This window comes from Suncus etruscus, chromosome X, assembly GCF_024139225.1.
Source record: "Suncus etruscus isolate mSunEtr1 chromosome X, mSunEtr1.pri.cur, whole genome shotgun sequence".
Lineage (NCBI taxonomy): Eukaryota > Metazoa > Chordata > Mammalia > Eulipotyphla > Soricidae > Suncus > Suncus etruscus.
Window position 1 is genome coordinate 97,651,094 of NC_064868.1, and position 72,089 is coordinate 97,723,182.

The 72,089-nt window shown below is 39.5% G+C and overlaps 1 protein-coding gene across 1 annotated transcript; it reads left to right on the forward strand.

The window, feature by feature from the left end:
- Nucleotides 1-9,357: 9,357 nt before the first annotated feature.
- ZNF449 (zinc finger protein 449) lies at nt 9,358-35,099 on the forward strand. Its single transcript, XM_049766673.1, has 5 exons — nt 9,358-9,534; nt 9,935-10,382; nt 12,551-12,755; nt 32,988-33,101; nt 33,274-35,099. Exons 2-5 carry the CDS (start codon nt 10,029-10,031, stop codon nt 34,161-34,163), a joined length of 1,563 nt encoding a protein of 520 aa, XP_049622630.1. The 5' UTR covers nt 9,358-9,534; nt 9,935-10,028; the 3' UTR covers nt 34,164-35,099.
- Nucleotides 35,100-72,089: the final 36,990 nt, after the last annotated feature.

The window sequence follows — 72,089 nt, forward strand, 5'->3', positions numbered from 1 at the left end:
AGTACAGCATGGAGGGCACTTGTCTTCCATGCAGTTGAATTGGATTATATCCCTGGCATATGGTTCCCTGAGCCCTCCAGAATGATCCCTGAGCACAGAGCCAGGAGGAAGCCCTGAACACAGTAAGGGAGACCCAAACAGCAAACAAATAAAAAAAAAACCAGCAATAGCAACATTAATCTCTATTGAGTGTGTGTGAGATTTACTTGGTCATGCCTAATACTCACTATGACAATTACAAGGAGACAAAGTTTCCTTGAATTCCAGCTGACTCAAGAACAGTTCCATGAAAAAGCCATGAAACAGAAGGGCATCAATCAAAATCTCCAATGAAAATCAGGTCTCCATTTGAGATGCAGAGGAGACAAATGAAAATCCAGGGAGACACATATGGGTGAATGAGGAAGGATGCCCCTCAAATGGCAGGAAGGGCTTCTACAAGAAAGAAGTCTGTGAGGAGGATGGACACTTGGGGGACAGTAGCATCTTCCATTCCACTAGTCATCTCCTTGTGTTCCATAGTTCCCTGAGTATGAAAACAAGGAGTTCAGAGAGCAAGTAATGCTAAAGATGATAGAAAGTACAACAAATGGGCCCGGAGAGATAGCACAGCTGCGTTTGCCTTGCAAGCAGCCTATCCAGGACCAAAGATGGTTGGTTCGAATCCCGGTGTCCCATATGGTCCTCTGTGCCTGCCAGGAGCTATTTCTGAGCAGACAGCCAGGAGTAACCCCTGAGCATTGCCGGGTGTGTGGCCCAAAAACCAAAAAAAAAAAAAAAAAAAAAAAAAAAGAAAGTACAACAAAAAGAGCATCCTAACTTGGGGGTATCTTAGGGATAATATATGTTCACTTTTCAAAACTCTGCACCTGGTTACATTGAGAAGGCAAATTTAGCATAATAATACTTCACACAATGGGATCCAAGTTAAGGAATACCTTAACTATATTACCTTATAATACCTTAGCTATATTTTCCTACTGGTTTCCAGTGTTCCTAGGCCATTATCATCAAGTTAGCCCTAACATGACATAGAAAATGACTTAATTCCTTTATTGGTCTGAGGCTATTTTCCCATGAAGTGGGGGTAATGGAAAAGGCACTGGCATTGCCACAAGCACCCAGGCTGGTGCTCCTTCACTAGGTCTATGACTCTTCAGTCAGTCTCAGACAGAAACACCATGTAACTAAGATACGAGGCAAGGAATCCCACCATCACAAAGTACCCAGCCCTGGAATGTGCACTACCTATTGGATATAAAAGATCCTTTCATGTCCCAAGACCTTTTTTGTTGGGAACTCCAATAAAAATAGTATGATTGTAGTTTTGAAGTCACCTGCCATCTGTCCTTCTTCACTGAATTTCTTGACAGACAAATGACAGAGCCAGGAAGTATTTCTTGGGCCCCAGTAACTGGGGAAATCCTGCCTCTGGAATCCTACCAGCAATGAAAACTTTCTTCCTCCAGGGGTCAGCAGATTCTCTTGTTCCTATCAAAGGTGACCATGACTGAGAAAATTCTCATTTCCTCAAACAGCATCAATAGGGAAGATGGGATAAAAACAGTGAAATTTTATATACAAAAACCTCCTTAGGGACCAGGGCAATAGTATAGCAAATAGGGTGCTTTCTTTGCATGTGATCAAGCTAAGTTTGATTCCCCAGTACTCTGTTATGGTCTCCTGTGCACAAATTATGCCATAAGTAATCCCTGAATGCAAAGGCAGGAGTAAACCCTGAACACCTCTGGGAGTGTTTATTTTTTAAACTACTTATATGAGGCCAGAAATTTAAAGTGGAGTTCCCACACATTCACAATCACTGAATTGGATTCTTTGTGTCTTGTATTTTTATGGAAAAGTGATTTTGCTTCTCTGTTTCAGAAGACGGAAGCATTTTCATCCAGCAATATTTCCAAAAGCTGTACACGGAGATATTAACCTTGGATAAAGGAACTTGTATGTGTGTCTCTTTATGAGCCCACAGCTTCCAAACTGCCTTTTTTGCTGTCACTTCTAAACAAATTCATTTTCCTGATGATTTCTTTTGTTGAGGTTAATACAAGCATACCAACATAGCACCACAAAAATCTCTGAAAAATCCTGCCATTACAAGCACAGACCACAAGAGTGGGCCAGGATCTTTATGCCAAACCCTGCTTGTTAAAATAAAACTTTTAAATCAGATCCTGTGGCCTTTGACATAATACCCCAAATGACTGAGAGACTATTTCAACAATCCTTACACAAAGAACCATGAAGAGAATGCAGGAGACAACACAGTGGTTAGGATGCCCACCCTGAGTTTGATCCCCATCACCACAAGACCTGGTATGACTCTGGGGTTCCCTGGTACTGATGCACCAAGCAACGCCACAGCTGTGTGTCCTTGAATTGTCAGTGGGAGACATGACTCCAACCAGTAAGAGTAGGGTTTCTTGGGGGTCTTATGGGAAGTGGGAGGAGGAGCAGACTCGGAACTGACATTTAGAGCTTTCCTCTGTACCCAACTACATCAGCCAGGGAGGTGCTTGGGAAAAATATAGGACTAAGGAGAGTCAGCTTGGAGCACCAGATTAACACAGACACACACACACACACACACACACACACACACACACACACACACACACACACACACACACAGACACACATACACCTCGCAATCTCACAAACCCCTGTAGGCAGTGGTCAAATCACACCAGGATTCCTTTTGTTTGGCTCAGTGTGGGCAATGACCTCTGTCCTGGGGAAGCCAGGAGGGAACTGGGAACTTCTCTTTGAGAGACAGGGAAGTCAGTCCTAATTACTGCCTTATTGTTATAGTGTGTGGCCATAGGCTCTAGTACCCCAGCAGTCAAAAGTTAAATCAAGTGCAGAGATCAAATGACCCAACTCAGAAAAGATTTTAAGAAAAAAGACAGAAAGGAAACAGAAATGAAGGGACCAGGATTATGGGCAGGGTCATGATTGCCCTGTTGGTTTTCTTTTGATATTCTTCCTGGGGATTATTCTCCTTGTCCTTGCTCTGAGTTTGGAATTCTGCATTTCAATGGCTTTTCTGATCCTGGGATGGGTCTTTTGTCTTTTTAGAGACCTTCTTACGTCCTAATGAAGGTTTCAGTTTATGTTGTTCCCCAATATCTATTACCTAGGGTCCCCCAGCTCCCTGTCTGCAACATTAAATATATAACTTAAGAATTTAGGATAATTATCTTCTATTTCACTTCAAGGAACACCCTGAGTTGCATAAGAATTCTAAGTTGAGTGCCTACAATTGTTAATTTGAGTGCCCCAATGTGGCAGTCGCGAGGGACCCCCTCATTCAATTCTCATATTTGGTATTTGAGCTACTTTATAGACCCAAACCCCTCGTATGAAAAAGAAGGATGTAAAGGATCTCAATACATTGTATATGTATGTGTACATGTATGTATGTATGTATGTATAGTTATTCTTAATGCTAGTTCCCCCATGACCTTTGACTAGAATGATTATGTCTTTTTTTATTTTCCTTTTTGGTTTTTGGGTCACACCCGATAGCACTCAAGGGTTCCTCCTGGCTCTACACTCAGAAATCGCTCCTGGCAGACTTGGGGGACCATATGGGATGCCAGGATTCGAACCACCATCCTTCTGCATGCAAGGCAAATGCCTTACCTCCATGCTATCTCTCCGGCCCCTAGAATGATTATTAATAAGAAAAAGGAAACAGACTTTCAGGGTCTATTGAATACTGTTTCTGAACTGATCCTACGTCCAGGTAACCTAAATTACTGCTGTGGTAACACTAGTCAAAGTAAGGTGGTCAGGAGATCAAGGGAGTTTTAGTTTAGGTCCAGACCACAGTAGATCCATTAAGTCTCCAAATCATCGTATTTCCCCAGTTCCAGAATGTGTAATTGCAACAGAAATACTGTGTAAATGGCAGAATTCCTAGACTGGTTTCCTGACCCGTGAAATGAAAACTATTACAGTAGGAAAGGCTATGTGGAAGTCACTATAACTTACCGTATCTCAGAAAATAGTAAATACGGGGCTGGAGAGATAGCATGAAGGTAAGGTGTTTGCCTTGCATGCAGAAGGTTGGTGGTTTGAATCCCAACATCCCATATGGTCCCCCAGCCTGCCAGGAGTGATTTCTGAGTGTAGAGCCAGGAGTAACCCCTGAGCGCTGCCAGGTGTGACCCAAAAAATAAAAAATAAAATAGTAAATCCAAAGCAATGCCATTTTCCTGAAAGCAATTCTGAGATAACTGCCACCAGTGTTCAGGAATAGTGAGTCCTACCACATCCCCATTCATTCATGGACTTGGGAGTGTACGGAAGAGGAATGGATGGTTGTCTACACCATCACATTTCACTGCAGCATTGTTCACAATAACCAAGGTATGGAAAGAACTTAAATGCTCCTTGGCAGGTATGTGGAAAAGGAAGATGTGATAGACTTAAACATAATGCAATACTATTTGGTCATAAGAGATGAAATACTGTCATTTGAAACATGGAAGGACCTAGAGGGATTATAATAAGTGCAGTAAGTCAGATGGAGAGAAAATAACACCATATGGATGCACTCATATGTGGAGACTACAAATAATAAAATTAATGAGCAAAACAAATTTTAGACTATAAAAACAAAATAGCAGCTATGAGGAAGAGGGGAGTAAATCAGGTTAAAAAGACACAACAGTAAGCCAAATTAATAGAACCCAAATTTTGAGTGACACTTTATAATGTAGTATATATAGATATTGATTTATATACCATATGCTTGAAACAGATCTGATATTATCAACCAATATTACTTCAATTAAAAAACATTGAAAAAACTTATCTGGGAGAATGACAGTACTTTATCATTAATCAACCAGATGGTGATTCTAACTCCAGCTGCCATTCCAGATGTGGCTTCATCACTCAAACAAACTAGCACATCCCCTGGTATCTGATATGCAGCTACTAAACTGACAGATGCTTTTGTTGTCCTATAACTATGAGTAAAGATCACCGAGGCACTTGGCTTTCAGCTGCTAAGGCCAGCAACACAGCTTCACAATCCTGACTCAGGAGTGGGGGTTTATTTCTCCAGGCCTATGTTATATTTTATTTTGTGGAGATCTTACTCAACTTATTTTTCCACCAGAGACCAAATTGATCTGTTAAAGTTGATGATAGGCTGATTTGGCCAAGTCAGCAAGACATAGTGTCCATTGGATTCAGATGGAGACTTGGGAACTTTAATGCTATTTCCCAGAGCAAAAGCACTTTTGCTTTCAGTCCATTGTATGTGACAGGAGCCAACTAGCTAGCAAAGCTTTGGGATCCCCCAAGAGGCTTCTTGGGGACTAGCAGCCTGTAGGAGACTGAATCTACAGAAGTGTAAGTGGGAGGTCTCCGAGTAGGACCCTTGTTTATTCAGGGCAGTAACTGGTTTCAGGTGTAGGAATTCTCATGGCTTCGCAGCCAGGAGCTAAAGCCAAACACTGTCATGACTAACTTGGGCTGAAATCTGCTGCTGCCACCAGCAAAGATGCCTGGGTCCCATATATAAGGAACAACTGCAGCCTGCAGTCTGAAGCCCAACTCCAATTCACACTGAGCTGTGAGCAGGGTCTTAGTCTCTGTGTGCCCTGGTCTTGCTTCCATCAAGAGGCACAATCACTGTAGCACTTTCCTTTCTGGGACTCACACAGGTCTTAGTCACATGCGACAAGTTCCAACACTAAATCTGTAGTTTGAAGATAAGCAGTGATAGCTTCAGGTCAGTATGAGATCCATGCTTCCCTAACCAGGACATCACAACTGGCTTTGCAACACTTCTGGGGTTATCACCCACGGGGGGGGGTGTGGATTTTTATTCCAGGCTGGGGAAGGCAGGTTCATTGCTTGAAGTCAGGCACCAGAGACTTGTAGTGCAGGTTTCAGAAGGAGAGGATGGGGTGGGAGGGTGGGGATGGGGTGGGAGGGTGGGTCTAAAAAAAAAAAAGAAAAAAAAGATGATTTTAGGTTACTAGATCGAAATCCAGGTTTTATTTTTTGCTTTGATTTTAGGTTTGTGGTCACACACAGAATTGCTTAGTGCTTACTTCTAGATCTGTGCTCAGAAATCACTCCTGGGAAGCTATGGGGGTGCTGGGGATCAAATCCGGGTTGGTCTCATGTAAGGCAAGCGTCCTACTTACTGTACTATGTCTGGCCTGGCTTCCCCAAGCTCAGATTTATTTATTTATTTTTTGATCCTACCCAGAGACGCTTAGGGGTCACTCCTGGTTCTGTAGCCAGGAATTACTCCTGGGGGTGTTCAGGCCACTATGTGGGATGCCAGGGATGGAACCCGGATTAGGTGCGTGCAAAGCAAGTGGAAGGCCAGATTTTTTATGAGTAAGTGAATGGGAGAGAATCCCCACGAATGTATGTCAGCTTGCGAGTGTCAGAGCTACTATGAGATCAATGCATTGGGACGTGGGTGTGCAGTAGAGGTGGCAGCCAGAAAGCAATTGAATTGCAAACAAGCTCTCCCAAGAAATCCCACTTCCCATCCAAGAGAGAGTTGAAAGATCACTTAAGTGAGAACAGACATCAAGGCGGCTCCCACCCACTCGGGGTCCTCGAGAGCTGATTGGCCAGAAGCGCGTTAGGAACACGCCCCACCCAATCCCGGGGGACGGAGAAGCACTTAAGAGCGGAAATGGGATCGCTTCCTTCGCGCCCGGGCCCCGAGGAGGGTGAGGCGTGTCGCAGCCCCTCCCCACGTCAGCAAGCTGGAGGGAGCCGCGGCTGGGCGTGGAGTGCAAGGCCTGCCGGGAAGTGTAGTCCGCGGCGCATTTGCACGCCTGCGTCCTGGGTAGTTGCACCCGGCGAAGTCTGCGGAGCCACGGGCGCTCAAGCGGTGAGTCCCGGAGCGGCCAGAGGGCGTGGCTGTCCCCGGGGCGCGGGGCTCCGGTCGCCCGCTTGGGCTACGCGGACTGGCCGAGTGCTGTCGGGCTTTGCAGTGGGCGTGGGGCGGCTCGCCGAGCAGCGGGCCCTGTCCGGCCCGGGTTCCAGCCACCGCTGCTTGCAATCCGGTAGGGCCTGCTCCGGGGTCCTTTGGGGGCGTGGAGCGCCCCTCCCGGCGGCGGGACATCCTCGGCGGGGAGCTCAGCGGGAGGCTCCGGGGGGGAGGGGAGGCTGGTGGCTGGGGGGGTGCGCTCCCCCAGATCGGATGCAAACCCGGCTTTTCCACGTCTCGGGGACTTGTCTCCCCGAGGTTTGCCCGGGATCCCCGAATTTCTCACGCCTTTTGAAAGCCGGAGGCTCGGGCACGCCTTCCAGGAGGGAGGCTTTACGGGAGAAGCCGTCGGCCCCGAGGTGCAATTTTTGCATCGGGAAGGGCCTCGGGAGGCCAATGCGGAGGGTCAGCCTCGAGTCGACGTGGTGGGAGGGTTGGGTCAGCGTGGAGAGGGCTGCCCAGCTCCGAGGCTGGGCGGATTAAAGGTGGGTCAGTCGCCCAAACCCACTTGGCTCCCGGATGCCCTCCGGCAGCGGTTATTAGGTGCCTAAACTGGGGGGGAAAGCCGCTTCTTAGCCCCGAGGCCGTCGGCGCTAGCGATTGCTTGGGCTCTGGCACAGTGGTGCTGTTGGCATTTATGCAATTCGATGGACGGCAGGAGGATTTTTTTTGTAACTGAAGTTCAAATTATGATTAGTCTCTGACAGAAGCCCCGGATTGTCGGGGTTATTGCAGCAATGAACCCATCCGCATCGGTCTGCTGATAAGTCTGGACTTGTCTTCAAGGGGTGGCCTGTAGGCAGGAGCTGATTTGGGAATAACTGGATAGAAAAAGACTTAGGTTATAGGGCCGGAGCGGTGGTGCGAACCGTAAGGCCTTGCGTGCGCTTGCCCAGGACGGACCTCCGTTTGATCCCCAGGCATCCCATCTGGTCCCCCAAGCCAGGAGCGATTTCTGAGCTGAGTGCAGAGCCAGGAGTAACCCCTGAGCGTCACTGGGTGTGGCCCAAAAAAGAAAAAAAAAAGAAAAAGACTTAGGTTTTATTTGTTGGTTGGGTGGTTGGTTTGTCCAAGAAATGAGAATAGATACAAGAGGCATCACAGAGAACAAGGAGAAAGCACCCAGAGCCTGCAGGGCAGAATTTGGCATTGACATCCTTTAGGGGCCTATAGATGGACTACCTTTGCGGCCTAGAGATGGCCTGAAGACCATACATTTGTAGTTATGAGCATTGCAGGAATCTCCAGTCTAATCTCATCACCATTTCTTTGAGATTTATGTAGCTGGGTTCAAATGACTCAAACCTCAAATACCAGTCCCTGCGTCTAGTCTGAGCATACTCCTCCTTTCCTCTTGCCAGTGTGTGAAAGATAAATGAAGTATGGTCTGTAGAAAACTGACGACAGCACTAGGGGGATCTAACTGATAAAATAAATGTCTGTCATGGTTCATGCAGACGAGATTCCTGTTGGCGTGCTCTCAGAGAGAAAGCCACTTGAGATGCTATTGCAAAGAGGAGGGTAACAGTGGTTTTAGCTGAACTACATCTTCTTCCAGAGCCGAAAGAGAGGCTGATAATCTGCTTTGCTTTTTTTTTTTTTGCTAAGATATTTGTTTGAAAATACGGTTATGAATGACTCTAATATGGTTTTACTTTTTAGTGTTCTTTCACCAGCACTGGTTGTATTACTCATCCATGTTGCCAATATGCAGAAACTAGGACAGAGCTGTTCAATAGAAATTTCTGCAACTTGAGGATGAAGTGGATAGTATAGTGGGAAGGACACTTAGTTGTCTTGTACCTGGCCAACATTGGTTCTGTCCTCAGTACCTCACAAGGTCCCATAAGCATGGCTAGGAGTGATCCCTGATCGCAGAGCAAGGAGTAAGCCCACAAGGAGTAAGCCCTGAGAACTGCAAGGTGTTGCCCCAAAATAAAAATAAGAAATTTCTACAACTTAGCATTTTTCTTGAGCTCTTGAAATGTGGCACACATGATTGGTATACTGAATTTTTCATTTTATTGAATTTAAGCTTCCACATGAATCTACTGATACGTATATTCAAAACACTATTTTTTTTTGTTTTGGATCATACCTGGTGGCACTCAGGTGTTACTCCTGACTCTGCACTCAGAAACTCAGAAATCACTCTTGGCAGGCTCTGGGTACCATATAGGATGTCAGGGATGAACCCAGGTCCGTCCCAGGTCAACTACGTTCAAGGCAAACACCGTATGGCTGTGCTATCCTCCACCCCTCAAAATACTTCTAATGTGTCTGTAGGTGGGCTTGCAAATTTACCTTTAACAAACTGGCTGCAGAATTGGATGTGTATGTGTGTATAAATATTTTTCTCTTTTTTGGTGGGAGGTACACTTGCCAGTGTTGAAGGGCGACTTTCAGCTCTGTGCCTCGAAGACTATGCAGTACTGGGGTTCCAATTCAGGCCTCCACAAGCAAAGCATATACTCAGTTCATTGAACTCTGTCTCCAGCCCTATATGTATGTGAGTTCTGGTGAACAGTAAGCAGGTTCCGGAGGTAAGTATGTCCTATGGTAATTGCTCCAGTGTTGAAAAGAGAGAAATGAAAGAAAGATAGAAAAATAAGTGAGAAACATGAGAGCAAGCAGAGAAAAATGAGCAAAAAAGATTAAGGCAAAGAAATTGAGTATAAAAGAAAATAGTAGGCTCTATTCCAGACTGTTTTAAGCCCCCTGTCAATTGTCAAAAATTTTTCCTTAAATACCCACTGGACTGTTGTCTGTTATAGGGGACGAGTCCAAGGAGCATGTCCAGGGGCATGTCCAGGTCCAATTATCGTTACAAGAGGTTAACATTATATATATATATATATATATGCACACACACATACATATATATGTATGTATATATATCAACACTCCTGTTTTCTCCTTTCCCGTTTTTTCTCCTGTCTGCAGCTATAAGTGGATTCCCCAAAAGATTGTCCAAAGAAAGAAATTGAAAACTGAGGCTTCAAGCTCCAGAGAAATTGTACCCTACCAGAAAGGGACCATGGCTGTGGCCCTGGGTTGTGCAATTCAAGCCTCCTTGAATCAAGGCTCCGTGTTTCAGGAGTATGACACTGACTGTGAGGTTTTCCGCCAGCGCTTCAGGCAGTTCCAATACAAAGAAGCAGCCGGACCTCATGAAGCTTTTAATAAACTCTGGGAACTGTGTTGTCAGTGGCTGAAGCCAAAGATGCGGTCTAAGGAACAAATCCTGGAGCTGCTAGTTTTGGAGCAATTCTTAACCATTCTGCCCACGGAGATAGAAACCTGGGTGAGGGAACATTACCCAGAGAACAGAGAAAGAGTGGTGTCACTGATTGAAGACTTACAGAGAGAACTGGAGATACCAGAGCAGCAGGTGAGAAAAAGAGTTTTGGAAGTTTGCATTAAACAAAAAGAAGTAGCAGTAATGTCTGGTACGAGATCAGATATTTTTTTCTGAACCCCATGATTTTCTTGTGGTGGGATTCACTTTTTTTCTTCAGCTGGAGTCATTATGCTGTTCAGTGATTTTTAATTATGAATCCCAACTCCTCTTCTCTAATAAATATTGGAAAACATTTTTTAGTGAAAGGAAGTTTCCCTTTCACAGTCCTTATTCGTATTGTAAGCTGCTTACAAGCATAAAATCAAGAACACTTAGAAACTGCTCTGTGGCCCACACCCAAATGCCTCTCAGCATCTGTTGATATATAGTGGTAAAGTGCTTGTGATGTTTATGACCTTGTAAAAGAGTTTTCAGGAAAGCAAAGTGAAAGCTAAGCAATAGACCAGCAAGACCAACAAAGCTTAAAATGTTACTATTTGTTGTTGTTGTTGTTGTTGTTGGGTTGCTCTGGGCCACCCCCATAGTGCTCAGAGCTTACTCCTGGCTCTGTACTCAGGGCTCATTCTATGGAATGAACCAGGTTAGCTATGTGCAAGGGAAGTGCCCTACTTGCTATATTATCACTCTAGCCCCTATCTTTTTAGCCCCCTTTTTTCTCTCTCTCTTGTTTTTTTTTTTTTTTTTTTTTTTTTTTTTTGAGCCACATCCAGCCACTCTCAGAGGTTACCTCTGGCACTTCGAAATTACTCCTGGCAGTCTTGGAAGACCATATGGGATGCTAGGGATCAAACCTGGGTCAGTTGCATACAAGGCAACTTTCTGCTGAACTATCACTCCTGGCCCCCATCTCTCTCTTCCTAATAAGGAAATTTGCCGATCCTGAGTCAGGTAACATCTAGGAGGGATAGAAAGGAAAGGGAAAGTAGTTTATTATGAACTAACAAGCATTTTAGTATGCACACGTTTGAGCCTGACTGCACCAGAAGTGCTTGCATCTGCTATATGTGAAGGTGACAGCCAGAAACTTAGATCGCTTCTGTTCAAATACTGAGTGGGCTTGTTCCTGGTCAGCTGGATTTTCCAATGTCCCAAATAACCCTTGGCAAATCTGAACCATTGTCTTTTATTGGTATTTAACAAATACCAAGTTGTACTAAACATGTACAAGAATTCTCATGTTCATGTAACTGACGGGGAAATTCTTTTTTTTTAAATTTTTTATTTTTAATTATGAGAACAAAGATGCAAAGAAAGAGGACAAGGTAAAGTTACAGTGGAAGGACAATCACCCATAACATGATTCTCAGAAGAAGTCCCCTTGCTGATATCTTAACTTTGAACTTTCAGCCAAAGAACATTAAGATAAATAAAATAGGGGGAGGGTGGGAAAAAAAAGATAAATAAAACAGAATCCATTGTCCCTCAAGTCCCCAGATTGTAACACATTATAATATTTCTTAACAGCACACAGGGGGGAAATTCTTGACAGATTTTTTTGCCTCCAGTAATGGTTGAAGGGAAAAATTCCAGAATTTTTCGTAAATTTATATACTGCCATATTGGCCCACTACATTCAGGTGCCCACCATCCACCATCCTATCTTAAAAGGCCCCTTGGCAGTGATGGAACCTCTGTTGAAACCAACTTGTACAGCCCTGTATAGTGATGGATGTGGCTTTGGTTAGGATTGGGTCATTCTAATAGTGTATGATGGAACTCATCAGTTCACCTACCTGACCAGGAACCTTCCAAAGTTTCCACCCCTATCCCAGGGTGGAATTAATGTCTGATTTCCCTTTGTTTATCTGTCTTTTTTATTTACCAAATAGATTGTATAATTGTCTTTAGTTGAGCTGTTACTGCCCATATAGTAGCCACTGACCAGAGGTGAGTATTGAATATTTGCCACATGGCTTGCCCATATTTGATTATAAAGTACATTAATACATCCAGAAGACTTTGTCAGAAAAAGCAGTTAAACTACTTCATTAGTAATTGTTAACTTATCATGTTTTAAACTGATTTAGAATTTTTAAATAATTTAGAATTGTGGGGCTTGTGTCAAGACTGACTTCATTGGTTTCTGTTTTCATATGAAAAACTTTAAATAACATGGTGGCTTACATTATGTTGCTACTGGGCAGTGCTGGTCTGTCTACCTAGACATTAGAATGATGAATTCTGCCATTTTCTCTTAGCTTGATAGGCAGGATATGCTCTTGGAGGAACTTGCACCAGTGGGAATGGAACATTTGACACCAAACATCCACCTGGATTCATCCCCACTACAAGTAATGGGATCTGCCCCAGACGTTCCAGTGACAGAGGTATGGATTCCGCAAGCAGGGCCTCAAGAACTGAGCTTCGGTGCTGCTGGGGAATGCCCATCCTTTCTGGATCCCGGTAAGATAAAACTTTTTATTTCATTATTTTTAAACTTTGGTTTTTAGAGCTCAACAGTTGGGACTGAATTAGAGCCACATTAGTGATTTGGAAACTGGACTGCACTGACAGTAAGATGAAGGACTTTCTGTGGGAATAGCTTCACAAAAATGTGCTTTAAAAGAAAGGAATGTTAAGAACTAATTAAGCTAATGACCTTACTGAAGGAGTCTGGCCTTTTTGTTTCAATTTTTTTTCTTTTGGTTTTTGGGCCACACCTGGTGATGCTCAGGGGTTACTTCTGGATATGCATTCAGAAATCGCTGCTGGCTTGGGGAACCATATGGGATACCAGGAGATTGAACCACGGTCCATCCTAGGTCAGCCTTGTGCAAGCAAACACCTACCGCTGCACCACCGTTCCTGCCCCTCAGGTTTTTTTTTATACTGGTAAATACACATGACTTAGATTTACCTCCTAAACTATTTCTGTTTATACACTTCTCTGGTGTATAAATACATCCATAATGTGGTGCATTGATCACATGAAATAGTTATGTCTTCATGACTATATTTCAACATGCAAAATTGAAACTGCATTTAAATAGTAACATTCCCAATGGGTATGTCTACTTTGATTCATATTCCCAGTCACTAGTGATGTAGTGATGTTGAAATATTTCCTTGTACATACTGATAATTTTTATACATCTGGACAATGTCTTTTTGTGATCTTTGTGCTTTTTAACTTATGTTGTTTGTTTTAGTATTTTAAAATTTAGAGTTCTCGATGTATCCTGGACATTAATTGTCTATCAGATATGTGATTTAGAAATATTTTCCATTATTCTTGGGTTACCTTTTCTACTTGGTTGATTATGTTTTTTTTGATGGACAGTTTTTCAAAGTTATCTCCTTTTCATTGATTTATCATTAATTTACAAATGGTAGATTTCCAGGGACTTGGTGTATCACTGTATGTTCATAGGATTTACCATACCCACTATTAAAGTTTCATGTGCTCTCCTTCCACAAAGAACAGCTTGACAAATGTCTCCCACCTACAATATCTTCTTTCTTTAATTTTTGTCAAGGCTAGAAGTTGTTGTTTCTTGCTGGTTCATTGCTTTAGTTATTCATATTCAACACAAATGAAACCAACTGTATTTCACATTCTTTTTCTATTTAGCATAATTATGTCAGGTTCCATGTATGTTGTCCCAAATGGTACAATGTAATCTTTTTTGAATGAAAGTGTTGTATTCCATTGAGTATGTGTGTGCTCACATTTGTATATAAAATTTTACTATCTAATCACTCTGTTGGTGATTTTATGTTTTGGCAGTTGTGTATAATATTTCTACAAACTTGAGTATATGCATATTTATTTTTGAATTAGTGTTTCCATGTTGATAGAACTTTAAAATTTTCCTAAAATACTCTACTTTTTCATTTTTTGTGCCTTCTGGGGCTCATGGCTTATTCCTGGCTTTGAACTTAGAGATCGTTCCTGATAGGATTCCAGGGATCATACTTGGTACAGGGGATTGAACCTAGGTTGGCTACATGCAAGGCAAGCACCCTACCCACTGTACTATCCTTCCAGCCCTAGGGAATTGTCATTTGCTTCTTGTGATATCATTTTACCTTGATTTTTCATGTTGTTTTACTGTATATTTCTGTGCACATTTGACATATCTAATGAACTTCTTCCTCTCCTCCCTTCCCCTCTTCTCCCCCCTCTTCTCCCCTCTTACCTTTCCCCTCTCTTCTCCCCTCCCCGCCCTTCTATTCTCCCCTCCCCTCTCCTCCACTCTCCTCCCCTTCCTTCCTTTCCCCTTCCCTTCCCCTTCCCTCCCTTCCCCTCCCCTCCCTTCCCTTCCCCTCCTCTTCCTTCCCCTCCCCTTCTTTCTCCTTTCCTCTCCAAGCAAACATCTGTTCTATGTCTGTCCAATTCTGAAAACTTACTGACAACATTTAATGTTCTATAACTAGTAGAAATATTACCCTGTTCTCTGACCTGATCTTTAAATACTGTTTTATACTTAAGAGAAGAGTACACCATTCTTCTTGGGCTAAGGCCTACCCTAATGATCTTATCTTTACTAATTACATCTGTAAATACAATATTTTTTTGGTTTTGGGGGCCATACTCAATTGTCTTACTATTTTACTGTGGTTACAAGGTGGTTAATAATAAAATATTTTTCACAAATACAAAGTTGTTCATGATTTTCAGTCATACGGTGTACACCCTTCAGATACATATTTATCACCACCAGTATCCCCAGTTTCCCTCCTGCTCTTCCCCCAGGACTACCTATGAGGCAGACGTTTTCTCTCTCTCTCTCTCTCTCTCTCTCTCTCTCTCTCTCTCTCTCTCTCTCATTCTCATACTCTTCCTTTCTACCTTTAGACACTTCGGTTTGCAGTATTGTTACAGAAAGGTATCCTGCCTATCACTTTATCTCCTTTCTGCACCCAGTTCTTGCATAGACAGATATTTTCCAACTACCATTGTCATAGTGGTCCCTTCTCTGCCCTAACTGCACTCTCCTACTATTTGTGTGAAGTTTCCTACCATGGACTAATCCTCCTGGCCCTTGTCTCTATTGTCTTTGGATATTATTACTGTAGTATCTCTCTTCAATAACCTACAAATAGGTGAGATCATTCTATATCTATCCCTCTTCCTTTAATTTCATTAACATAGTACTCTCCATCTGTGTATAAGAAAATTTCATGATTCCATTTTTCCTGACAGCTGCCTAGTATTCCATTGTGTAGATGTACCATGGTTTATTGAGCCACTCATTTGTTCCTGGGCACTTGGGTTGTATCCAGATTCTAGATATTGTAAATAGTGCTTTAATGAACATAGGGATTCAGAGAGCTTTTCTATATTATGTTTTTGGGCTCCTAGTGGATATTGGTAGGAGTGGTATTGTTGGGTCATATGGAAGCTCAATTTCTAGTCTTTTGTTTTCCATAGAAGTTCGACCATTCGCCATTCCCACCAGCAATGAACAAGCATCCCTTTCTCCTCACATCTGTACCAGCACTCGTTCTTTTTTTTTTTTGGTTTTTCGGACCACACCCGTTTGATGCTCAGGGGTTACTCCTGGCTAAGCGCTCAGAAATTGCCCCTGGCTTCGGGGGACCATATGGGATGCTGGGGGATCGAACCGCAGTCCTTCCTTGGCTAGCGCTTGCAAGGCAGACACCTTACCTCTAGCGCCACCTCGCTGGCCTCGCACTCGTTGTTTTTGTCCTTTGTCATGTGTGCCAGTCTCTGTGGTATGCGATGGTATATAATTGTAATTTTGATTCACATCTCCCTGATGATTAATGATGAGCACTTTCATTTGTCTTTTGGCATCTGTATTTCTTCTTTGAGGAAATGTCTGTTTATTTCCTCTATCACATGGGTATAGATGATTAGTTTCTCCCGTTCTGGGGATAGATTTTGTATCCTGTTTCCTTTGAGTACCTTGAGGTACAGTTTGCTTATCTTTGCTTCCACTTGTTTGAACAGTGGTGTTTCATCTTTGAAAATGTGGTTAAATGGGGCTGGAGAGATAAACACAGCGGTAAGGCTGTGCAATGGTTGGCCTTGCATGCAGCCAATCCAGGACAGATGATGGTTTGAATCTCAGTATCCCATATGATCCCCTGAGCCTGCCAGGAATGATTTCTGAGTGCAGAGCCAGGAGTAACCCCTAAGCACTGCTGGGTGTGATCCAAAAACCAAAAAAAAAATGTTTTTAACTTCTTTTTTTTTCCTCTTTATTTGAATATCTTGATTACATAAATGATTGTGATAAGGTTTCAGTCATATAAAGATCACCCCTCTTCACCAGTGCAACATTCCCGCCACCAAAGTCCCAAATCTCCCTCCATCCCACCCCACCCCCACCTGTACTCCAGACAGGCTTTCCAGTTCCCTCATTCATTCACTTGATTATGGTAGTTCTCAGTGTAGTTATTTCTATAACTGTGCTCACCACTCTTGTGGTGAGCTTCATGGAGTGAGCTGGTGTTCCAGCTCTCCTCTAATTGTCTCTGAGGATTGTTACAAAAATGACTTTTATTTTTCTTAAAACCCATAGATGAGTGAGACTATTCTGTGTCTCTCTCTCTCCCTCTGACTTATTTCACTGAGCATGATAGATTCCGTGTACATCCATGTATAGGAACATTTCATGACTTCATCTCTCCTGACGGCTGCATAATATTCCATTGTGTATATGTACCACAGTTTCTTTAGCCATTCGTCTGTTGAAGGGCATCTTGGTTGTTTCCAGAGCCTGGCTATTGTGAATAGTGCTGCAATAAATATAGGTGTGAGGAAGGGGTTTTTGTATTGTATTCTTGTGCTCCTAGGGTATATCCCTAGGAGTGGAATAGCTGGGTCGAATGGGAGCTCAATTTCCAGTTTTTGAAGAAACCTCCATATCGCTTTCCATAGAGGCTGTACTAGACGGCATTCCCACCAGCAGTGGATAAGAGTTCCTTTCTCTCCACATCCCCGCCAGCACTGATTGTCTCATTCTTTGTGATGTGCGCCAATCTCTGTGGTGTGAGGTGGTATCTCATCGTTGTTTTGATTTGCATCTCTCTGATGATTAGTGACGAGGAGCATTTTTTCATGTGTCTTTTGGCCATTTGTATTTCTTTTTTTATCAAAGTGTCTGTTCATTTCTTCTCCCCATTTTTTGATGGGATTAGATGTTTTTTTTTGTAAAGTTCTGTCAGTGCCCTGTATATTTTGGATATTAGCCCCTTATCTGAAGGATGTTGGGTGAATAGTTTCTCCCACTCAACTGCATTTTGAAGCTGGTGAATGCCTGCATTCTGGGGCTGCGGGATTGCTCTGCCCTGCCCTGCCTTTGTTTACTCTGTTTTTAACTTCTATGTCATAGAGTGTTCTGCCTACATTTTCCTCTATGCATCTAATGGTTTCAGGTCTGATATCAATGTCTTTAATCCATTTTGATTTGACCTTTGTGCAAGCTATATATAAGAGTGGTCTGAGTTTACTTTTTTGCATATTGGTGACCAAGTTTTTCCAACACCACTTGTTAAAGAGGCTTTCTTTACTTCACTTAGTATTTCTTGCCCTTTTATCAAATGATCTTGAGGGTCACTCTCAGAATATTCAAGTTTGTTCCATTGATTTGAGGGTGTCTTATTCCAAACCATGAAATTTTAATAACTACTAATTTATAGTATAATTTGAAGCTGGAGGAAAGTGATGCCTCTCATATTCTTTTTTTTTTTTTTTCAAAGATTGGCTTAGCTATTCATGGAGGTTTATTATTCCATATAAATTTTTAAGGGTATTTGATCTATTTCTTTGAAAAATGTCATGGGTATCCTTAATGAGGATTTCGTGCTTTGCAAAGTATTTCTTTTTTGTTTTTCTGTTTTGTTTTGTTTTTGGCCACATCCAGTGACGCTCAGGGGTTACTCCTGGCTCTGCGCACTCAGAAATTGCTCCTGACTTGGGGGACCATATGGGATTGAACTGTGGTCCGTCCTAGGCTAGTGCAGGCAAGGCAGATGCCTTACCGCTTGAGCCACCTCTTGGCCCCTGGAAAGTATTTCTATTTTAATGTTGTTAATTCTCCCAATCCATGAGCAGGGAATGCATTGATCTTTTACATTGTTTTTTGGGGGTGTACAATTCATTAATTTCTGCTCTACATTTTATTACTTACTTTTTTTGCATGTTTTCAGCTCATTTTCTTGGTCATTTTCTAATGTCTTAAGCTGTGCCATTCAAATATCTATGTAAGCCCTTTTTAAAGCATACTCTTGACTCTGCTCAAGATCATTCCTGGCATTGCTTGGGCATCATAACCTATACTGGGGATGGAACTTACACAGCCATATTCAAGAAATGTGCTTTATCCACTGTGCTGTCTTTCCAGCCCAGGGCCCTACTTTTTAAACTCTAACTGGCAGTTATTTTTATTTATTTATTTTTTTTAACTTTTATTTTAGGCACTGTGGTTTACAAAACTGTAAATGGTACGTTTCCAAACTTAAAACATTTCAGCCCATACCCCCTACCAGAGTGTCTGCTTCCCTTCACCATTGTCCCAGTAGATTCCCCCCTTCCTTATTGTGGTAAGCTTCCTTCTGAAGACCAGTTACTAGTTCAGTTGCAAAGTATAGTAATAATAACCTTTAGATTTTCTAACATATTAGTCACTTAAGTAGAAAACAAAAGTTGGAGATGTAAACCACTGTAATTGCCAATGTGTGTTTTTCTTATTGACATTTTGATTTATCAGTATGTCTTTTTGTTAGTCAGTGGGCCACTCCCAGCAGTATTTAGGAATAACACCTACCTCTATGCTCAGAATCACTCCTGACAGTGCATGGAGAACTCTATGGAGTACTGGGGATTGAACCTAGGTAGTCTCATGCAAGGTAAACATCTTACCCGCTATACTATCACTCCAGCCCATCTGATATTTTCAAGTTGCTTTCTCATGCCTTTTATTCCACAAGATTCCCTTAAAAATAGCTTGCAGTTTTGATCTGTTAACAAAGAGTACTTTGGTTAATTTTTTAATTTCTTATTTTAATTTCACTTTTCTATGACTTCTGGGTATAGAATTCTTGGTTGATATTTATATAATCTTATTTCTGATCTTAAAAATTTACTTATTTTATAATTACTTATTTATACTTACTTTCATGAAAAATTTATTTATTTTCTTGTAAGGTTCTCTTGTATGTTAGTTATAGTTCTTCTTTGCTAGGTTCAGTATTCTCCCTTTCTTTGGTTTACCACACACACACACACACACACACACACAAAATGTACCACACACATACACACACACACAAAATGTACCACACACATACACACACACACACACACACAAAATGTATCTTGGTGTGAATCTCTTTTTTTTTTTTTGGTTTTTGGGCCACACCCAGCGGTGCTCAGGGGTTACTCCTGGCTGTCTGCTCAGAAATAGCTCCTGGCAGGCACGGGGGGACCATATGGGACACCAGGATTCGAACCAACCACCTTTAGTCCTGGATCGGCTGCTTGCAAGGCAAACACCGCTGTGCTATCTCTCCGGGCCCGTGAATCTCTTTTTTGTCTGTTTGATTTTGGGGGCTTTTTGCCACGCTTAGCTGTGCTTGGAGGTTACTCCTGAATTCGCTCAAGTCTCACTCCTTGTGGTATTCAGGGGATAATATACGGTACCAGGATCAAACCTGTTTCAGCCATGTGCAAGGCAAGTGCCCTACCCAATATAGTATTGCTCAGGTTCTATCTTTTAAATTTTATTTTTTTTCTTTTTGGTTTTTGGGTCACACCTGGCAGCGCTCAGGGGTTACTCCTGGCTCTATGCTTGGAAATTGGCCCTGGCAGGTTCGGGGAACCATATGGGATGCCGGGATTCAAACCACCTTCCTTCTGCATGCGAGGCAAACGCCTTACCTCTATGCTCTCTCTACGGCCCCTAAAATTTCTTTTGTATTAGTCACTTACCATCACACTTTCTTTCTTGTTTAACTCAAATTGTTCTTTTTATTGTTGTAGCCTATCTCTATGCTGAGTCTTATGCTGAAGTATAACCATAAGGACTTCTCTGGCCCTACCTACACTTTTCCTGGTCCTCTGTGGTCACTTTCTAATTCTCATGTATGGAGGTTTTTATACAGAGGCTTTTGAATGCCAGTCATTAATGTCTAATTCCTAAAAGGACACAAGGCAAATGAAGGAGGATGAGAGACCACTAATATTTTAAATCCTGGAAGGAGGAGAGAAAAGCGCCTGAAGCAATGAAGTGAAGCACAATAATGATCACCACTTGCTTATCTGTATTTCTATGATTTGCAGCTGCATTCAGTGATCAGAGCTCAGTTTTTTTGTGGACTGTGCCCTTTTACCCACCCTCATTTCCACAACCTGCATGCAGGCTGCTCCAAGAGGATGTACACTGGAGCCAGCAATAAGGCTGATATTGTGGATTGATTAAAGCTACCGTTAAAAGCTCTCTTGCTGTTCTCCCCGTCATCTGGAATTCTCAATTTGTATTCCAGTACCAAGAGGTTTAATCAATTGAATCATTCTCTTCTTTCATTTCCCTATATACTACAGATAAGTGAGATCACCCAGTGCTTGATTTAGGACTACTTTTTTTAAGAGACTAGCTATGTCTTTTATTTATTTTATTTTTTTATATTTTTTATTTTAAGAATTTATTCAAGAGACAAAATTGATTAACGTCATGAGGTAAACTAACATAACATAATATAGTGATATAACATAACATATAATATAATTGATATAATAATAATACATGTAAGTCAAAGAAAGTTTCTGTTTAAAAACACATTTTTTCCATAATGGCTTACATATCTTTCACAGTAGTATTTTAGATACATATTAACATTGAGTCAGGGGAAAACCCATCACCAACTATGTCCTCCCCCCATTGCAGTTCCCTTTCTACAACTCATATACCCCACCATCACCCCCCGGGCTGCTAGAGTAGGTGGACCCCTCTTTGTCTGGCTTACTATTAGTGATCACATATTTGTTTGGTCCTGGAACCCTCCCTTGTTTCCCCCTCTATTTAAGAGGCAGAGCTAGAAAAATCGAGGTATGTGGTTTTGTTTGAAGGCAAGAAAAGCAATAGAATGGGGTACAAAATAAGAGGAAATAAAAGGAGTCAAAAGTCAAATACGCTGAAAATGGGCTGAGTCCCTCTAGAGGCTTCCAACCTCAGTTTGAGAGAGGATGTGAAAAAGGTAATTGAAATATCACAACAATGCAGGAAAAAATATCGAATTAAATAACCGGTGAGCACTACAGCAATAAAGACAGGCACCACACAATAGTCTCGGTTCTGAAATCAAATCATGCTCGAGTGCAAAAAGAAAGAGAAAGACAAGACAAAATAAAATAAAATAATGATGTTGGAGACATCAACCGTAATCTCCACACCAAAATAAAGACGTCAAAAAATAAATCGATCGATAAATAAACATGTGGAAAAATGATTGTTTTGTGCTTTTTTTGCTCTCCTTTTCTTTATCCCCCTGCATAGGCACAGTAACTATTGGGGATATTGTAGAGGGAATTCCCTTGACCTAGGAGATACAGGGTTTCTTAACCCCTGAAGTATACTGTCATGGGATTAACTCTAGACTCCTTGCACGATCATTTACTCTCCCCTATTTAGGACTACTTTTTACTGTTCACCATCACCTACGTTTTTGGAGAGGACTTCAATTTCACTTCTTTTGGCATTATCCCTTATGACACTGTCTCTGTATGTCTCTGATATTCAATCATTAGTTTTTGTCTTTTTCTCTTAAGTTCAGCTTTCATAGTTTGATTGCTATCTCTGCAAGTTACTGATCTTTTATCTTCAACTTCTTTTTGTTTTTGGGTCACACCTGGTAGTGCTCAGGAGTTACTCCTGGTTCTATGCTCAAAACTAGCTCCTGGCAAGCTTGGGGGACCATGTGGGCTACTGGAGATTGAACCTGGGTCTGCCCCAGTTTGGCTGCATGCAAGGCAAACTCATTACTGCTGTGTTATCTGATTCCTATCTTGCATTTATAATTCAATGTTCTTTGATCTTTAGGCCATAGATGGGCTGATACACTGGTGCTTGACCAGTCTATGGACTGGTATGTAGGACAGATGCTAGTTCATAGGTGTAAAAAGTTGAAGAGCACTGATCTATATCCCTATTCTGGAATTTAATTTTCCTATTTCAGATATTTAAGTTTATACATTTGTAATTATAAATGGTATTTATAATTTATAGTATCTGGCATTGATGAACGAAGATACTGCCTACCCTCCACCACACAAATGTCCATGAACTCCCCCTCTCCTTATGTCCTCTCTGGTCCAAAATTCCTTCACTTCTACCACTCCCTCCATCATTTGTTAATTGACTACTATGATTTTGCTACATATGTTATCTCCCTTAACACTATCTGATGCACTTGAGACCTAACTTACGGTATGTATTTGTTTTCCTGGCAGCTTATTCATTCCTCTTATCCCCTCACCTGTAACATACTCTCAGGTCAGATATTTATTTTTTTATCTTTGGAAGTTTCATGTACTTTATTTTCCCGCTGTATTTAGTGTATTCTGCTTGCTGTGTTTATCATTCTTTAAAATTTGGAGTATATTGAGCACATTTTCAGGCTCCACGTGACAGGTGCATTTTGCTGGCTTGCAAGAAAGAGAGAGAGTGAGTGACAGGTTAACAAGGTGGAATTTTAATTTTTTACTTGGGAATGGAAAGGGCTACACCTGGCAGTGCTCAGGGGATACTTCCATCTTCATGCTTGTGATTGTCCCTAGATGTGTGGAGGAAACCACCCAGTTCCAGCAATCTAATATGGGCCTCCTGTATATAAATCATATATTCAGACCATTTAGTTCCCTCTTCAGCCCCCAAATAGATTTTTTATAGTTCAGGTAACATGAAAAAATTATTTTTGTGAGTAAAGTATATCAACCCCAAAGTTTGCCACTCTGACATACTGTCACTTTGAAATAACGTTACTTAAATTGATGCAAATATCCCACAAAAACACAGCCCAGTGTGCAATTGACTATTTAGTTTAGACCAGAAAAAAAGATTGAAAAAGGAGATTGGGAGGGAGGAGAGATGGTTGGAAGGGGAGGTGGAAGGAGGGAAGGGAAGAACATTGTGACCTCTTTTTTCTCTCCCCGTGATGTAGGAGATAAATTTCTCGTGTGGACTGAAGAAAGGGGTCACTATGGGGACCTGGGAGATGATTCAAAGGGCCAAGTACATGCTGTTCATGTTGGAGGCTCAGGTGTGATTCCCTAGCAGTGCATGATGCCCTGGGTATTTCCCAGAGTGACTCCTGAGTACAAGGAGTCAGGTATGTCCCAGAAATGAAAAAATTAAAGCAAAAGAAAACTTTGACCTCTTTTCTACCATGAATGCAGAAGATAAATTTACCATGTGAAAAGGATGGAAGACAAAAGAGTAACCCAAGGTCTTTTGTCATCCCTGAATGCAGGAGATTTTTTTCTCAGATGAAAGTTCCCTTCCCATGTATCAGAGGTTAAATGCATCATCAACAGAGATAGAATTAGGGCCAGGAAGACTTGAAACAAACCAACACACCTGGATATTTCTTTTTGTTTTGGTGGGGGGGGGGGTGTCGCACCCGGTAGTGCTCAGGGGTTACTTCTGGCTCTACGCTTAGAAATCACTCCTGGCAGGCTCAGGGGACAATTTGGGATGCAGGGATTTGAACCACCGTCTTTCTGCATGCAAGGCAAACACCTTACCTTCATGCTATATCTCCGACCCCAAACCTGGATATTTCTTTACTAAGCTTTTCTCTAGTGCCCTTTTCTCTAGTTAATTTTTTACAGACTCCCTGTTCCTTTGTTCAAGTTTTCCTACTTGTGTTTTATTTTGAGTTATCTTTGGGGCTCCTGTACTAGAACAAAATTATTTTTTCTCATGATAATCTGTTTTTATTAATTTAATAAAAAACCAAAGAATCTAAATAGAAAGGAAGAAATTTTTACAGACGTACAAGGTCATATTAGATATATATATTATTTTGCTCACTTATTTTAATTGGTTTTTGATTCCTCTATATGCTATTTCTTGATAAATTCTTTTTAATCTTCCTCAGATGCTAATATTTCTTTTTGTTTGTTTATTTATTCATACCAAAAATGTTTAGGTGGCATTCTTGGTTCTGCACTCAGAAATTGCTCCTGGCAAGCTCGGGGGACCATATGGGATATCGGGATCAAATCTGAGTTAGCTGTGTCCAAGGCAAGCGCCCTACCACTGTGCTATTGCACCAAACCCGATGCTTAATATTTTTTATTTTTAATTTTTCTGGTTATTGCCAATCCTTACCACATACTTTATTCAGAAGGTACAAAGATGATATTCTATAAATTAAAAAGTATTTTTGCTTCCCCCTTTTACTTTTGTCACTTTAACAATAGATAGATTTAAATTAACAATAGATAGATTTAAATTAACAATAGATAGATTTAAATTCAGGTTGCCGTGATGAAATTACTGCTGAGTCAGAGAGAGAGAGAGCGTACAGCGGGAAAAGTGCTTGCCTTGCACACAGCTGACTTGGGTTCAATTTCTGGTACCACATATGGTCCTCTGACCCTACTAGAAGTGATCCCCGAGTTTAGAGTCAGGAGTAAGTCCTGAGCACCACAGAATATGGTCTAAAACTCAGCACCACAGAATATGGTCTAAAACTCATTAAGTAAATAAATAAAATTTCTGTTGCTTATATTATCAGTTTCTTGGGCTTTCAGGTGAGGGAATTTTGGTTCATACCCAGCAGTGCTCAGGGCTACTCTTGGTTCTCTGGTTAAGGTTATAGTGCTTGGAGGACCATGTGTGTGGTACTGAGTATTGGATTAGTGTTGGTCACGTGCAAGGCAAGTAAAAACCTTACCCTCCATACTATTTTTCTGACCCCTCAATTTTTGTTTTTTGACATTGGCACTGTACCCTGAATAATGTTTATAGCACTCTTCTTTTTCTTTTTGTTTGTTTGGTTTTTGGGCCACACCCAGTGGTGCTCAGGGGTTACTCCTGGCTCTGTACTCAGGAATCACATTTAGCAAGATCGGGGGACCATATAGGATGCCAGGAATTGAATCTGTCCATTCTGGGTTGGGAGCATGCAAGGCAAATGCCCTACCGCTATGCTATCTCTCCAGTCCCAAAGCACTTTTCTATTAAATATAATTTTTATTTTAATCATAGTGGCTTATATATCATTGACAATAATATTTCAGGTACATATTAACATAAAATCAGGGGAATTCCCATCTCCGAATTGTCCTCCCTCCACCTCTGTTCCCATCCTTCTTCCCATATTCTCTTCCCTTACCCCCGAGGCTGCTAGAATAAGTGGTCCCCTCTGTGCCTAGCTTACTACTTAGTGGTCTTACACCTATTTGGTCTTGGTACCTCCCTTATTCCGCCCCCCAATTGGGAGGCGGGACTAGATAGTTCAAGTTATGTGGTTTTGTTTGAAGAAGAGAAAAGTAATAACCTGGAGAAAAAAAAGAATCAGATACTCTGGAAATGGGCGGAGTCCTTCTAGAGGCTCTCATCCTAGGTTTGAGAGACGAAGGGGAAAAAGAAGGTGAAATACCACAACAGTACATAAAGAACTGTCAAATAAAATATCCAGTGAGGGGCCCGGAGAGATAGCACAGCGGCCTTTGCCTTGCAAGCAGCCAATCCAGGACCAAAGGTGGTTGGGTTCGAATCCCAGTGTCCCATATGGTCCCCCGTGCCTGCCAGGAGCTTCTGAGCAGACAGCCAGGATAACCCCTGAGCATCGCTGGGTGTGGCCCAAAAACTAAAAAAAAAATCCAGTGAGCAGTCCAAAAACAAAACAAAACAAAAGGGTAAGCACCATGTAAAAGCCATGGTATTGAGATAAAAAAATGTGGCAGAGCACATAAGAAAAAAAAAGAAGAAAATAAATAAATAAATATAAATGGAGACATCCACTTCAATAGCCAAACCACAACAATGAAATCAACAAAAAAATAGATAAGTAAATAATAATAAAAAATTGTTTTGTGCTTTTTTTCCCTCCTGCAGATAACCCAATTCAAGTAGACCCATTACTCCTATTAATATAATACAAATTTTATTACACATTTTAATTTTGATTCATCTGTTGTTTTTATCCATAAATAATCCTGAATATTATTCATACTTTTTCAAAGATGAGGATTTGAAGTCAGATCAAAGATATGGAGGGCCCAGAACAGTGGTGCAAGCAGTAGGGCGTTTGCCTTGCATGTGCTAACCTAGGACGGACCGTTGTTCAATCCCCAGTGCCCCATATGGTCCTCCAAGCCAGGAGTGATTTCTGAGCGTACAGCCAGGAGTAAGCCCTGAGTGTCACCAGGTGTGACTCAAAAACCAAAGAGGAAAGAAGAAAGATATGGACTGTATGATTTTTCCTCATGGGCTACATAGAAAACAAAACAAAACATGTTAAAGCAAAATAACAAGCTTTTAGATTTAAGATCAAAATAGCAGTTTTAAAAGGGAAAAGGGGTGATGGGTAATTAAATCATATAAAAGGAGTCATTGTATGGTGAAGGATAAAAATTCGGAGTTTCAGTGAAGAACAGTATATACAGATGTTGATTTATAATGATATATAGTTGAAACTTTAAAAATGCACTTCAGAGAAACCTATTATACTGGATTATGTACCATTAGCTAATATCCAACTCTGAACTAGATAATATTTCTTGGTGTAGTTGAGCCTTTGTGAAGTAGTCTTTGCTTCCTGAAGTTATTGCTGAGCATAAGATAATTCTTGCCACCTAACAAATCATTCTAAGAACATCACAGCTTGGAGGAGTGGGGAGATGTATGTACTTCCACTTTTTATGGTCAGAAATTGAGGAGTGGTTTACAGGGTGTTTCTGGTTCAGAATATAATGTAGTTGCTGTCAAGGAGTTAGCAGGTCTTATAAGTGGTCTTCTTCACAGTCTCCCTGAGTATCCTCACAGCAGGGCAACAGTTTTCCCAGAACAAATAATCCAAGAGAAAATGGAAAAATTACAGGTGGTATTGACTGTTACTCTTGATATCTCACTTTACTCTTACTGCCTATTTTTGCTTCATGCATTTCTACATGAAGTGCACTAATCTGTTAATTAGTACATGCATGGTTATAATATGCATACACATTATATATTATATTAATTATAGTGCATATATGCAGGTTTATAACATTTAACTTATGGAGTGATCTTTTATCATTATAAACTTCTCTTTCTCGTAATTGTGTTTGATGTTTATTTGATTGAATCTAGCCAATCTGACTCTCTTGCATCTGTTGTCTGATGTATCAGTTTTCTTTTATTTCCCATTTTATTGCCATCTGTGGCTTTGTATATAAACTGCATTTTTAAAAACAGAATATGTTTTGATTTATTTTTTTACTCCAGTATGACAATATCTGCCTCTGGAATATATTGTTTGTGCATATTCATTTAATCTTTGTAATCAGCTATCAATTTCTAATTTCTGTAATGGTTGCTCTCAAGCAACATTTTTCAACCATTTGCTCTTTGTGGGCTCCCAGGATATTACAGTGAGGAATTACGTAAATGTGGAACCAGGGTATGAGACTAGGAAGTCACCCAGTAGAATAGGGGGCTTGTGAGAAGACTACGAGGTCAGAAGAGGGCTATGAGCAGAAAAAGGTTGAGCAGTGTTTCCAAGATGTAGTAGTAGACTTAATGCAATTTAGGGGTGCTTATTATTTGTTAACTTCAAGCAGGTAGTTTTCCAGAGGGGTTCTGAACGTTTTTTTCCGGAAAGGGGTAAGGGTAGACCAAATAAGTTTGAGACAACTGCAGAGTTTGCCATGTTTATCTTGACTTGCGGCATTATACTAACGCAATAACAGTGAGGTATAAAATATCTCCTCCAGATCTCTATACCACTTCTCCTTTTTTTGTTCCTATAAGACATGTTACAGACAAATATTATAACCCCAACAATATAGTTATTCCTATTAATATAACTGTAAGACCTTTAAAGGAGCAGAGATTAGAAAGGAAATGAGTATTGATCAAAGTTTTTTTGGTTAATGATATCATTTCTGATTCAGTCCCAGTCCCTAGACTCTTAATAACTGTTTCTTTGTCCTCCATCTATCTCAGTTCTTTGCTCTGAGTTTGTTGCTTTGGAAAGTGAAATCCGGTGTGGCATTTGCTGTCACTGCTGTCAGCAAGGTTACCAGAGATCACCAAAATGGTGTCTTCTGACTATTTTGAACCTGGTTTAGACCTTATAGTTTCCTGTCTCCATTCAACTTCTCTTACTTAGAGGAGCAGATATTTGATACAACTTAAAGCATGGCTTTAAGATTTTTATTGATTCACCAGATTGTAGATCTCAGTGCTTATCCTACTTGAAATTCAAGTTTTGAACCCCCATTTTTTTGCTCCTTTCTCTTTTTTATTCCTTCTGGCTTCCTCAATGCCTACATATTATGCACTTAACTACACCACTTTTCTTAGATGCTCCATTCATTCATTTCCATTTTTCTCCAGTCTGATAATAATCCAATTCCCATTAATGTGCCTTCAAGTTCACTAGTCTTTTGATATTCGAATTCCACTTGAGCCGTTCTACTGATTTTTTTTTATTTTAGTTTTGCTACATTTTCCATTCGATTCTTTTTAAAAAATAAAGTTGGTCTTTTTTTAATCAATATTCTCTATTTTATGTGATATTGTCATTATAACTTAGTTCTTCGAAGAATCAGAATTTCCTTTAGCTAGATATAGCTATTTTTGGGGAACATATTCAATATGGGTAAGATGAAGTCTTTGTAGATCCAAGAAATAGTCACACTCTTAGGTAGATCCTGCACCAATTTTTTGTTCTGGTATATGGGTTATACTTTCCTGTCCATTTATGTATCTCATACATTTTTTGTTTGAAAATGAACATTTTAGATAACATTACATGCTAATACACTCTCTTCCCCATTCCGATGGCTGAATGATTATGAAGTCTAGACTATTTTGCAATATTAAGCATTTTTGTTGTTCCTCAGGGAGCATTGCATTTGGTATGCAAGTTACCATGTATGAGATTGATTTTTAATAGGTCTTCCTTTATCTGTTTCTTATCTATTTCTGCAGAGGCCTAGCTGTTACTTTCTAGATAACTGATATATAATTTTAAACAATGCTCACGGCCATACATTGCTCTGCAGAATAATCCAGTCAAATTCATACACCTTTATTGAACCATTCCTGAAGTCTGTGAGACTTTTTTTTTTGCTGATCCCAGGATGCCAAACTCTTCCCAACTACCTTTCATTGCAGTTTCCTCTCTTCTTTTGGTTTTAATTCTGAGCCACACCTTGCAGTGCTCAAGGGATACCCCTGGCTTTCATGCTCAGGGATCACTCCTGGAAGGCTACAGGAACCATATGGAATGTGAGGGATCTAACCCAGGTTGGTCCCTTGAAGAACAAATACCCTACCTTCTGTACCATCCTCACGGTTCCCAACTTCCACTCTTTTTTAGAGTGCCCTTACACTTGAACTAGTTCACTCTCCAGAACCAATGAAATATGTTTCTTTGAGAAGAGATGGAACAATATGTTCCCCTCAGGCCTAATCTCTGCTGAATTGAGGCTCTGATCTTGGCTTGCATCTTCAAGCATGGAATTATTGCTTTGCAATCAGAATCACCTTGCAGAGCAATCGAGTTCTTGGTGGTTTTTTTTTTTTTTGACAATATTGCACCTAATATAGAACAGTAATCTGTTTGGAAACTTGTCAGAGATAAACTACATACACACACAAAAAAAAACACAAAACACACACACATACACATAGCTAGCTGAAGCCAGTATGAAAATGGTGAGTTTATCCTAACTTATTCCAGAAGTTATTCCTCTGAATACAGGTAGTGGTCAGGATCTTTCAAGTACTCTAGAGTATATCTGTGTAGAGTATTACTGAGCAATACTCAAAGGTACAGTTTGGGTTCAGATATATAACATGCGTAATTCTCTGTGAATTTTAGTATTCACTAATTTAGTGATTAGTATTTTTAGTAGTTTTTTTTTACAATTCAAAGATTTATTTATTTTTGGTTTTTGGGTCACACCTGCAGCGCTCAGGGGTTACTGCTGGCTCAACGCTCAGAAATCACTCCTGGCAGGCTCAGGGGACCATATGGGATGCTGGTATTTGAACCACCATCCTTCTGCATGCAAGGCAAATGCCCTACTTCCATGCTATCTCTCTGGCCCCTTTCTTCATGCCATCAGAAACTCTAACAGACTTTATTTATTTTTTTGTTTTTGGGCCACACCCTGTGCCACTCAGAGGTTATTCCTGGCTCTGCTCAGAAATCACTCCTGGCTTGGGGGACCATATGGGATGCCTGGGGATTGAACTGTGGTCTGTCCTACGTCAGGCGCGTGTAAATAAATGCCTTACCACTGCGCCACTGCTCTGGCACTCTAGCAAACTTTATTTTTTTCATTTTTGTCAATTTTACCAGGAAGTATACCTGTAGAACTTCTCGGGTATCATGTTAGAACTCTTGTCTCCCTACATTTAAATTAAAAGTCAGGATTTTATACCTAAGCCATTACTATTCTTTGCTGCTTTTCAGTTTCATTTTGTTTTTGCATTTCCTTGTCATCAGTTTTCTTTTAATCAGTGACTTCCATTTTTCTGTCATATTGAGCTTTCATTACATTCTATGTTTCAAAGTCAAACCAAAAACACGGTGAATTTATTAAAATAATTTTAGATAATTTTATTTAATTAGGTGTTGGGGCCACACCCAGCAGTGCTTATAACTTAAGGATCATTCCTCGTGGAGTCCAGGGAAACTGTATGGGGTGTCAAGGATTAAACCCAGGTTTGCCATGTATGCAAGGCAAGTACCCCAGAAATTATACTATCTCTCCAAACCCATAGTGAATTTAAACAAAATTGTATTTGAAAGAATTTTTTGTTTCTTTTCTTTTTTCTTTTTCTTTGTCTTTTTTGTGCCACATCTAGTGGTGCTCAGGGGTTACTTCTGACTCTGCACTCAGAAATCGCTCCTAGCAGGTGCAGGAGACCATATGGAATGCCTAGAATCAAACCAGGTCCATCCAGTGTTGGCTGCGTGCAAGACAAACACCCTACCCCTGTGCTATCACTCCAGCCCCAAATTTTTGTTTCTTAATCTTAAAAATAGCAATATATGGGCTTTTATCCATGGAAATATAAAATGGGCATTTTGATCCATTCCTATGTTTTTATATAATGGTCTGGAAGTGGACTTTTATTCAAATTAAGTTGCTAATGTTATTATTTATTTTACTTTTTTTTTTGGTTTTTGGGTCACACCCAACAGCTCTCAGGGGTTACTCCTGGCTCTGCCCTCAGAAATCGCTCCTGGCAGGCTCGGGGACGGACCATCTGGGATGCCGGGATTCGAACCACCTTCTTTCTGCATGCAAGGCAAACACCCTATCTCTATGTTATCTTTCTTGCCCCCTTGCTAATGTTATTTTTATAAACTAATATTTAAATATTGTCCTGCATTTAGATCTCAAATCAATATTTTCCCACCCATACTTTTCTGTAGACCAAAATTCATTGCCAGAGCTGAGAAAGACTCATGGAAATAGGATATAGTTTCTAGTGGCTAGAGATAAAGGTAGGATGATAGGGCACAGGGAACGATGAGTAGGAACTTTTCCAGTTTGATCTTAGATTGAAAGTAAGAAATACTGCTTAATAGTGTTTGGGCTGGGGCTGGAGCAATAGCACATCAGGGAGGGCATTTGTCTTGAATGCAGTTGATCTGGGTTCCATCTCTGGCATCCCATATAGTCCCTGAGCCTGCCAGGAGCAATTTCTGAGTGCAGAGCCAGGAGTAACCTTTGTGTGCTACTGGGTATGGCCCAAACACCAAAAACAAGTATTTGGGTTAATGTCAAGAGAATCTGCTGCTAGTCTTAAACTGAAACAGACTGCTTTGGCTGGTTTCCAGTCCAGTTGGTTTCCATTTTAATTTTAATATATCAATTACATTATTCTAATAAACAGTTACATTGTTCCTACTTTTACACCCCTCCTTTGACTGGGTGTTAAGTAATAGTATTTCTCAGTTGAAACATGCCAGGACTTTATGAAGACTTCAATTTTAGCTCTAATCTAAAAAATTTAATATCACAAGACAAAGTAATTTCATACATATATTTCAGCACATAATTGATTCACTTTCATTCCATATATTAGAAGATAGCCTTGAACTAAGCACAAAATATGTCTTTTCTCACTTTTTGTTTTTTCTTTTAAAAGGCTTTGTTAGGAGTTTACAAGTGAGGGCCCAGAGAGATAGCACAGCGGTGTTTGCCTTACAAGCAGCTGATCCAGGACCAAAGGTGGTTGGTTCGAATCCTGGTGTCCCATATGGTCCCCTGTGCCTGCCAGGAGCTATTTCTGAGCAGACAGCCAGGAGTAACCCCTGAGTAACTCCGGGTGTGGCCCAAAAACCAAAAAAAAGAGTTTGCAAGTGAAGTAATAGTAATAAGGGAGGAAATAGATAATAGGTAAGTCATGTGTTCAAGGTATCAGCCTATGTCTGGAATACTCTCAAATGACCCAAACTGTCATGCCTCTTACTTTTTTTTATGACAAGGATATCCAATACCAAAGCTTGATATGACTTTCCCGTTGGAGAATAGAGAAGAGGAATGGGTGAAGGAATTACAAGAATCCAAAGAAATTAAACAATTGCTTGATTCTAAGATAGGTAAGTAATTATGCAGTAGTAAACTAAGAAAGGAAAACTTCAACCTTAATCTGGATAAATAATTTTGGCTTCTGTGTTGTATACCTACCCATATTTTCATTGATGTTATGTCATTTTTCCCTCATGCATTTTTTTGGTGGGAAACAGTGACAATTTCTGTTTCTTTTATTAGGTTTTGAACTTGGAATAGAAAATGAAGAAGATGCTTACAAGCAAAAGAAAATGGAGAATATGTACCCATTCGTTGTTACTTTAGAGGGGAATTCTCTTCATGGTCCCATTTTACAAAAAGACTTTGAACAACTAGAAAATCAGTGGGAAACACCCCCAGAGGATTTACAGGCAGATTTAACAAAACTTGTAGATGACCATACTGCCCATACCCCCTCTATCGGAGAGCAACCTGAGAGCTCCCAGGTAGAACCTCTCAATCCTAGACTCCATAAGAAGAAGAGTCCGGGAGACAAACCTCATCGATGTTCTCAGTGCGGAAAATGTTTTGCTCGAAAGTCACAGCTTACTGGGCACCAGAGAATTCATTCTGGAGAAGAACCTCACAAATGCCCTGAGTGTGGAAAAAGATTCCTACGTAGTTCAGATCTGTATAGACATCAACGACTTCACACAGGGGAGAGACCCTATGAATGTACTGTGTGTAAAAAACGATTCACTCGGCGGTCACACCTTATAGGGCACCAGAGAACCCATTCTGAGGAAGAAACATATAAATGCCTTGAATGTGGGAAAAGCTTTTGTCATGGATCTAGTCTAAAAAGGCATCTGAAAACACATTCAGGGGAGAAACCTCATCGGTGTCATAATTGTGGGAAAAGTTTTAGTAGACTGACAGCTCTGACATTGCACCAGAGAACTCACACAGAAGAGAGACCTTTTAAATGTAACTATTGTGGGAAAAGCTTTAGACGGAGACCAAGCCTTGTTATTCATTTAAGAATTCATACTGGGGAGAAGCCATACAAGTGTAGTCATTGTTCTAAAACCTTCCGGCAGAGAGCAAGCCTTATTATGCACCAGGTCACTCACTTTAGAGGACTTCTTTAGGAATCATTAAGGGAAGCTGACACTCAGAAAAACCCACAAAACTTCAATAGCTTATTTGTCTTGGAAAAAACTTTGTTTGAACTCATAAGAAGGCCTTTTGTACTTATTTTTAAAGCCCATCTTTGGAAGCATGTGAGTTCACAAGAGTATTCACCTACTTACTGTTGTAACTTCCTAGATTTGATTGTGCTGTCTCTACAACTCTTATTTTTTATTACAGTGAACTTTTTTGTGTGTGTTCCATATTATAGATGTAAACAATACAGCATGTAAATGATGACAGTCTTTTTCAAAGTATAGTCAGTAAAATGGATAATCACAACTACCTGATTATATCTGTTAAAATAGCACCATAAATTTACTGCTGTTATATGAATAATGTCATATTAGTCCAATAGCTTATATGTCACAAGTATCAAGAAATAATAAGACAGTAGTATTTGTCAGACAATAAAAATGTGTCAGGAACACAAATTTTGAAGGTGGTGCCATTTTCCTGGCATTAACTTTGTTATTTTCATGGAAACTGTTTATATTGAAAAAAGTTGTGATTTTACTCTTTACATTTGAATTTTGCTAAGTTTGCTAGTTCACTTAGTTGGCAATCTGTGTTCATGCTGTTTAAAGCTGAGACTTAAATTGTCATATATTGTTCAGAGTGTGTTCTATATGGAAGAATCCACTTGATAATTGAAATTATATGAATAGAGAAAACTTGCACACTGTATTTTTCTCTCCTTTGATATTCAATCTTGTGTCAGCATTTTTCAATTTTTTGTTCCTTAATTCAGTGTCTCTTTGTTTCCTATTTGATTACATGCTTTTCAGTAAGTGCTTTTAAAGTGTTTCCATTCTATAATTCAGTGTCTCATTGAGTATACTTCTTAGAACACAAGTTCTACAAGATATTTTACAAATAAGTTTGGGGTCCCTATGGTTTCCCTTTCTAGATTCACAGTTTAGATAAGCTTCTGAGAATCTGTGAGAGGCCCTCTAATAAAAGGGATCACCTCTTTTGAATCAGTGTTTTGGATCAGTATTTAAACCCAGAATCTTTTTTTTTCATCTACATCCAGTAATAACCCACATTATCAGATTATTCTTGAAACACACTGCCTTAAACAGATGTTTCTGTAGCTATCAGTATAGTCTTATTGGTCCCCACAATTGTTTTAGGTGTTATGGATGAAATTTTTAAGAATTTTGTATATAATACATGAACGTTGTAATGAGGTGAGTGTTGCTAATTCAGGTAATTTCTAAATTACCTGCTAATTTTCAGCTTTTTAAAATTTTACTTATACACACATATATGGCTACTTATAGATATTCTTATATAATCATAATAAGGACTCAAATTTCTGTATTAAGAGGAGAACTCTGTCAAAGCAGTTAAAACAAAATAGTCATTCAGTCTAGTTATAAAATACAAGAAATTGGACAGTAAAGTATTTTCCATTTATGAAGGTATCAGTCATCCTTTCCTTTAACTATAATTAGGGGAAGTATGTTTTCTGTCCCACTTAAGTTCTGGAATAATGTTTAATATAAGTATTTTGGAGATATTTACTATGTGCCTAACAAGCCCTTTTTTAGGCTTAATGGAAACTAGTAAAGAAAGTAATTAATGGGTCAGGTTCATAAAGAGTTTATAGTATCTTTAGTTAAACAATAGTTGGGAAACAAATGAAGAGCAGTGCAAGAGAGTCTGTAGTTAAGTGCCAAATCATATTGCATGCTAGAACCAGGATGTGTCTTTAATTCTTGTCATCTAGGTCCCTGTACGATGCTGCTATGAGTGTGGGATTGAGATCCCAGTAGCAATAAACATGTAATATGAGAGGAGTCTGAATGTAGAGATGGAAAAATCCCGAATGTAATGGCTTCTCTTTTCTCTCTTGTGGAATTGCATTCGAACCAGAACAGTGCCTTAGAATGGATGTGCCCAACTACTCTGTATCTATGCAATATTTTAATAAAGTAGAAATGTATGTGTTCTTCCTGCTTTGATCACAGTAACTGAACAACTTAGAGTTGCTCTTCCAAACAGACACCACAAGTTCCACAGTTGACTTCCCTCCCTCACCCTAAATTGGAATCACTGTATTCTCCAGGGCCCTGGTAATGAATTTATGCGTCATAGTTAGCATTTCACACAGTCAATTTTAGTTTGTAGGTTAATTGAAATCATACTAGTAGTTATCCTCATCCTCATCCATATCAGAAATACACGATTAGATTTTACAGAGTAGAGAGTATTTGCTGTTTCCGGGTTATATTTCCCAGCATATAAAAGCACTAAGAAATATTTGTAGAACAAGTCAATAAATATATGACATAGGTCTTGGAAATACAACATGAGAACACTGTGTAACTATGCCTAATGTATTTCAAAGAGATAGGGATACATACAGCCCCCCTAATCCCAAGTACTATAAAGGGCAAAAGTAACCCCCACTTCTAAATAGCCACCTGCTCAGCAGTCAACAAGATACCATCCCCTGTGCTATCCTACACAGTGTAGGAATATAATAGCTGCTACTGTCCTGGATTTGTGTAAGTATTCCCTAACGACACAAAAATTAATCTGGGGCCAGAACAATAGTAGAGAGGGTAGGATGTTTGTCTTGTATGTGGCTGATTTGGGTTCGATCCCCATCACCCCATATGGTCCCCAAGGAGAAAAGTAGTTCCTGAATGCAGAGCTGGGAGTAACCCCTGAACATAACCAGGTGTGGCCCACCACCCTCAAATTAAATCATCTAATGATGTACTTTACAGAATGTATCCTTGTTGCTGAAGGTAGAATTAAAATGTATTTTGTTTATTCCCCACACGTTATGCTTTTAATCAGCACCTGACATCTTTATTTGAACTCTTTGTGGTTTAATGATAAAAGCATTTAAGTGTGTGGATTTTTCCTCTTAAGTGGCTTTGGTTACATTCCATGGTTGGATTTTTGGTATTGTGTTCAAACTCAGACCTTGGGCTTGGGATATTGCACAGTGGGTAAGGCACTTGCCTTACATGCAGCCACTCTAGTTTCACTAAACTACAGAGGGTCTCTGAATTCTTCCCAAGAGATCCTTGTACATACAAAAGTAAGCCCTGAACCTACCTGGAGGTGGTCCAAACCCACCCCTAAAATAATTAAAAATATTAATAAATGTTTAAAACACAAGAGATCATCCATATAATATCCATGTGATGCCCTCTGCCACAGAGGTACACCCCCAGAGTTTTACCAGATTTCTTTCTTAGGTTTTGGGCCACATTTGCTGATGCTTGGGGGCATATTCCTGGCTTTGCACTCAAGAATTATTCCTAGCAGTGCTGGGGTCTATGTGGGATGCCAAGGATCAATCTCAAGTCTACTGTGTGAAAGGAGAGTGATCTACCCATTGTATGATGTCTCCAGCCCCTTGTCATTTAGTTCTTATATATGTTTTCATTAAGATTCTCCAGAGTAATTGAGCCCATAGGCAGTAGATAAGACTTATTGCAGGAATTTTCTCAGGTTATGAAGATCAATAAGCAGTCTTTCATCATCAATGCAGGGTAGGAAAAATGGGTTTTTCTTTTTTTTTTGCCACCCTAGAGGTGCTCAGGGCTTATACTAGCTTTGCATTCAGGGATCACTCTTGATGGTGCTCTGGGGACCATATGAGATGTCAGATTGACCTAGGTCAAGCCATGTATAAAGTACCCGACATGCTTACTATCATCCAAGTACCCAAAATAAATTATTCATTTGAACATCAAAATCTGAGAACCATGAGTGTCAGTGATAAATCCCAATTCAAGGCCAAAGGCTTCAGGACTGGGAGTCCCTGGATGCTAAGTCCTAGAGTACAAAAGGCACAGACCCAGGATCAAGGGCAGGAAAAGGGCATACCAACTCAAAAGGGGGTTCTCCTTAACATTTTCTGTCCTTTATGGCCCTGAACAGATTAGACACTGCCAACGATCAGTGTGTTCAGTCCCTCAAATTATGGGATTTGCATCACCAGAACTGACTAGGATTGGAAATGGGGATGGGTGAGATTCTTATTTTATGGAAGTAATTCATAGTTTAGTCTTTGTTCAGTTTTTGCAGCTGGCATTGTCTGCTCTGTATAATTGAGTGTGCCGACTTTTTCATGGAGTAATCAGCTCATGCTTTCATGTGGACAAGGAAGGTTTGAATGTTTTACTTTTGATCTGAAACCACATCAAACTTGTGCAGAAGTGATCTGGGTCACAGCCTAATGGCATTTTCGACGCTCGGGGGTTACTCTCCTGCCTCTGCACTCAGAAATTGCTCCTGGCAGGCTGGGGGCCCATATGGGATGCTGGAGATTGAACCTGGGTCTATCCCCAGTTGACCGTGTGCAAGGCAAATGCCCTACTGCTATGCTATCACTCTGGTCCCTAGAAATAGGATTCTGTGTGATTTGGGGATGTGATAATTCAGATTATTACATACCTGGTAGCTTTTCCTGACTATAAGGCATCATGTAATTATCTTCTTAGACACAGGGATGGTAAAGCTGAAGCTGGCAGTCTGGTCTGATCATTCTATATCATGATGAGATACACAATTCAAAGTTAAGTAGTCCAGAGAGATTATGGGTGCTAAGGTGTTTGTGTCCTGTGCTGAGGATTCCAGCTTGATCCTTGGAACCTCATATAGTCTTGCAAGTTACTGGTAGGAGTAAGCTCTGAGCACAGAGCCAGAAGTAAGCCCTGCACATCACTAGGTGTGACCCCCAAACAAAACAAAAATTGAGAGTTCACCAGCAAAGGATGATGTAGTATGCTCCATGAAAGAGAAGGCACGAAGCTGACATTGGGAGTTTGAAAATGAGATAAGCATGAACATGTTCAGTGGAGTCAGCTGAAGGCTAATTGTGAGAGAAGAATGATGATACTCCTTAGGACTGTAACTGGTTAGGGAACATGAAGTCAAAGAGTCGAATAATGTTCAGGCCCAGAGATAAACAGCCAAAAGATGACTGCTGCATAGCTGGCTTGGCGCAGAAGCACAGCTACAGCATCCGAGCTCACTGGAAAATTTGGCAGCTGCATGAGCCAGGTTGCTGGGCAACAGCTGCGCTCCCCAGGGGCCATGAGGTACTCATCTCTTCCCTGCTGTAATCAGCTATGGGGGTGGGCTGCAGAACTCATGTGGCAGTGGGAGAAACCGAAGGAAGGAAACACATGGAAGGGACAAAACGCTGATTACAGATGGCTGGCTGATGAGTACATGTGACTGGATAGATTAATGAGTCTAGGAAACATCGAATCCAACAGGATGGAACAGATTCTGTGCAGTAGATTCTCTGGCTGATGTGTAATGAATTCTGTGTCAAAGTGCAAATGTGGTCAGATGCACATGCAAACAGCAGAACCTAATCCCTGCTTGAGCCTTGGTTTCTGTAGCTGGGTCAGACCCCAGAGGAGACTCAGTAACTTTAACTCTAGTGCTATTTCCCTCTGATCATGCTGTTTATGTTAGGGAGCAATGGAGGCGACAAGACCATCAGTCATTCAGTTGGCAAACACACAACCTGTTGAGATAGTAGCAATTGCAGAAAAAGATGAGTCTGCAACAGCATACGGTGTAATTTTTTCCACAAATGTGAAAAAGTCCTTCAAGCAATTTTCTGCTACGTGAATTCATCTGGAAAGTATCAATCGTACTAAGAGAAATTAGTATGAAACAGAGAGACCAACAGAATGATCTCTCTCATACACAGGATATAAAGAAACATAATGGTGTTATAATAAATACCCAGAAATGGAAACAAAGAACATGATAACTGAAGTAGGAAGCATACCCCTTGGGTGGATAAGACAGGGAGGGGGCAATGACTCTGGTGGAGGGAAGTGTTTAACCTGGATGGGTGTGTGTGTGTTGAAAGGTAGTTAAGTGCTATTACGGAATCCTATCGGTACCACAATGCAGAATCTATATTCCAAAAGTGCTTCTTGTAGAAGCAGACTGGTGGGCAGGATGCAAATGAGGGAAGCAGATACTGGTGACTCGATTGGTGTTGAAACGTAAGCCAAAACTCAATCATGATGACTTGGTTATTTATGGTGACTATATATATAATAAATTGAAAAGTAAAAAAAAATAATGCTGAATGAAATTTTCTCTGATGAATTTGCTTTTACCAAGACTGAAGCATGAAAACAGAGGAAGAAAGAAAGCCACTCAATACCATGAAGTAGCATTTGCAATGGGACTGGTATATACAGGGTAATATAGTTCTCATGCCAATGGCCAAAATACTATGATACAGGACTAGTTTGAAGTCTCTCATTGTATTGAAGCAGCATGAGTTTGGATATTAAAGTTCCATTTCTTTCTATTTTTTTTTTTTTGTTTTTGGGCCACACCCAGTGACGCTCAGGGGTTACTCCTGGCTATGCGCTCAGAAATTGCTCCTGGCTTGGGGGCCATATGGGACGCGGGGGGGGGGATCGAACCGCGGTCCATCCTAGGCTAGCGCAGGCAAGGCAGGCACCTTACCTCTAGCGCCACTATGCTGGCCCCTTAAACTTCCATTTCAAATGCATTATAGCTTAAAATATATTATGTAATGCCAAGTGGGCCCACCGAGATACCACTTGTTGGTGATATTGAGCAAGGCCTACCTTGTTCAATCCCTGGTACAACCTTACAACCTGAACTATCAGGTATTAACAGGTATGAGACCCCAGTACAACAAAAGAAGTGAGACATCCAGAAATCAACAACAACACAACAGGAAGGGGAAAAAGAAAGGAGGAGGAAGAAAGGGGTGTTAAGGGGAAGTGGTAAGGAGAATCTCGGGATATATTTTAATGTTATTAAAAATTAAAATGAAAAGAAAGAATTTCTTTTCTAATTGCACGTAGAGCTGACCTGGTTGGATTCCAAGAACTCCATATAGTTTCCTAATATTCATTAAAATGATTTTTTTATTGTTTATTTTGTTCTTTCTTTTTAACACTGCTAACCACAAACATGCCAAGGATGTTTTATAAAGTCATTTCTGTCTGCTTCTAGAGCTTTGATCTTCTAAATGACTTGAAAATCTCGCACTATGTTAGGGCTACATAAGATTTAATTCAATTCGATAAAAATTATTGAGCACTTACTATATGCCACACATTGAACTAGTCAATGGGGACTTGAAGATGGGATGAAATGCAGTTCCTGCTCCTCAGGATCTCAGAGTTAAAGTGATTTCTTCTTACCACTAGCTTAAATAATAACATTATTTTTCTGATAAAGTCTATACTTCTAAGGGTTATATTAAGATTCATAAATGATACATGGAATTTGCACACGGCCAACTGGGGTTCAATCCCTGGCACCCCATATGTTCCCCCAAGCCTGTCAGGAGTACTTTCTAAATGTAGAGCCAGGAGTATCACCTGAGTGCCACTGGGTATGGCCCCAAAACAAATATATATAAATATATAGAAAGAGATATTATATAATAATATCAAAGTATATTGTGAAACAATATATAAAGAGGACCTTGAATAAAATCAAGATTTGGGTTGAAACCATAAGTACAAAGACAACTGTTTGCTCAACATATGCAGAAATCTGGGCATTTTAACGAAGAGTTTATATGGTTCACAGGCACCAAGTCTAATGACTATGGTTAAAAATCATTTTCATACATAAGCATAATGACAAATGGAATAAGTTACTGTTCAATGTGAGATAGAAAGTATAAAGATCACCATTGAATTAATGTGTGACAGAAATCTGCAAATTGAATGTTGTAAAAAAGGTTAATATATGCAATATGAGAAAGTAGAACATATTACTACTGGAATAGAGGTATGGTTCAGGTGACTCAGCAAGCATGTTCATCACTTGTGATAAATGTCATGAGACAACAAATCTACAAATGATTATTAAAATGTGGTTTAAGGGGCTGGAGAGATAGCATGGAGGTAAGGCATTTGCCTTGCATGCAGAAGTTCGTTGGTTCAAATCCCATCATCCCATATGGTCCCCAGGCCTGCTAGGAGCAATTTCTGAGTGTAGAGCCAGGAGTAACCCATGAACACTGCCAGGTGTGACCCAAAAACCAAAAAAAATGTGGTTTAAGGTTTGAAATATGGCAACTTTATGCAAGTTGTCCCTCTGTGTAACAATAGGCAAGTGGATGCCTTATAAGAATGTTTATGTTTCTGGATATGGCATGTAGCATGACGATTACTTCAGAGTAAGATGACGTGTGAGGCAACAATTATGAAGAAAACTACTGGGTTATGGGTAAGATTTGTTTTTGAGATATCAGACAGGGAGATGACCACTGCTCTTAGGCTAATGTTGAGTGCAAACCAATAAACTTGAATATGATCACTGATATAAGACTGTGTCATAGACTGGTTGTCAAACTACTGAAACAGGATTACTTGAATAAAGTTAAAGTTGATTGTGAGATAAGCATAATGATGGTTGCTGAATAAGACCAAGATTCAGTATGAGACAAAATACAGGAAGATTACCTATGGAATGTTTTGCATCAGATCAAGAATTCTGTTGAGGGCCAGAATGAAGTCTTATTTTGTTGCAACAAACTGGAATAAGTTTAACTGGAATAAGTTTAAGGTTCAATGAATGGAAAAAAGCATGGAGATAACTTCTGGGATAAAGTTAAAGATCACGTAGCCGACACAAACAAGATTACAAGTGGAATAAAGTTAAAAGTTCAATGTGTCATAATGACAATTAATGGGAACATGGTGATAAGGTTAAGGTTTAGTGGATGTCAACAGTCTAGACTATTACTAATAAATATGTCAACTAATATGTTGACTTAGAATAGCACAGCTATCAAGAAGATTTCTGTTGGAAGAAAAGGCAATGAACTATGAAAGAACTATGAGGAGGTTGGAGCGATAGCACAGCAGTAGGGCATTTGCCTGCACACAGCTGATTCAGGGTGGACCTGGGTTTGATCCCCGATGTCCCATATGGTCCCCCAAGCCAGGAGCAATTTCTGAGCACATAGCCAGGAGTAACCCTTGAGGGTCACCAGGTGTGGTCCAAAAACAAAAACAAAAAAGAAGTATTAATATGATTTCTGTACTAGGTAGGGTTAGATATAATATAAGGAACTGAATAATTAGTACAGGACTTAAGGTGCTTGCCTTGAATGTAGCCAATCCCAGGCACGACCCAAGTATTTCTGGGTATGGCAAAAAAAAAAAGAGACTTGATGTGAGATGAGTATAAGGATGACTGCTGGAAAACTGTTCGTGTTTATTGTCAGTTAAGGGTGAAAGTGAAAACTGAAGTAAGATTAAATTTCAATGCATTGCGAGCTTAATGATAACACTAGGCCTGAATAGGCAGTACAAGAGTCAAGGTACTTGTCTTGAATGCAGGCCATCCTATTTTGGACCTCAGCACTGCATATAATACTTGGAGTATGACCAGCAGTCATTTCTGAGTATAGAAAAGGTTAATCCTTGAGTACCACCAGGAACACCCTCCCCAGAATGATAAATGCTAGAATAAGCCATTATTCAGTGTGAGACAACATACATGGATATGACTATTTCAATGAATTATGCTGCAGAGGCAAGAATGATAAGTTTAGTTTCAGTGTAAAAATATAAGACAAGAACAATGATGCCTCCTAGAATATAACAAAAGGTCAATGATGAAAGGTCAAGCATGGTGTTTAACTGTAAAATAAAGCTAATGATCATTGTGAGATAAAAAGTATGATGGTGACTTCCGAAATAAGGTTAAGATTCATTGTGAACAAATCATTAATTCAAAAACGTCTAAGCACACCTATGTTCAATACAATAGACAGGATGTAGAAGCAACCTAGTATCCAAAAACAGGTCCAGAAAGATAGTATTAGAAGTAAGGTGCTTGCCTAACATGTAGACAGTCCCTGTCAGATCCTCAACAACACCACATGGATACAAGGAGCCATCCCTGAGCACAAACCCAGGAATAAACACTGGTATCCCTTGGTATTGCCCTCAAACAAAATAGTCCAACAACAGGTGAATGTATAAAGAAGTTGTAGTCTATATTCACAGCGGAATACTACTCAGCCATTAGAGGAAATTAAGACAAACCTCAAATACTAGAATACAGTCCAGATTGTGCCAGGTTTGGAGGGAGGGAGGACTCCCAAGATTCAGCTTGACTGGAAGTAGGAAGGGAAAATAAGTGAGGAGTCCTCAGCACACAGGTGATGCTAATGGAGGTAGCAACACCCACTATAAAACACAGATTTGAATGACACAAGTCCACTTATAACTGGATTTTATTTTGATTTTTAGGGCTTGATTCTGGGCCACACCTAGCAATTCTCAGGGCTTACTCGGTTTTGTGTTTAGGAATGGCAGAGGTCAGAGAACCAGATGGAGGTTTGAACTCAGCAAGTCAGCCACTTGCAATACAAGCTCCTGCCATACTATCTCTCTGAGCTAACCTGGATTTTTTTCTTTTGGTTCTAAATTCCATTTCAACTAAATGTGGGTGTCAAGTCCTTGGTTGGAGAACTGCCAAATAATGAAAGGATGACTTGAAGTGTTACATTATTACATGGATTTTCCAGTGTAGCAGATTGACTACCATCAACCTTCACTTGTTCAGAAGATAATGATAATCATATGTTTTTAAAGAAGGTTGAGCAAAGTAATTGAAAAGTGAGGACAGGTTCCTGGTCCCAGTAGATTTAAATTATTGGTTTTCTTCACAGCCAGGAAAGGCAGCAGCACCACCACCTTCATCATCATAATCATCATTACAGCAGTTATCACTAGCAAATTAATGCTTCTTTAAAAGTGACTGTTGCTGCATCGGCCCCCTATTCACTGAGGTTACCAGGAACCCTTATTTCAGGAAAGAGTACACATGGCTGTATTTTCCCAGTGGCTAATGTCTCTCCTCTGTGACTGAAATCTCAGCTTTAGGATAACAGTTAGCAGATGACATTCAGTGTGGGAATTATAGACCTGAAATTTCCAGGGAAGAGTCATAAGAAATATTTCCCTCATCTATGAATTTTAAAAATGGAATGTGTCTTTTGTAACTTTTGGAACTTTCCCATAGTTTCAACTTCAAAGGACTCAGAGAAGCAGGCACTTAGAAGCCAAGAAATGAACAGTGAAAAGAACAAGCTGGATGTTTTGACTATATTGTACATTTAGGGAAGTAAGTTATTATCCAGTGGGAGGCCACCCAGATTCTTTTGTACATTATTAACTCTCCTCATCTCTCTTCATTCCTTTTACCTCAGGCGTGCAGCTGTCATTTTCTTACTTGCCTTCTACGATGAAGTCCTGGGTTAGGCACCAATCATTGCAAAAGGAATAGGAAAAGTGTAAAATCAAACTCTAACTCTGAATGCAAGGCTCAAGGAATAGCTCACAGGCATGTTCTTTGGAAATCTAGCCCTTATCAGACTATTTTTTGCCAATGTATACAATAGTACAACAGAGAAACCTAGTCATTTTGTCCAGTCTTGCTAGGACATTCTATCAAGAAATAAACAAAAACGTTAATCATGGAGGTAGTCCTAAGTAAGGAGAGTTTCTATTGATTTAAACTTTTATTTTACTATTACGAAGTCTAATCTCTAGGAAAAAATGTATATCTATAACTTGAAGTATTATTTCAACAAGACTAAAATTGAGCTCAAATAGGATGTTTGTGGTATTCTTTTTTCATCAATTGTTAGGTCTCCTACATAGAGTTTAAGGAAATGGCATTGCTTTAAAAATTTCACAATATTAGAATAAAGTCAGAGCTGAAGGGTCTTTTGCATTTTGGTGGTGGTGCAGTAATTTTGTATATCCCAGGCATAACATTAACACAGTAATAAATGTGTAATCTTGAACAACAATGAAAGTTAAAAATGAAAGTAAAATATTCATGGTTATTCATTCTCTTTCAAAGAACAATAATATCCAGAAGGAAAATACTCAATCCAAATTATTTATTTGATGGGGAATACATTGTCCCGACAGTTTAGAATGGAAAAAAAATTCTCACCAAGCAAGAACCATTCACCATAGAAGGAACATGAGTGGCAGGACAAAGGCTGGACGAGGAATGAACTTCTGCAAATGAAACAAAAAGCCACATCCTATCATAAAAGTGGCTTTCCAATTTTGGAATTTGACTACAAATAAGAATCTTCCTTCTTGAACTTCTCTGCCATGCAATTCTTTTTACATGTAAGCTCTCCGTAGAATTGTTCTTTCAGTGAAACAACTCACTAAGGTCTGCCCTAACATATAACTGGGTAGCTAAAGGGAAAGGCAGATAAAGATCACTTTTACCACTTTCTTGGTAAAGCAAATGAACATTTCATTGACTTAAATATAAATCTGGGTGTTAAATTGCTAGCTTTGATCATCATGAAGCTACCTGGTAGAAGAATTCAAGTAACTGCTGTGCTCAAATAATGGCCTTGATTTATGTGTTTTTAATTTGGGGTTGAGAGGGGCACTCCCAGCAGTTTGGAAGACCTTGTGGTACCAGGCATCAAACCTGGGGCTCCCATATATAAAGCATGTGCTCCATCTCTTTCAACTATCTTTTTTTTTTTTTTTTTTTTTTTTTTAGTTTTTGGGCCACACCCGGCGTTGTTCAGGGGTTACTCCTGGCTGTCTGCTCAGAAATAGCTCCTGGCAGGCACAGTGGGACACCGGGATTCGAACCAACCACCTTTGGTCCTGGATCGGCTGCTTGCAAGGCAAATGCCACTGTGCTATCTCTCTGGGCCCTCTTTCAACTATCTTTATGGTTCTTAATTTTTTCTAAATATTTAAGACCTAAGATTTCAACAGGTAGAAAATAACAATAATCCCCACTTTCCAATTCTTTTCAAAAATTCCAGGGGCCGGGCGGTGGCGCTGGAGGTAAGGTGCCTGCCTTGCCTGCGCTAGCCTAGGACGGACTGCGGTTCGATCCCCCGGCGTCCCATATGGTCCCCCAAGAAGCCAGGAGCAACTTCTGAGCGCATAGCCAGGAGTAACCCCTGAGCCTCACAGGGTGTGGCCCAAAAACCAAAAAAAAAAAAAAACAAAAATTTAATAAATTAGGGGTCAGAGAGATAGCATGGAGGTAGGGCGTTTGCCTTGCATGCAGAAGGACGGTGGTTCGAATCCTGGCATCCCATATATTCCCCAAGCCTGCCAGGAGCGATTTCTGAGCATAGAGCCAGGACTAACCCCTGAGTGCTGCTGGATGTGATTCAAAAAAACAAATTAATACATTATAGTATTAAATCAAAACTTTGAAATGTCAACATGCTAAACAAAAGACGGATAGGTTGCTCAGTTTCTTCTGTTTTTTTTCCTTTTGGTTTTTGGGTCATACCTGGTGATGCTCAGGGATTATTTCTGGTTATGCACTCATAAATCTCTCCTGGCTGGGGGGACCATATAGGACGCTGGAAATCGAACCCAGGTCTGTCCTGGGCAGCGGCGTGCAAGGCAAATGCACCCGCACTCCCTCCCCCCCTTTATTTTGGGTGGGGTCACACCCTGTGGGGCTCAGGGGTTACTCCTGGCTCTGCACTCAGAAATCACTCCTGGCAGGCTCTGGGGACCATATGGGAGGGATGCCGGGATTCGAACTATTGTCTGTCCTGGGTCGGCTGCTTGCAAGGCAATGCCTTATCGCTGTGCTATCTCTCTGGCCCCTGGTTGCTCAATTTCTAATCAAATAGGAATTTAGGGATTGGGACTTTAAGTGTCACTGCATACATATTAAAAAACTGTATCCAAAGTGTTTTGCTTAAAGTTTTTTCTAGTGGTATACTGAAATTACTATTTTATTTTTGCTTTAAGCCCACACCCAGCAGTGCTCAGGGCTCATTTCTGGCTCGTCATCACTCTTAGTGGGGCTCAGGGGACTATATGGAGTGTTAGGTATCAAACCCAGGATGGTCACCTACATAGCAATCACCTTTCCTATGGCACTATTGCTTCAGCTCTCTAGACTAAAATTATTAATACATTTTAAGAATTTTTTTATTTTCTTATGTACTGGGTCCTTGAAAATTTTGTAGCTTTTCCTGACAGCACACACACAAAGCACCGAATAAAATTAATGCATATTGAAGACAGAATGACCATATGTATCAACTGAGAGCAAAAGTCAAAAGTGTCTGAGAACATTTTCTTATAGTTCATATTTATATTTAACCATATTTAATACCTCTAATTTGTGAAGTCTTCAATCTGGTTTGCAAATAATTAAGCCCCACCATAAAAGATGTAATCTCATCCAGAGTGATCATTTCCAACTCTCTTCCAATTTTTTTTTTTTTGGTTTTTGGTTTTTGGTCACACCCGGAAGCACTCAGGGGTTACTCCTGGCTCTATGCTCAGAAATCGCTCCTGGCAGGCTCGGGGGACCATATGGAATGCCGGGATTTGAACCACCATCCTTCTGCATGCAAGGCAAACTCCTTACCTCCATGCTATCTCTCCGGCCTCCTCTCTTCCAATTTTTTAAGAAAAGATATGATCTTGTATAGAAAGAAAAAATAAGCCTTTTGTATTATCAGTTCATAGGTACTGTCTGGCCTGCACAGGGCACTCTGCCTAGGACATCCTTACCAGGCAAAAAAAGTTCCCAAATGAGGATTCAACTTAACCAGAACTGACTGTGGCACAGGCAATGATGGAAAAACCTGGGTCCTGAGCTGCCTGTTGATTCACAACAAGATTATAGAGTATAGTTTCCAAAGAGTAGTCCACATCATCACTAAGGAAACTTGCTGGTCCTGAGAAAGAAAAGAAACAATTAGAGGAAGTGATGAGAAAGTCTAAAGAGCATGGATGGGAGATGGGGGTAAGAAAATGGGTAGAAAGAAATACACAACCAAGTACCATAATGTTCTGCTCCAAATATTGATTAAAGATCTGAAATATGCACTCACTGAATACCTCTTGTATGCCGAACATTTTACAATAATGGTCATACTTGATCATACAACATCCCTAGTGGCAAAATACAGTTCCCATCAATGCTCAGGGAAACACAGGCCTGAGAAGAGCTTGTAGTTAGAGGCAAGGATATTAAATATACTCAAACACTAGAGATGTAGTGTGAAAGGAACATGGTTCATGGTCCCTCCAAAATATGGAAAATGAACAATGTGTCAAAGGTGAAATATGGGGTGTCAGTGGTGTATTTATAGATTTGCTAAAGCGTACATCTATGATCTCTACCACATGCCCATTCCTTCATGGTAGGAGAGATACTTCTACAACATTCTGATTCCTTCACAGTTCTCTTTTTTTCTTTTTTTCATCTATAGTGCTGGCTTTACATTATCTTTTGATACATACACTTCATTTTAACCAGAAGTAGATTTCTGCATAAACTTCCTATAATCTGTTGATTTTGGTGGGTGGTGCACTTAAGCAATGGTACTTAGGAGTCAATTTCCAGCACAGTTCAGGGGACCCTGGGAATAGAACTCAAGACTCCTGAGTGTACCTTACTTTCTCCAGCCCAATAAACTATGTCCTGAAACCTAATCTTTGAATTGTTCTAGTTTCGTTTTAGAGAGTCCCATATTGGTTCTATGGTCTATGGTTCCATTACTTTCTGCTATGACTAAATTTTCTTTTTTTATTGTTTTGTTTTTTTTTCTATTTAAAGAAAATGCATCACATAGTTGACATAACTGATCATAATACATTTTTTCAAGATAAGGGAAAACAGTTATTAAAAATAGAAAATCTAAAAAAATAAAATGGAAGAAAAAAGAAAAGAAGAAAAAGTTCAGTAACAGTATATTTGTGAGAATTATTGTATTTCCAATAAAGTGACTAATACAATAGCAGAAGGTTCAGTAATTTTTTAAAGATAAGAGATAAAAATACAATAAAAGGTGTCCATGGCAGTTGTTTGCATAGGCACAGCAAAATATGTAAGAAATATAAAGGATTTTCTAAGTATAGTATCATGTCATCTGCAAAGGTGGAGGTAAAAGAGGAGAGACCTTGGGCATATCAGTGGTATTGAGGTAAGATATATGTGTATCTGGTAGATATATGTATATTTGTATATTTATATATATTTTATATATGTATAACATACATATGTTATAGATATCTAACAATGCCAATAGCATTGCTAGCTTGAGACATAAATGACAATAATCAAATTTTAAAATGTGCCTGTTTAATAGAAACAAAAAATTTGTTTCTTAGTTGGAAACAAGAGAATTGGTCCTTAACAAGTAACTCACCACTTCAGTGTGAGGGAGGATAGGGCAGGGACCAGTAGGACAGTGAGAGAGAGAGAGAGAGAGAGAGAGAGAGAGAGAGAGAGAGAGAGAGAGAGAGAGAGAGAGAGAGAGAGAGAGAGAGAGAGAGAGAGAGAGAGAGAGAGCAGTGGTGCTGAAAGAAGGTAAAGACTTGCATGACACTCTTGAAGTAACATACTATGAGCCACAGTGCCTAAAAGGGGATGAGAAAAATTTTTAAAAATTTTGTCTGCCATAGAGGCAAGTTTGAGGATGGGGCAAACTGGGGACACTGGGAAAGGGATGGGGATGGGAACATTGTGCACCCGAAACCCAATTATAAATAACTAATTCACAGTGATTCAATTGAAAATTTTTTTGAGTGCCTGACCATGAGGCAGGCTAGGAGAGAACCTAGGAATATTGGTTAAGCAAAGTGAATACTGGTGGTGGCATTAGAGTTGGAACATAGTTTGCCTGGAACTTTCATATAACTCTGTAAATCATAATGCTTTAATAATAATTTTTAATAAAGTGAAAAGAATCGCAAAACAAACCATTAGCACATTGACACATACAGAGGACCAGAAGGTGTACAAAATATACTCTGCATCCCTTATCAGGGAAAATGCAAACCAAATAATAATGAGATACCACCTCTTACCAGTGATACAGCCTACATGGAAAAGAATAAACAGTATATGTTTGTAGGTCTGTGGGGGGAGGGACCCTCTTCCACTGCTGTGGGAATGTTGACTGGTTCACCCTTTTTGGAAAAGAAGAGGGGCACTTTATAAAAAAAACTAAGAATTTATCTTCTACGTAATACAACGATTCCACTTCTTGGCATCTCCCCCCAAAAATGCAAATAAAACTTTTTGAATTAAAAAAAAAGAAATAGAAAGGAAAAAACCTTTGGTCTAAAAACAGGGAGGCCTTATCCATGAAGTATTCTGGCGTAAGACCAACTCTAGGATTCAGGCATATTAAGTTGTCCAACACCAAAGTCTTTATCTGTGGTCCCAGTAAAAGCTCTTCACAGTCAGAGTTATTTCTGTCAGAATTCTGCAATTAGAGATCTTGGTTTCTGTAGAGATACTATGTGAAGTGAGGTATCTTCTGGTTTTATCTCACCATTAGGTGGCAATGCAGGGAACCCTACCCTGAAAGCAGGTTGCTGCTGTTACCAAGTTGTCAGGGTGTCATTAGAATCCTCTTTGGAGTAAGTCCATGCCAGGGCAGCAGTAGGGTCTTCCCTGGTAGAAGTTCAATTTCTGGTGATGGTGTAGAAAACCGTGGTTGTTTCCATAGATGGTATTCAAGGTTCAGGGGTGAATGGTCAATGTCTGATCTTCTGAAGCCTAAACCAAGTCACTAAGACAAGTGTTCAGGGTGTAAGGCCCCACTGCAGTATAAAATTTATGTATTCCTCTCTCTATTAGATAAAAACTTGTTTGCATACATAAGATTTCCCCATTTTTGGAGGGGTCACACCTGGCAGCTCTCAGGGGTTACTCCTGACTCTGCACTCAGAAATCGCTCCTGGCTGGCTCAGAGGACCATATGGGATTCTGGGATTTGAACCACCATCTGTCCTGGGACAGCTGCATACAAGGCAAGTGCCCTACTGCTGTGCTATCTCTCCGGCCCCAGATTTCTCCATTTTAAAGTGCCTATACAGAAAGGAACAATGTCACAAAGTATTACTGGTGCATATGAAGGCAGAGGTAACAAGCCCAACAATCCCCATAACCTGATTCTAACATGAACTCTAAACTAGAGAAACTTATCAACTAAAATTCCCTACTAAACAGATCCTCAAAAATGGGGTAAATTGCCGATACATAAGAGGATACTCAATAAGGGTTATAACAATTAAGGAAATACATCTAAAGAAAGGAGATATACATGTCCCATTTAAGTTTTTTGAAATAGTCTGGGGGATGTTAAAATCTGGAGCACAGCTTCAACCTGTGATTTGGTCTTGTGGAGTTTAAACATGGCTCTCAGCTGGAGGCTTCTCAGAAACCGACTCTGGTAGCAGGCAAAAGTCCATAATGAAGGGAGGTAGGGGAAAAGGGGCCACTGAGAACAAATCAGTATCAGTGGAGTATCAGCTTCTTCTAAAGCTGAGAATCTTTTTTTACTTTGGGAGCTGGTTGGCAGCTACTGGGATGGGAGGAATGTTCTACTTCATGAGGAGTTAAGAACTGAGGGTAAAAAGGGTAAAATGGGGGGAAATAACAGGTGTTGGGGTGAGAGAGTGAAGGGCTAGAAAATAATTTGTTAGGTGGTAAAAATGGGGAGTGGATGGGTTGTATATGACAAGGGAAGGACAATATACAACATAGACATTATATATATTATAGATGAACATTAGACAGACATTGAGATGGCTAACACATACGCTCATGCACTGAGGATCAATCCATGGGTTACAGTTGAAAAGCTGTCTCAGGTGAAATGGGACAGAATGCTTAAAAAATCTATCTATCTATCTATCTATCTATCTATCTATCTATCTATCTATCTATCTATCTATCTATATCTGTCTATCTATCTATCTATCTACCTACCTATCTACCTACCTACCTACCTACCTACCTATCTATCTATCTATCTATCTATCTATCTATCTATTTATCTATCTATCATATATCTATCATCTGTCTGTCTATCTATCCATCCATCCATCTATCATCTATCTATCTATCTATCTATCTATCTATCTATCTATCTATCTATCTATCTATCTATCTAAAGACAGCAAGTCAGATGGAAAAGTTTTCCATTTTCTAGGCCAATCATAATTGGTGAGGTTAAACTTTACTGAAGAAAGGCTCCATGGGTTAGATTGTGTATAGAGCATTCTTAAAAATGATCATAATTTTCTGGTCTAGAAAACTAAGTTATATGGTAATGAGCACTGTAAGAGGAGTCTATACAACAAAATATTGTCTAGTGTGTCTTGAGCATCCAGTTTCCTTTCCTAAAAAAATCTAAAATTATGGTATAATGATAAACTACCTATAATTAAAAATAGATTACATAACATTCAATGAATGAGCTCTGTAACAGGAGTTCATGGCATGCAGTTTCATATTCCATTACTATCTGTGGACATCATCATTAGATTATATTAGCAGGCATAATCAAGTAGAAAATGAATAGATTAGAATTATTGTCATGACATTATCATGAGCCCTGTTTTTTGAGTTTAGTATAGTATAGCATTGGGATGTGGAAATGGGGTGACCAACCTATATCTCCAAGTACCACTGTGGACAGAAAGATCAAGGGGTTATTATAAACATAGTAAAATTAAGATATTAAAACTACTTATAGCAAGCACTGTAGTGGGAGTCCATGGCTTCCAAACATATTCTTGAGCTGTTTCTGTGTATAAAATCATTTGAACATTACTATACATATCTATAAAGATCAGTTGATTGGACACCTGCTCAAACTAAACAAGTGTATTAATTCTTCATGGGGCGTTTAATCCGTTGAAATTTAAGGAAACTCTTAAAAGAAAGAGCCATTATATTGTGTAGAGTTATTGTTACAATGGGGATTTGGTTTTGTGTAATTGACCTTTGTAATTGATCATTTGGGGCCAATTTAGTTTGCCTAGATATTGAGATTTTTTTGTCTGCGAATGTTTTTAACCTTCCCTTCCATGTAAACGAGACTTTGGCTGGGTAGTGGACTCTAGGGTGAAAGTTTCTTTCATTCAGTAGTTTGAATATGTCATTCCACTCTTTTCTTGCCTGGATTGTTTCAAATGGAAGATCTGGTTTGATGTTATATTTTTTCTTTATACTTGAAGTTTTTTTTTCTCCCTTACAGCTTATGCACCTCCTCTTTGGACCACCAGGAATTCTTTTTAAATGGAAGAATGGGGGAATGTTCTACTTCATGAGGAGTTAAGAACTGAAGGTAAAAGGATTAAATGGGGGAAAATAACAGGTGGTGTTATTTTTATCCTAAAAAGTGACTGATTACATTGACTGATGATTCAGTTATGTTACCCAGAGGTGACAATATTCTGAAAGAATGGGATTCTTCTCACAAGATGCAGTACATGCTTTGAATTAGAGATCATAATATCATGACACTTATTTGCCAGTATTTCTTTCCATATCCCCCACAGTAGATGTGTTCTTTAGCTTCCCCCATTGAACTTTTAGTGGTTTGGAGTGCTGGATTTCTCAAGCTGTAGAAAGAACTGCTAGATCCAATCTGCCAGGAAGTCTATCTATGATATAAATTGAAATAACTTCGCATGGACGTGCTAGCGTTTGCATGGTCTGGGAAAATGAGGACTGATGAGAAGGAAGGAAGGATGCTTGGAAAGACCAAAAAAGACAGCCCCGTTTGGTGGGAGGGATTAAGTAGTGAGATTACTATTTCCTCCCCAGCACCAATCTGGCTGTCCCCAAAGGGCAGATGAACAGTGATGGCACTAGAACCCACAAAAAGACTCGACTAAATTTTCTTTTTGATAAATATTACAACCATCTTTTTTTTAAAAATTACAACAATATCTCCTATTGGTGCAAAGGAGATATCATTTTTGTTTCCTTTAAATGATAATATGTAACAATGTCAATGTGTCTGTGTCTCCAGCATCCAAAGACTGGGAAAGATTTAGAACCATGCATGAAAGGTTATTAGAAAGAGAGCTCTATCATGGAGTTGATTAGCACAACCCAGGAGTGACTTCACCAGTATTGGTGGTGTTTGTCTCTGGAGACTCAGAGAAGGAGATTCCATAACATATTTAAGATGGTACAAGGATCAAGAGTGGAAGCAGCCTCTTCTTAACACTCTTCACTTCTTCCTATATAGACATGAATTTACATGTCTGTCTGGTCTTGATAATGAGTTAACAAGAAGCTGATTCTCTTCACATTACACGTCTGCTGCGGATCAGAAATGGATCATTTTTGTCACAGTTCCTAAGACTGACCCCTATTGTACAAATCTCTAAGAAAACAGGATGTGGGGGGTCAGTGAAGAACCACGTAGAAAAACAATGAAACATTCTTGATCAGAGTGAGTAGCATGGGGGACTGTCTTTGGTTTATTAGAGGAATGTTGATGAAATGAGAGCAGGGGACTGAATACTCCCAGAATGTCTGTGACAAGATAATTGAAGAAAGCCTGAGTATGTCTGAAATGATAGAGCATGTGCCTTGCATGTGAGAGGATGTAGGTTCAATCCAGGGCACTGCACACTAAGTCCCCCACCCTCAGCATTGAACATAGGACATACTAGATACATGTAAGTATCTCTTTATGCTCTATGTTCTCGGGGCTGACACTCATAAACCTACATTAATGGGCTTCCTATCCTCATATTGGCTGAAAGTAGGATTCTAGGCCCATTGCCACTTTTTTTTTTACTTATATTTGACTTATATTCTCTACACCACATTTTTTTCTTGTGGCTTGCCTCACTATCTTCCTTTTAATTTCCTCTAGTGATGACCTGTATCAGGAACACAGAAATGTACAGGTAACAATGTGAGGGATATGTGTATACTATGTCCCAGCTAAGGAAAGAACACTTCAAACACAGCCAGTTTATTCCTCATGTAGACGCTCTCCTGATTGGGGGATTTTCCATTCCCAAGTTGCTGCAACTGTTATATAGAGCAACTAGGGCTCAAATCTTTATTTTCTTAACCCCTCCTCTTACTTCTGGCAAGTTCTCTCTGCTGGCTTCTCTATTTCTCTCCACTGATCTTCTGGTAAGAATCAAAATAGTTTAATCACGATCAGATGACCTTCACAATCCAGAGGGTTGGTGTGTGTGTCCCATAGTTTCTATGTCCTCTTCAAGAAAATAATCAGCATGTGAACCTATCAGTGGTCCAGCCTCACCCTGCCCCAACACAGCCCTGATTCAGGGGAAAGCCTGCAGTAGAAAAAAAGATGACCAACAAGTGGTGGACTTTTCTCATCTGTGCCCAGCCTTTTTCTGTCTCCCTCCCTTTTGACAACCACTTGTTACCCAGAATCTGTTGAACACAGGTCAAGGTAAAAGTCCAGGTAACAATCAGCCTCCTATAGAATGGAGGTTTGCAGCTGCTTAAAACTTATGGATCTTTTGAAGAACTCGATCTCAGGATCTCGAGCACCTGGAATTTCTGATCTATGATCCTCACCGGGGTGAAGGTCCTCTGAACTCTCCAGTCACTTTCATTTTGACTTTCTTATTTGTGATCCTGACCTCTTCTGGTGTCTCCCATGTACTTCAAGGGAACAAATAAAAACCTCCAAGTATCCTCCTTGAAACCCTAACCCTTTACTAAATTTGATGTCTCCACTGTTTTTTCCTAATAAACTCATTATAATATCGAACCTCTGACTAGGGCCTCTTTGGTCTTCACAGAACAAATCATCCTGTGCTTCATTTGAATGAGAGGTTCATTTGACTGTTTATGATTTCTTTCTCTACCATCTTCCAGTGACATGGAGAAATCGCATTAACATATAATTGTTTATATATATCCATGGTGGCATGTGTAACTCAACATTCTAACTTTTATTTTATTTTTGATGACTTGTAGATACATAGAAGGATTAGTTTGTCTGTTTAGGCTTCTCTGTATGTACCATTGTCTATATTTCTGCAGTAGAGAAAGTCAGTGCATGGTGGGACTTTCTTGAATTTGGTCATACCATGTATCACTTTTAGGTGAATGTTTTTATCTTCTTATTCAAATAATCTATGAGAAAGCCAACTACTTTAGGTCAGAAACACATTATACTCATGATAGTCAGTCTACATGTCCATTTGTCTCACTTCTTTCTCAACTGTTCCACTTTAAATGAATTCCTGGTGGTCCAAAGAGGAGGTGCGTAAACATAACAACAATAGCTTTCCCTTATAAATATCAATCTGTTTCTATTCTGGTGAGGTTTAACCTGCTAACAGCTTAGATAAATAATAAATAATAAGCCTCAGTCACATATGACCACATTCCCCAGACCCACCAGTTATCTGGCAGCAACCTCTTCTGCTGTAGTGGGGCGGAAATATTTCCCCACAATAAAAGACATCACCTGAATATATATTTTCCCTCATATATTATAAAGTTTATGTCAGCAATATCATGTCTCACATAAGACCACATGCTTTATCATGGTATTCTGGAGAACATAGTTTCTCCTCATGGAGTTAGTTTTACAGAAAACGATGCACATAAATGAGCTCAGGCACATGAAATTACTCTTGTCACGTGACACATAACATTGTATGATGTTTCTAAAAAGTGGATACATTGACTGATGATTCAGTTATGTTACCACAGAGGTGACAATATCCTGAAAGAATGGGATTCTTCTCACAGGATGCAGTGCATACTTTGAATTAGAGATCATAATACCATGACACTTCCTCCTGTGTTCAGAAATAATATCGACTAGTCAATTCACTCATCAATTTTGCTCTCCTGGTTTGAAATTTTTAGTTACCAAAGAACGATCATAATTGGAAGATAAGACAGCCACTGTGCATTTTGTATATAACATCCCGCTGAAACAACAGGAAGTTATTTTATATTATTGATTGGAATAATTTATATTGATTACCACGAGATATTTATAAGCTATTACATACTAAAGGAAGAAATAAGAATCAATTATATTTGGATCAACTTGGAATTTTTGTGAACTCCTCTTGTTGCTTCCATGTTCAATGGAAATAGTTAAAGGAATCTAGAACAATAAAAATGACAGTATCTTGTGTGGCATTTAAGAAATGGAGGTCTTTCCAATCAGATGCAAGACTACTATGTGGTAGGATAGGTACATAGGGGACCACATATTCTAGCAGCCCTGGGGGTGAGGGAAGTGGATATGGGAGATAGGACAAAAACGAAGGTGAAGGGAAGACAATTTGCTGATGGGAATCCCCCCTGATGTTATGTAAATATTTAACTAAAATATTATTGTCAACATGTAAACCACTATGATCAAAATAAAAATTATATTATTAAAAAAAAGAAATGGAGGTCTTTATTAGGATAGTTCAAAATGTAGTTATTTCTCTAACTAAACTCATCCCTGTTTGTGGTAAGCTTCATGAGGTGAGCTGAGCTGTAACTTCCAGCTCTTTTCTCTTTTGTGTCTGAAAGTTATTATTGCAAGAATGTCTTTCATTTTTCTTAAAACTCATTGATGAGTGAGACCATTCTGCATCTTTCTCTCTCTCTCTCTGACTTATTTCATTCAGCATAATAGATTCCATAGGAATCTATTCCTAATAATGAGAATTTAGGAGGGAAATAGAAAGCCTGTCTAGAGTACAGGCGGGGGTTGGGTGGGGAGGAGGGAGATTTGGGACATTGGTGATGGGAATGTTGCACTGGTGATGGGTGGTGTTCTTTACATGACTGAAACTCAAACACAATCATGTATGTAATAAAGTTGTTTAAATAAAAAAACAATTGCCAATTGTTCATATAGACAAATAACTCTATCAGGTTAAATCATTCACTTGAACACTAGATCCAAACCTCTTAACTTTCTCAAGGTCATTCATTACTCCAGAAGGTCCCTGTTCTTTCTTTCTCCTCTTTGCAACTAATCTTCCCTTGCAGCTGGCATCCCAAATCAACTCCTTCTCTTCCCTCATATCTCAGTCAAATATTCAGAATAATACACTTGAAGATCAAGCAATGCAATTCACTATATGAACAATCTAAATTAGAAAAAATCTTATGGGGGGGCAGAGAGATAGCATGGAGGTAAGGCATTTGCCTTTCATACAGAAGGACGGTGGTTCGAATCCTGGCATTCCATATGGTCCCCCGTGCCTGCCAGGGGCGACTTCTGAGCATAGGGCCAGGAGTAACCCTTGAGCGCTGCCAGGTGTGACCGAAAAAAAAACAAAAAAAAATCCTATGGTAATATTGAAAGGGAACAAAACATGCCACTTTGGTATAAGGATTATTTGGTTGGAAGGCAAATGAGAAAAAACATACAGGAAGAACTCTCTGATAACATTTACCTTTTGTAAAATAAAATGCCCCTGTCCTGTACCAGGAAGGAAAGAACAACACCCTTGGATATGGCATCAATATGAGCCAACACAACAAACCTTCCTAAACAGTTCTCATCTACCATACCTTTCCTAATCATTTAACCATGCTTATCTATTCCCTAGGAAGTCAAACTCCCATTTCATTTATCTAGGCTATTTCGCACAGTCTATCACCCTTTATAAACAGATATGCACATAAGGCTCTGAGTCTAATTGCGTCTTTGTTTTTAGTCACTTTTTTCTGTGAATTCTCTCTCTCTTTATATATATATATATATATAAAATTCAAAATATTAGCATCATTAAGGTTAATATCATTACAAATGTAAATGTTTTCTCTTGGTAATATGTCTTTTATCAGTTAATTTTCAGATCTCAGGTAAAACTATAATGAGGGATAGAGGATTTTTTTATTCACCATAGAAACCCTAATGAGAAAATTAAAAAATAATCAGCCTGATAAATAATTTACAGAAAGTCCACATCTAACAACTAACCTAAGAAAATGTAAATCAAAATCAATGAAATACATATAATTATAAGAACAAACTGCAAAAATATTATGCTTAGTGAAAGAGATCAGACAGAATTGATTTCATACCTTATGTTTCCATTTATGTAAGTCAGCTAGCAAAACAAACCCTTAGTAACAAAAACAAATCTATGGTAACAGAAAAAGATTGGAGTTAACTGATCGTGGGTATGAAGGGAAGGTATTAACTGAGAGGGAACAAAATATGCCATCCTCAAATCCACCACTTTTGCTTATTAATTGTTCTGAATAAATTTACTTAGAAACAGCTGTTATAAGGACGCCAACCTACTTTTTCCACTGGAGGTAGGAAAGAAATCTCCCATGTGAAGAAATAGCCTCAGAATCGGGAGATAGACAGAATGCATTAGCAATGCATTAGAAGCAAGGAATTTATGTCTGAGAAGACTATAAACAAATCTATCTTTCCCTTTTCTTTTTTTTGGGGGGGTGGGGTGGGGCACACCCAGCAGATCTCAGGGTTTACTCCTGGTTCTGTGCGCAAAGGTCACCCATTGCTGGGCTCAGGGAGCATATTTGGTGCCAGGGATTGAGCCCAGGTCAACCACATGCAAGTCAAACCCTTGCACTATCTGTTGTATTATCGTACCGGCCCTACCAGTCTTTCACTTCTTTACTGATTTACTACTCCCCATGCAAACTTTGTCTTGTCCATTATGGTAATTCTATACAAATTTATTTCTTTGTCAGAAGGTATAAAAGAAAACTGCTTGATCATTGCTTTGTGCATCATATATTTGGGGAAGTCATAAATATAACATTAAAATGTATTTTTCTATTGTTAATCTATTTTATACACATTTAATTATTAGACCAGGCAGAGAGATATTTTCCTCCCATACAAGTGGAAAGGGCACAAGGGGACTATTTATTGTAATGACAATATTCTGTGTCTGTGTCTTTTGTTGGTAGTGTTGGTGGCTTTGAGGTAACAGATGTCAATTCTCAGGGCTTACTCCTGGCTCTAATTTCAGGGATCTTTCCTGGGAAAGATTGGAGGATCATATGTGGTGCTGGGGATTGAACCAAGCTGGTCCAACCAAGCCCACTATCCACTGTACTATCTCTCTGGTGCAACATTCTGTGTCTTGATTGTGGTAATGGCTATGCAGAGCATTTAAGAAAATTTATCCAAATTATACTTAAGGCACTGGGAAAATTGCTCCCATGGTACAGCACATGCCTAGGATATGTGAATCCCTGAGTTCAATTCCTGTGCCTTATCCACTGGACTATTTTTCCATTTCCCATTATTCTATTTTTAGGTGTTACCTTTAGGATTTTCTCATGACTTCTAATCATGTGTTTGAAATGTAAGGATTATCTGAGCTTATAAAATATAGGTAAATTGACATTACTGGTATAGTTTCTTTGATGAGAGGGAATGATGCATACCATTTTATTTGGAAAGGAATAAAGATACATGGACTATTTCAGATTTTAAAAATTGTATAATTAAGGTGATGGGAAAATGGCTGTCACGGTAGAGCTCATGCCTAGCATATATGAAACCCTGAGTTCAATTATTCTGGTACAGAATGTCCTTCCATCCCCCGGTGTCCCTTATGGTCCCCCAAGTGAGGAGCGATTTCTGAGTGCATAGCCAGGAGTAACCCCTGAGCGTCACCGGGTGTGGCCCAAAGAAAAACAAAAAAAAGGAATTAAGGGAAGTAGAGATATTCTGAGAAAAGGAAATCTAAAAGCACTGGTTGCCAGCAGGCTTAGACTTAAAGAATAGCTAAAGGAAATTCCCTAAACAGAAAGGAAATTATAACATAAGGAGGATGGGACCTCAGGAAGCCAGACAAATTGATAAAATGAGTGAAAACAAAGGTAAATATAGTAGGGTGACTGTCTCCATCTGAGTTTTTAAAATCATGTCTTATGATTAAAGCAAATATCTGATGTGTTTAATGTATAGAAAAGAAATAGTTAAGTTATTTATATCTTGAATGGATTAAAGTCAGTATGGGGATTTAAGTAGAAGTGGATCCAAACCCCTGAACTGAAGATATTGAAATGATCATATCACTAAATTGATGTGTATATATGTAGATTTAATTAGTATGATAAAATAATAAAACTATAACATCCCAAAACAGCATAACTATATAAAATGTTATACAAAAAATATAAATAAATCAAAGTAAAGTTTCTTTTAAAATATTCAAGTATACTATAGGAAGGCAGGTAAAAGAAGACAGGAATAAGAAACAAAAACCCAGAATACCAATAAAATGCCACTTTTAAGTTCTAACATATCAATAACTACTTTAAATATAAATGTTGCAAGAATAGTGTTAAAAGACAGAAATTGGCTGAGTAGATTTTTTAATATTTTTTATTTAAACATCTTGATTACAAATTGAGTAGATTTTAAAGTCATTACCTCAGTCTTGTCTAAAATCACTCTTAATATTTTTTATTTTGACCACTATTATTTTGAGTTTTCCAATATTATCAATGATAGAGATTCATGCATGCAACAATCTAACACCAGGCCGAATACCATTTTCCTTCCTGATTTCCTCAAGAGTTCCCCTCCTCTCAGTCTCAGCATCCAAACCCCATCGCCCTACCAACTCCTGACCTGGTAAATTTTGGTAAACATTAACAAGAAAAAATGCAACAAAATAATGGAGGGGAAAAGATGACAGAAGTTTCCTTAAAAAGTTGTGCAGAGGGAGAATAGGTATAATTAAAATGTTTCGCATCACCAATTATCAGGGAAATGCTAATCAAAACAAAATTTAACTATCACCTCACACCTAAAAAATTGACACAATATCACAAAGAATAAAAATAATCAGTGCCAGAGAGATAGAATAGTGGGTAGGGCACTTATCTGGGATGCTGCCAATCCAGGTTCCATCCCCAGAAACCCATATGACTGACAAAGCCCACAAGAAGTGACTCCTGAACACAGAGCAGATAGTAAGCCCTGAACAATGCCAGTGTGGCCCCCAAACAAACAAAAAAGAATAGAAAAAAAAGTGTTGGCATGGATGGAATGAGGAACCTCATTCACTTTTTGTGTGAAAGAAATCAAGTGGTTCAGCTTTTTGGAAAACAATATGAACTCTTCTCATAAAAGTAAGAATTGAGGATTGAGCTTCCATAAGACCAAGCAGTTGCACTTCTGGATATCTATCCTAAGGACCTCCTCAATCTCTACTCATAAAACATATATACTCTCACTTCATATTTATTGGCTATAAAACACTTGCTAATTTCCAAGTATAGTTTTATGCTTATTGTTCAAAAACTTTCCAAAATGACACAAAGGTGAATTAATTTTTATAATGAACAAAAATATTAAAAAAGAGACAATAAAAGAGCTTAAAATTATATTTTTGAAAAGCCATCTTTTTATTTTTTAAAAAGAAGTTGAAAATGAAATTTAAAATGTTTTAATTGCACTTGTAAGGACAAAGTTTGTAAAATTACAAGATACTTCATATTATGGACTAGGTACATGCCTGGGAAAGTCAAGGCTCAAACCCTGAACAATTTATTTTGTTTATTATTATTATTATTATTATTATTATTATTTCTTTTTTTAAAACACCATGATTGCAAAGATGATCGTAGTTTGGTTTCAGTCATACAAAGAACACCCCCCTTTATCAATAGAACATTCCCACCACCAGTGCCCCCTATTACCCTCTTCCCCCACCCACTGCCTGTATTTGAGACAGGAATTATACTTCTCCTACTCAATGACATTGTCATGGTAGTTGGTAGTGTAGATATTTTTTAAACTGCACTCACCAATCTTTGTGGTAAGTTTCATACTGTGAACCTTTACTTCAGATTCTCATCTCTGGGAAATATAACAATGTCTTTTATTTTTCTTAAAACCCAGAGTTCAGTGAGGTTATTCTGTGTCTCTTTCTTTCCCTCCTGATTATTTCATTCACATAACAGTTTCCATGTATAGGAAAATTTCATGACTTCATCTCTTTTGACGGCTATATAATATTCCACTGTGTATTTGTACCACGGTTTCTTTAGCCATTCAGCTGTTGAAGGGCATCTTGGTTGTTTCCAGAGTCTGGCTATTGTAAATAGTGCTGTGATGAATATACGTGTGAGGAAGAGATTTTTGAATTGTATTTTTGTGTTCCTAGGGTATATCCCTAAGAGTGGTATAGCTGGATCGTATCAGAGCTCAATTTCCAGTTTTTTGAGGAATCTCCATATTGTTTTCCATAAAGGCTGAACTAGATGGCATTCCCACCAGCAATGAATGAGTGTGAGAGTTCCTTTCTCTCCGCCAGCACTTGTTCTTGTTCTTTTTGATGTGTACCAGTCTCTGTGATGTGAGATGGTACCTCATTGTAGTTTTGATTTGCAGCTCCCTGATGACTAATGATGTGGAGTATTTTTACATGTGTCTTTTGGCCATTTGTATTTCTTCTTTTTTCTTTACAATTATTTTATTAAATCATAAATGTACAGCAGCTTCTTAACTACACACACTTAAAATTTTAAAGAAAAATGCTATGTTTTATTACACCATGATTTTTTCAAAACTTTGAGAAAAATCTTATAAAAGGTTTCACATGTCACCTGAAACTTACAAATTTAGCATTATCAAAGAAAGAATGCTTCTGTACTTTTACAAAGACCACAAGAAAGAAATAACAATTAAACAGCTAAGAAACTGTCTCAAAGGCATTTTTTACAATTCTTCCTCCACAGTAAGGCAATGTTATTAAATAATCCAATACATTCACAAAATGGCTCTCTGCATCTGCTCTGGTGTCTTCTGCCATATCGTTGCATATATATGCATGACTGAAATAAGAGTTTTGTTTATTCTCCCCATTTTTTGTGTTTTTTGGGGGGGGATCTCACCCGGCAGCATTCATGGGTTAGTCCTGGCTCTACACTCAGAAATCATTCCTGGTAGTCTCGGGGGACCAAATGGGATGCTGGGATTCGAACCACCGTCCTTCTGCAATACAAGGCTAATGCCTTAGTTTTTCTTATGTGTCCCTATGTAAATCACTTTTAATTTCTGTGCCTTATGATCTGATAAGGTAGTCTGTATAATTTCTAAACTCTAGACTTTATGGAGATATGTTTTATGGGCCAGGAAGGGGTTTATTCTGGAGAATGACCCATGTGCATTGGAGAAGAATGTGTATCCAGGTTTGGGGGATGGAGTGTCCTGTATATATCTACTAGTCCATTTTCTTCCATTTCTCTTTTCAGAGCTAGTATATTCTTGTTAGGTTTCAGCTTGGTTGACCTATCAAGAGGTGACAGGGCAGTGTTTAGGTATCCCATTATTATTGTGCTGCTATTGATATATTCTATAAGATTTAATACAACAATTGTATTAAATATGTGGCTGGTCCCTCATTGGGTGCATATATATACAGAAGTGTGATTTCTTCCTTTTGTACATATATGTTGATTAGTATGAAGTGTCCAACTTTATCCCATGTAAATTTTCTGAGTCTAAAGTTTGTGTCATCTGATATTAATATGCCCACTTCAGTTTTTTTAAATGAGTTGTTTGCTTGGATGATTTTCTTCCAACCTTTGATTTTGTGTCTATATTTGTTCTGACTATTCAGGTGTGTTCTTATAGGAAGCAGAAGGTTGGATTAAGTTTTTTGATTCATTTAGACATTCTGGTTCTCTTAACTGGTGAATTTAGTCCATTGATGTTGAGAGAGATAATTCTCATGGAATTTAGTGTCATCTTTGTGTAAAAGTTTGGTGTGTCTGTTGGTCTATTTTGTCTTATAGTAAACCTTTCAGTTTTTCTTTTAAGGCTGGTTTTGAGTCTGTAAAGTTTCTGAGCTGTTATCTGTGAAGCTATGTATACTTCCTTCACACCTGAAAATGAGTCTGGCTGGATGCATTCATTTCATTGAGTTTTGTCACTATATCCCACCACTGCCTTCTTGTGACAGGTCTGCTATAAATCTTAGGATGCTCCTTTGAATGTAATTTCCCTTTTTGATCTTGTTACTTTCAGAATTTTATCCATATCTATAGGATTCATCATTGTGATTAGGATGTGTCTTAGGGTGCTCTTCTTTGGATTTCTTCTAGATGGTACTCTTTGAGCATGCAGAATTTGTTACCATGCACTATTTATCTCTGGAAATTTCTCGGCAAAGATCTCTGCCTGATGATTCTTTTTTTGGGGGGTCACACTCGGCAGTTTTCAGGGGTTACTCCTGGCTCCATGCTCAGACATCACTCCTGGCAGGCTCGGGGACCATATGGGACGCTGGGATTTGAACCAATGACCTTCTGCATGAAAAACAAGTGCCTTACCTCCATGCTATTTCTCCAGCCCCTGCCTGATGATTCTTTCTGAGGATTTTCTTCCTGTGTCTCTGGTACTCCAATGATTATTATGTTGCTTTTGCTGAGTTTATCAAAGACATCTATTTTCATCTGTTCCCATTCTTTGAGTATTTCTTCGATTGTCTGATCATTTGCTTTAAGGCTCTTTTCCAATATCTTTTGTTTTATGGAATTGTTAAGCATTTCATTTTCCTGCTCACTGATTCTGTACTCAGCTGCTGATAGTCTGTTACAGAGACTTTTCAGTGAGATTTCAGTTCATCTACTGAGTTTTTCAGACCTGTCATTTCAGTTTGGAGTTTTCTGATTTCTATCTTCATATCCTCTTGATTCTTATTTGTGTTTTATTCAACTCCATCTATGCTTTCTTTGAGTTCTACGAACATCCTCCATATTTATTCTCTAAACTCCTTATATGAGAGGCTAACTAGATGTCTGGCTCCTTTCAGGTACTCATAAATGCCCTCTTCATTCTCTATGCATGGACTTGGCCTGTGTTATTTCCCCATTGTCTCGCTTGTAGTGTTGTTTTTTCCTACGTGTATTTGTGGAGTTCATTGGTTACAAGATGTGCGTGACTGCAAAGTGAAGCAGAGCAGCCATGCTCCTTTGGTACCATCCTTGTGGGCTGGGACAGCTTACGTGGCTCGTAATCTTTGATGGGATTAAATTTACGGGGGACCTCCTCAGTTGCCTCACACAGGGAATCAGGAAGCCAAAAATGGAGGAATGCAGAGGCTTTTTGAAAGCACCAGGCAGGAGTCCCGTACCACCCTTGTGGACTTGGACAGCCTAACTGGCGGGGGAAGCCTTGATGGGATTAAGTTTGCTGGGGTCATCCTCAGCCACCTCACACAGGGAACCAGGAAGCCCAGAGCTTAAAATTATAAATTTTAAATTGGGCTATTAGTATAATGATCCCAATTTAACAATAAGTTGAAAAACTTAATATTCCTGCCCAATAATTAATTTACAAGTAATGTCAGTGTACTTGAAATTATATGAGGCACCGGAGTGATAGCACAGTGGGTAGGGCATTTGCTTTGCATGCAGCCAACTCTGGTTCAATCCCTGGTATCTCATTTAGCCCCCCAAGTCTGTTAGGAGTGATTTCTCAGTATGGAGCCAGGAGGAATGACTGAGCACTGCTGGCTGTGGCCCAAAACAAAAACAAAATAAAATTATAGGAGCTTCATTGCTTATCAAGGTTGCCCTTCACTTATAATGGCCAAGAACAATTTAAACTATTTTGCCTGAGTTATAATCTTTTGTTTAAAATATTTTAAAATTCAAGTAGAAAAAATGTCACAATTTACCTCAAAAGTGAACAAAAAGACTGCATATATTTAGGGGTACAATTTCATGCCTCTTAAAATATACATTACCTCCTACCTATTCATTGTGTCCCCTACCAAGACACCAATATTTCTCTTCCATAATCCATTGGGTCTCTTTCCTGTTTTGATCCCTCGGCCCCTCCTCTGGTAACCTCACTTCTAAAGTCAAAGTCTAGGCATTTATTTTCATTTAGTTTATCTGTTCCCTTGCTTTGTTTTTCTCTTTCCTACATAAGAGTTAAATCATCAAGCCCATAAAAAAAATGAGGCCATGAAGTCTGCTGATAAACATAGAGAGTATCACATTGAGTGAAATAAGTCAGAGGAAGAGGGACAGATGTAGAATAATCACACTTATTTGTAGGATACAAAGTAAGATAATAATATACAAAAACAATAGAAACATAGGCCAAGGGAACTGGTCTTTAGAAAATTTGCCACAATGGAGAAAGCAGTTAGGTCAGAAAAGGGACCACTGTAACAAATATAGTGGGGAATGATAGCTCTGAACAAGAAATGGGTGCTGAAGGAAGCTAAAATAATATGCATGGTACCCTTTTGTTTTTGTCTCACCTAATTCGTGGATTTTTTAATTTTTATTTTACACCATTTCAGTAACAGTATTGAAAACCTCAGTGCCTCAAAGGAAACAAGAAAAAAGAAAAGTTGCTTCCATAGAGGCAGGCTGGAGATGGAAGGGGAACTAAGGGCATTGATGGAAGAAGTGGACACCAGTGAAGGAATTGGGGCTTGAACATTTGAAACAACTATAAATATGTATACACACATACACACATATATATACATATACATGTTCAAGTCCCATATACATAGATATGTATATGTGAATGACTGAAAATCACAATTTTGTAACTTTGCACTTCATGGTGATTCAATCATTTTGTAAAAAAAAGAGTTCAATAATCTAGTATTTGACCTTTCCCTTCTGATTTATTTTGTTTCACATGATCAAGGGGCTCAAAGCTTTAGATGACTACAACAGGAAAAACTGTTCTTCATTTTTCTGCTTGACCATGATATTGACTCTGGGCACACAGAGGCGCTGAGCCAACTCTACTCCAAAGATATAGACAAGTAGATAGGTTACTAGTTCATCTCAGTTCTGATAAATTTGAATTAAAGCTGATATGGCTCATCAACAACGTGGTCAAGAATATCATAGTCAGGTCGGAGAGATAGCATGGAGGGTAAGGCATTTGCCTTTCATGCAGGAGGTCATTAGTTCGAATCCCGGCGACCTTATGGTCCCCCGAGCCTGCCAGGAGCTATTTCTGAGCACAGAACCAGGAGTAACCCCTGAGCGATGCCGGGTGTGACCCAAAAACCAAAAAAAAAAAAAAAAAAAGAACATCATAGTCAATCTCAACCTCATCTTTCTGTGTCTAGCCCTGCACTATATTGCCAATGTGGGCAGCCATAGAATGGACAAGGAAAGCCTTTGTCACAGTCATGCTAACATCTTCATGACTATGGACAGGATGGACCTCGTATTTATGGGCAACGTGCTTGGTGCATCTGCTTAATGGCCTGCACAAGGGTATAGTCATGATTGTCTCTAGTCTCAATAGCTCTCCCTGCCAAAAGATCCAGGTGACTTCAAGACATGCATCTTGTTAGCCATGTTGTACCTGAGCCAGAACTTCTCAGCTTTTACTAACCTCTACACCAATTACATTTCCAGCTCCCTGAATCTTGGTGAAACTCCTGAGGCTGCTGCAATGCCACTCTCCACCAAGGGACCCCACTATCAAGGGGCAGATGATGGAGAGGACAAAGACTATTTTGAACAAGCTTCAGGGAATCATCGAAGTTCAAGAAGGTCCAGGACTCCAATGTCAAATGAGTCATCATCCTTTTTGCATTCATCAACTTCATCATCCACCATGATAGTGAATGCAACCTTTTGGTGCAGGCTGTACCCAGTCTGGCCAGTTAGTTCCCCAGCACCAGGAGACCAACCTTCCCTACTTGGTCTTGGAAAGTGTGTGCAGGTCCAAATTCTTCCACTGGACTGTCAAAACCTTGACCAATATTGTCATGAATACCCCTTCTCCTCCCCTAAAAGCTGTATGATAAAAATCAGCAAATACTCTTACTATCTCTGACCCGACTAACCGAGGGACTAAACAGGCACCATGAACAACTAAGATCTGATAGATAGTACACCATGTAGGGTGCTTGCCTTGCACTTGGCTTCCCTGTACTGGCTCTCTGACACTCTATGTGGTTCCCTGAGCACTGCCCTGACTGATCCCTGAATGCAGAGCCATGGGTAAGCTCTGAGTACAGCCAAAGCTTAAAAATAAAAATAGAACTATTTAAGGACAGAAGCAATCACTAAATAATACTTGGGGTCTTTTTATTTCTTACCCCCATTTTAAACTTAAACAATTAAATAAAGGTGTTTTTCTCTTGCTCAAAATCCTTTGTTACAGATGCTCATGGAGGCAGATTTGGACTTTGCTGCTGAGTTCCACAGAAGGTCCATGATAAGCCCCTTTAAGACGGGATTCCATCTGTGGCCTGAATTTTCAACTACTTGTAGCAAGAAGTGTTCAGATGATTCCTTTGCCCTAATTCATCTTCCACAGGATCCCCTAGCTTAAGGCGGGTGGGGAATTAGAGGGGAAAATGAAGGTAGGGAGAGATAAGGAAAATAGCCCTAAGGAAAGGAATTTCAGGAATGAAAAGTCACAAGAGTGGACCCAGGATGTGCCGGATAACCTCAATAACCTACATGACCACACCAGAAAATTACTTCAACATCCTAACCCTGTTGTAACAGCCCTTGTGCTTTAAAGGTAATAAAAAGCACTCACCTATCACCTTTTGTTATTGTTGTTTGCAGCTTTGCCTAGCAGTGCTCAGGAATTTCCTGGCAGTGGTTGGGAGACCACGTGGGATGTCAGGGTTCAAACCAGAGTCAGCTATGTGCAAGACCAGCACTCTACCCACTGCACTCTCTCCAGTCCCATGTTAAAATGGAAAGTTTCTTAAGAAGACCCTTTGGTAATCTAGAAGCTTCCTTGTCTTCTGTCCCCCTTGCTTTAACTTCTCTTTAAAAAAATCTTTTCTGAATTGGGCAATTCAATCCCCAGTGCATTGTTTTGAGTTTGACTGCTTTGAGAATTACCTGAGAGATTGTGCCTTCCATAAAAAGTAGTTCCATCCATGTTGGTACAAAAAGCAAAATTTCATATTTTCTTTTCTTTTTTCTTTTTTTGGTTTTTGGGCCACACCCGTTGATGCTCAGGGGTCACTCCTGGCTATGCACTCAGAAAACGCTCCTGGCTTGGGTGATCATATGGGATGCCGGGGGATTGAACCGCAGTCCGTCCTAGGTTAGCACGTGCAAGGCAAACGCCCTACCACCAAGCCAACCACCACTTTCTTTCTCTTTCTTTCTTTCTTTCTTTCTCTCTCTCTCTCTCTCTCTCTTTCTTTCTTTCTTTCTTTCTTTCTTTCTTTCTTTCTTTCTTTCTTTCTTTCTTTCTTTCTTTCTCTCTTCCCCCTTTCCTCCCTTCCTCCCTTTCTCCCTTCCTCCCTTCTTTCTTTTTCTTTCTTTCTTATCTTTCTTTCTTTCTTACTCTTTCTTTCTTTCTTACTCTTTCTTTCTTTCTTACTCTTTCTTTCTTTCTTACTCTTTCTTTCTTTCTTTTTCTTTCTTTCTCTCTCTCTCTCTCTCTTTCTTTCTTTCTTTCTTTCTTTTTCTTTTTCTTTCTTTCTTTCTTTCTTTCTTTCTTTCTTTCTTTCTTTCTTTCTTTCTTTCTTTCTTTCTTTCTTTCTTTCTTTCTTTCTTTCTTTCTTTCTTTCTTTCTTTCTTTATTTCTTTCTTTATTTCTTTTCTTTTCTTTCTTTCATTCATTTTTTGACCCACACCTAGTGGTGCTCAGGGCTTCCTCCTAGTTCTGCACTCAGGAATTATTCCTGGAGGTACCCATATGAAATTGAATTTAGGCTGGTTATGAGCAAGGCAAGTGGCCTACCAGCTATACCATGCTCCATTCCTATGTTTCATACCTTCTTTTAGCTTATTTCATTCCGCATATCTGTTAAATATTCTTCTATTTTTGGGAGTAGGATCAACACCCAATAGTGGGAGGCTGCGACTCCTAAAACAGTGCTCAAGGACCACTCCTGGTAGTGCCTTTGGATCAGATTGTGCTGGAGAAAGAAACCAGGCTTTGAACTTGGGGGTTCACATCCAATGCAGACAGTACACTTTGAGCTTTCTCCCCAGTCCCTATCCAATTATGTCTTTATCCAATTCATTTGTCTCTAGGATGCTTGAGCTGTTTTCAAATCGTGGCTGAAATAAACACTGCCAAGGGGAACATAGGTGAGCATATATCTCTTTTAATGTTTTGGTCTTCTTGATTAGAAAATTAA

Bases quoted from the DNA above. Each gene is read 5' to 3' on its own strand.
- ZNF449 (XM_049766673.1), top strand. From the start codon at position 10,029: ATGGCTGTGGCCCTGGGTTGTGCAATTCAAGCCTCCTTGAATCAAGGC. The intron at 12,756-32,987 runs GTAAGATAAAAC...TTTTATGACAAG, and splicing joins CCCATCCTTTCTGGATCCCG to GATATCCAATACCAAAGCTT. The intron at 33,102-33,273 runs GTAAGTAATTAT...TTCTTTTATTAG, and splicing joins ATTGCTTGATTCTAAGATAG to GTTTTGAACTTGGAATAGAA.